Here is a 72089-nt window from a genome sequence, read left to right as displayed (position 1 = left end):
TACTCCCTAAATCGCTAAACGTAAGCTCCCGTTCCGTGAGAGCCGCTCCCTACGTCCTCGGGGTTTGTTTCCTATCACACCGTCCACCACTTTCCGTTAGTATTTCACAATTAATTTACCTATAATTTAATAAATGTGAAATACGGCTCTGAAACGGCCTCGGATACCTTAATCGGGGCCGAAAACAGATTCGGGAGGGTCGGAACAGTGGAAACCGGGCTGAAAACAGGTGAGCCGAGCCGAACAGCCGCTGGAGCCGCCGGAGGAGCCGCCGGAGCGTCACCGGAGGGAGCCCGAGCCGTTTGCGCCGAGCCGAGCCGAGGACTGCCGCGCCGCTGTGTGACATGTGGCAGCAGCAGAGAAAGCCACGTCGGGCGGTAGTGTCGGGTCGAAGCGCGGGTCGCAGTCCGGTTCGGGTCGTGGTTCGGGTCGCGGGTTGTGGAAGGCTACTGAGCCAAGGCTAAACGTTGGGCCTCGGCTTACTGGGCTGGGCCGCAAGTGTTTGGTTTGCAGGCCGGCTCAATTGGACCGTGGGTCTAGTCTGGGTTGGTTCAACTGAACCGTAGCTTCTGGGCCGGTTTGAGGTTTGGGCCGCTGTAGTTGGGCTGGGCCGAAGGCAGAGGCCAAGGGGGGAAACGGGCTGGCTCTCCCGGGTTCTGGGTTCGGGTTGACTCGGATCCGTGGATCTCGTCTTCCTTACCCGACTTTGGCCGATTTTCCGGCGAGTTTTCTCTCTCCTTCCCGCGGCGTTTTCGTTGCCGATTTCAGTCCTCTTCCTTCTCTTTTCCTCTTTGTTCGTCGTCCTTCTTTCCTTTTTTGGGAGTTTTGCGGCCTAAAAGCTCCTAAAAGCCATAGATCTAAAAATCGATTAAGAAACCTAACTTTCCGACCTCGGTTACCGACGACGACGCTTACGAAATAACACCAAATGCCCCTGAGTTATTGTGCTATCCTTAGAGATCTCTCTTACGGTAGTAACAGGTTGTTTGGTGTCGGTTTAAGGGTGATTTGAGGGCTCGTCGGAGAAACTGAACACCCGCCGACGTTTGTCCGAAATCTCTTTCTCTCGCTCGAAATTTTTCTCTCTTTTCTCCCTTTGCAGGCGTTCTGAAGATGCTAGGCTAAGGGTGGGCGCGCTGTGGCCATCGTTTCGCGTGGGTTCCGCGAAACACGGCGGTCGCCGGAAAACTCGCGGGTTTTCCGGCGACTGGGTTTTTTTTTTTTTTTTTTTCGTTTTCTCGTTTTCATTTATCATATATATATATATACATATATATATAATATTTTCTTTTTTCTTTCTTTCTTTCCCGGGTCGTTACAAATGCTCACAAAAGAATGCTTAAGCAATTTTTCATATACAAAACTCGATAGCAACGATGTCATAAGGAACCATGGCACTATCAACATATTTCACCAAGCTTAAAGCACTCTGGGATGAACTGGAAGCGTACCACACACCATTTACCTGTAATTAACATCAAATACATATTGATCAATGCGAAGAAGACAAGTTGATGCAATTGCTCATGGGGCTCAATGAGTCTTATAAAACAGTGAGATCTAACATATTGATGATGTTACCTAATGTGAGGCAAGCCTATTCATTACTTGTACAAGAAGAGATGTAGCGTCAGGTAACTTCTGAACCTACTGAGAATTTCTCGATTGCATCAGCACTGCAGAAGAAAACAACATATTCAAAATTCACCAAGGACAAATCGTGTGAACACTGCAATAAAAGTGGTCATACAATCAATGAGTGTCGAATCCTTAAGTTTCACTGTAAGTTTTGTGATAGAAGGGGACATACAGAAGATTGGTGTTGACAGAAAAATAATTCTGGAAGGACAAGACAAGCCAATCAACACAATAATCGTGGATATTGATCATCTGCAAATATGACCGATGTTTTTCCATTGAATACAGAAGAACAGTCACCTAATTCCATTCCAAATTTTTCTTTTGAGCAATTACAATAGATAGTACAAGCCTTATCTGCAATCAATCATCGCCCTTCTGCTAATTCTGACAATCACATCAATGTTGTAGATTTGTTTCCCATATCTACATTATCTATTAACTCTGCGAGTTCTAATTCATGGATTCTCGATAGTGGAGCTACGAATCATATAGTATCAAAATCTTCTGTTATGACTGAACCAAAGGCTGTCATCATGTCTACAATAAATTTGCCGAATGGAGGGACAGCACGTGTGTCACATATTGACAATATTTCCCTTAGCCCTAACCTTTAATTAAACAACGTTTTATGTGTGCCTTCATTCAATTTAAACCTAATGTCCATCAACAGAGATTAGAACGGCAGTGAAAGAAGTACCTTTACTCTTAGTAAATAAAGAGTAATCTGCTTTGAACTGAGTGTAGCCTGCATTTTGTATAGTTGTAGAAAATATGGAGAACCAATTGCGAGAAGCCTGTTTTAATCCATAAAGAGATTTATGGAGCCGACATACTGTATTCTCCCCTTGTCGGCGTAGACCTGGTGGTAAAGACATAGACTTCCTTGTCTAGATTACCATGGAGAAAGGCATTTTGAACATCCAACTGATGGGTGAACCATTTTCGAGTAGCAGCAATAGTGAGTAGGCAACGAAGTGTAGTAAGTTTCACTGTAGAAGAAAATGTTTCTGTGTAATCAATACCTTCAACCTGAGTGTATCCCTTTGCTACAAGTCGAGCTTCATAACGTTCAACAGAACCATCAGAGTTGTATTTAATTTTGTACACCCAACGACAACCAATAGCTTTATGGCCAGGTGGTAGAGAAACGAAAGACCAGGTGGTAGAGAAACGAGAGACCATGTATGATTACGTTCCAAAGCTACAATTTCATCATTCATAGCCTGCTGCCATAACGGGTCACCAACTGCCTCATCATAGGTTTTAGGTTCTGTCTGGGATGTAATAAGAGCTAAAAAAGCACGTTGAGTAGGAGAAAAACGAGAGAATGAAAGGTAATGATGAAGGGGATACCTGGTGCTAGTGCCGGGACTTAAGCTAGAGGTTAAATGATTGGCTCCAAAAGACATCTCATAATCCTTATGCCAAGCTGGAGGCTGTTTAGTACGAGTAGAACGTCGGAGTGGAGCTGATGTATCAGGTGGGATAGGATTAGAATTAGTGGGCGAATCTGGAGAAGGTGGAGGAGACGACGAAGTAGTAGGTGAAGGAATAGGAGGTGAAGGAGGAATAGGAGGTGAAGGAATAGAAGGGGGAGGATGGATGTTTGAGTAGGATGGATCATGAAGTGGTACAACAGAAGTCGAAGGAGCTAATGTTAAAGTTTGTGAAGCTGATGAAAAAGGAAAATCATCTTCACAAAATTTAACATCACGGCTGATAAAGAATTTGTGAGATTGCATGTCATACAACTTATAACCTTTATGACCACAAGGATATCCTATGAAAACACAAGAAATTGCCCAAGGTTCAAATTTTTGCTTAGGATGTACTGTAGTTGCAAAAACATTTACAACAAAAAAACTTTAAGATGATGAAATGTAGGTGGTCAATTGTAGAGTGCTTCAAAGGGTGTCTTGTTAGATAACAATGGTGATGACATTCTATTTATAAGATAAATAGCCGTTAAAATGCACTCTCCCCAAAAATTAAGTGGAACCTGTGAAAAAGAAGAGACCTAGCTACATTTAGGATATGGCGATGCTTACGTTATACGACTCCATTTTGTTGTGGAGTATAGACACAAGTGCGCTGAAATTCAATGCCACAAGAAGTAAAGAATGGTTGCAAAGATAGAAACTTAGTCCCATTGTCTTATCGAACTATCTTGATAGTAGTATGAAATTGAGTTTGAATGAATTTAACAAAGTTCATTAACAAATGATGTACTTCTGACTTATGTTGCATTAAAAAAATCCAAGTAGATCGAGTAAAATCATCAACAATAGTGAGAAAAAAACGCAAACCAGAATGTGTAGGAATTTTATGTGGTCCCCAAACATCACAATGTATCAGATCAAAGGCAGAATGGGTTGTTATTGAACTTCTTGGGAAAGCAACCTAGTTTGTTTTGCTAACGGGCAGATGCTACAATTATGAGAATAACTCGCATTATTAAGATGCAATTGATCAACTAGAAATTTAAAACGAGAAAAAGAAGGATGACCTAGGCGTACATGCCACAAATCAGATGACTGAGATACTTGATGAGCTGAAGATTTGATTGGAGATGAAGAAATATGATAGAGACCTCTAAATTGTTTACCCAAGCCAATCATCTTTAGCTCATCAAGTATCTGGAGGCAACTCATCAATTGATTACCATTTGTGTTCAGTTTATTTCTACGACCTCATAACAGACTTCTACCAGGTAACTTCAACAATTCCCATGTGCTCCAGATCCATGGCTTGCCTCCATTTCTCACTCTTCAATGCGTCTTTAAATCAATGTGTCTTTAAAGTTTGCAGTTTCAGTAGTGGTAAACATGGCCGAGTGAGCTTCATCATCTTCTTTACAAAAAAACTTCTCCTATTGCATAGTCTCCCATCCAAACTGCTTCATCATCATCTTCACAAAAATCTTCTCCTATTGCATAGTCTCTCATTCAGACTGGTGGTCTCTTATTTCTCGCCTTATTCGAGCTAGGAGAGCTTGCTTCAGCCAAAGAGCCAGAGGAAATATTTTCTTCTACAGTATTTTTTTTTTTGGAAGAAATCTCACACTTTATTAAGTATGAAATTGCATATTCTGTTGACAAGTAATGATCTCAAAGAAATTCAATATCTCAAGAGTAGTTTACTCCAGAAATTTCTTATCAAAGATTTAGAAAATTTGAAATATTTTCAGGCATTGAATTTTCTCAGTCTAAAAAAGAAATTGTTATGTCTCAAAGGAAGTATGCTCTAGTCATCCTTCGAGACACAAGTCTTACAGGAGCACGTCCAGACCAATTTTCTATGGAGCAAAATCTGTAACTTTCTTTAATTGAAGGAGAAGTTGAATGATCCAAGTAAATACAGATGGTTGATTGGCAGATTAATATATTTAACCATCACTAGGCCTGATATAGCTTATTCAGTTCGTATGCTTAGCCAATTTATGCATGAACCAAGAAAACCACATTGGGAGGCAGCTCTTCGAGTTCTGAGATACATCAAAGGCACTCCTAGTCAAGGACTCCTACTACCATCTGAAAACAATTTAAGATTACAAGCATATTGCGATTCTGACTGGGTAACTGTCGAACTTCCCAACGGTCTATTTATGAGTTCTGCATTTTCCTCGAAAATTCAATTAGTTCTTGGAAGTCTAAAAAGCAGACTAATGTGTCCAGATCATCAGCAGAAGTCGAGTATCGAGTTATGGTAAATACTTGTTTAGAGTTAACTTGGTTAAGACACATTCTTCAAGACTTGAATGTTCCACTGTCCGAACCAGCATTATTATATTGTGATAATCAAGCAGCATTACATATAGCAGCCAATCCAGTTTTTCACGAACGTACGAAACACATTGAAATAGATTGTCATATAGTTCGAGAAAAGTTACCAGCTGGAATCATCAAACCGTGTTATGTTTCGACTAAAATGCAATTGGCAGATGTTTTTACTAAAGCTTTGGGAAGACATCAGTTTGATTTTTTGAACGACAAGTTGGTGTGATTTACACTCTTCAACTTGAGGAGAGTATTAAGATATGATATTTGGAGATATATTTTAATAATTAGTTAGGAGTATATCTCATATATTCAGAGATCGGTTAATAGTATATTTTAGGTTAGATTTGATTAACACTATATTTTATTTATTTACAAGATTTAGTTAATTATATATTTTTCCTATTTTTAGGTATTAGGTGATAGTTTGTATCATACTTAAACGGGTAAACATAAATGAAGATCATAGATCCCAATTCTATTTCTATTTTTCATTCTTAACACATATATATTACATTCACCATTCTCATCTAGGATATTTACTTGTTCCAATAAGGGACAAATTACCAATCCTAGAGTTAATCATTTATACATGAACCAAGAACTGGTCGATATTCACTTGTTTCAATCAAATTAAATGGGATAAATTACCTGGAGTAAATCATTTATGCATGAACCAAGAAAACCATATTGAGAAGAAAAATATTGATGATTTCAGTGCTCAATCAAGAACAATCGTTATAGATACTAGAAATTAAATCTTTTGAGACGTAGGCTTAAAATGATGATATATCTTGCGGAAGGTGATCCCAATTCATTTGTCGTCCTCTGTTCTGATCACTTCACTTTTCTTTGAATCTCTTTGTGAACCTTTGCTGCAAAAATATGTTAAGAAAATACAAAGGACCTTGCAAAATTCTCTCACATATATACACTCGAGGAATTTTAGGTCACTGCTTTTGCACTCATTTACACAAATGAACTTTCATTCTCACCTCAAAAAAAAATTTCAATAGAGAAAAGATTGGATTTTAAACTCTAGGTCTATTAAAAACTAGAAAATAAATAAATAAAAACTAAATTAAAAAGAACACAAAGGAAACATATATCTAATTTTAAGCGCAAAGCTTTGATACCTAATGACAAGGAACCACTACAAGGGAAGTAAGATTTGAATTACGTTGCTGATGGAATATCTCAAGGCAAGAACACTTGTTTGAGATTTGAATCACTTCACAAGAAAAATCGATCATGTCTAGCTTGAATGATTCTAAACATGCAATCTAAACTACATGGGATTGCGAGGAAACTTAGTCATTGGCCAAAGGAAAGCAAAAATGTTTTTTTACTACATTTTTCGAGTCTCGTTACAAATATAACATACATAGTTTTATGTAGCCTCAAAATGAAAAACTACATAGTTGTAACTTTAATGATTTAGGACCATAATTAGCTAATTTTTAAATTTAATATAAATAAAAACCTTAAAATATATTAAAAAAAACATCATAATGCTCCATTCATCCACCCAAAATTTTTAACCATCCAAGAATATAGGAAATTTGATTCTTAATTAATGTGTCATGAGTTGCAACAGGTTGTGATAATTTGAACAAAATTTTCTTCACATCTTCCTTGAAGTTTATCTTGCATTATTGATAAGTTGGTTCATATGATCATGTTTGAACCTCATGTTTCCCTCACCCAAATGAGGTGTCCTACACCATGTCTTATTAGCAGGATCTCATGTTCATGTTTAGCACTGATCATCTGACCCTCTCAATCTTTCATAGAGAGTAATCTAGGGTCACGTTAGAGGTAAGAACCAAATCGACTAAGTATCAAGAACCCAAGCAAAGTTATATGTTAGGTCCCTAGTTATTCAAGAAAGTATAGTACTTTAGCTCATGTCATGGATACGATAAGTAGGCTACTTATTGAGTCTTTGTACTCACTGATAGAACTCAATGGTAGAGACCTCATAGCTAAAATAGCCACAATCAAGGCTCCTTGTCTTGCTTCAGATGTAAGGGGGTCCATCGAGGATATGAAGGCCCACATAAAGCAGCACTATATGCCTTTCAAGCAAAACTTGGAGTGAATTCAAAATTTGCGTAGGAGATAGTAGAACTGAAAAACCATTAGTTGCAAACGTTGAACACCCCCGCATGCGGACACTAAAGAAATTGTCCACTCTTTAGAAGAGGGTGGAGGAGACAGAAGAGCTAGTAGAAAGCAGTCTTATGAATATCAAGGTCTAGATTAATCACAGAGCGATCATTCTCAACTCTAGAGCCACCCACAATTTCAAACGGAGCCTGAAGCAAAATGCTTGAACATCCTTTGACATTAAGATACAGGTAAGATGAAAGCCGTCATTTTAACATCTTTACCTGTCTTAGTACTTGCAAAGAGAACTCCGATCAAGCTAGAGACTTGGACGGAACAAACCAACTTTGTGATAGCCAAGATGGATGACTTCAACATCGTGTTAGGGATGAAATTCCTACTAGAACACAAAGTTATTCACATGCCCCTAGTCAAATGCTTAGCAGTAATAAGGTCAAACTAGACAATTATTCAGAAAAACACCCATCAACCAAAACGGGTGGAGATGGAATGAACACTATAATTGAGAAGAAATAGTCATGATGAATCTACGTTTGGTGTCATTATTGTAGTTCAAGATGGGAGCTCGAGTGAGCTAACTCCAACAGAAACCTTGCGGTTGTTATAGAAACATTGCAACGCAAGACTAGAAAGTCCGATAAAATATTTATCTCCACTTTAACAGATATTTCAAGAGATTGATTTTATATCAAGGGCAAGATCGTCAATCACAAATGTGTCATACGGCTCAACCTAAGCTAGTTGAGTTTCACAAGTAGCTAAATGACTTGTTGAATGTAGGGTCCATTAGACCGGCAAATTTTTTTGTTAGTGATCACCCGAATTATGGGGAGAGAAACCAAGCAAATTCCTCTACTAAAGGGGATTGACATAAACAAACCTTTAAAGAAACTTATCTTTAATCAACATGACCATCTAGATAGATGAAGAAAAGGACCTGTCGGAAGTGTCGACCACAACAATTCCAAAATGGACAAAAAGTTTTAACCAAGTTGAGGTTAGATCAACTTGATTTCAAGACAATAAGAACCAACGACAGGTGCTAAAATACTATGGACCAAACAAAGTCATTCAAAAGATTGGGAAGACCTCGTGTAAGATCCTATTGTTCACATGCATGTGGACTAACCTTATTGTCCGCATGAGTAACTTGAAGTATTACTATCCCAACTAGAAAGACACAAGGCACAAGGAGGTGGTATGACCTCAAGCCACAAAAAAGAGTTCCAATGATGAAGATGAAGAAGAAGAAAAAAAAAACAGATTCTTACAACGAAGACGCGAAGAGTCGATGAACCAAGAAGTGGTTTTCAACGATCCATTATAAATTAGAAGAGACTCTTTGAGGCAGAGATCAGTTGGAAAAGCGTTAAGAAAGCTTAAGCAAACTTCATCCTACATCGCTGATTTTGTGAAGAGTCAGTTGACAGAGATGTCAACCAATTGAATGAGGAGGATATCACAATCATGCTTGTCCAAGGCGTGTTTCCTGTGGCCACATGTTGGTCGCCCGATCATGTTTTTCTAAGACATGTTATTCATGACCACATGCCCCTTCCAAACCCTTTTTACTTGCTTTCATGTATACTTAGGTCTTTACCATTCCTATCGTGTCAATACGGGTAGATGAATGTTCACCAAAATCATGTCTACATCTGCAAAGACTAAAATGCCCCAAAATATACTATAGGAGGATGGACTAGTTGTAATTCTTTCTACTCAGGTTATATACTATCAAAGTTGTGATTGATGTTTATTTGCTTTTATCCTATAATATTACTTTCTTACAAATTATTTTACGATGCATTTCCTTGCTCACGTTTACTAAAACACTTTCTCTCAACATGGTTGAGGCTTGATCATACATCAGTATTATTTATCAGTTACGATTTCCATATGGTTGACTTGTTTACTGGGTTAAAACAAGTATCGCACAATCACGGTCCTGCTACCATAAGAGTATAATTGTGACACCTTACACCATGCTTTTCTTAGTAGGATGTCATGTTCAGATCTCATATTTTTCCTTACTTAGATGAGACACACTGCACTATGTTAGATGAAGAAGACAATGAAGGGACTAGTTCAATTAAACCTGCAACTTCAGACTAAAACTTAACTCCCTCTCAATTTTTTTTTAAAATTAATCTTCTTCCGGATCGAATCTCATAAAATTCTTGATGGTTCTAGAAACTATACACTCGTGATCTGTCAAATAAAATTTAGAGTAATTTGGGTACTAAAAGCTCAAGAACTGAGGACTAAACATGGATTAAGAGATAAGTAGTCAATCATTTGGAACAGAATAGAATATTTAAAAGATAATAAAAGAATTGAGCCAAGAAGGGTGAGTTAAGGATCTATATAGAGTGTTTTACTCAAAAATCAAGTAATATTAAAATAACTCATTAAATGGATTATATTATGATATGTTAAGGTTATATATGAAATTTGGTAGTCATTGGATAAGCATAAGTAGTTAAACCAAGTAACGTATAAAATGACCATAATGTCCTTAAGATAACTTAACTATCGTCCACAACCTTTATGACTTTCAATCGACGTGAAACTTCATACATTCTCCAAAATTATGAATTTTAAGGGACTATTATAATTTCATGACCATCGGACTATGTTTGGCGCTCAAACCATGATTTATGTAAAAATTACCATATTACCCCTAATGACTAAGACTAAGGATTTTGAGAATTTAAGTAATTCCTTTGACCATGCTATCCTTATGATTCCCTTGTATGAAATTAAGGGTATTTATGACATGATTATGCTTAGGTTTTCTTTACGGCCATACATGTATCATAAATAGTGCTACTACAAGTTTCACATATACCTAGGGATATTAATGTTACCATGATTAAGACATACCCGAGGATCATGTACCAAGTTAAATTTATAGTGTATATGCTCCATGCCCTAAAGCCATGACCCTTAAATTTTATAGGTAATAATACTCTACTATAACCTAAGTGACTCATGACCTCCCATCGTGCGGTGCATTATGAGACCAATGTTTTCCTCTTTTAGGTGGGATGTCACGCAAGATGTTTATTAGTAGGATATCATGTGATAAGGAATCAATTCAAGGGAAAACTCTAATACCAAATGATAAGAAATCACTCAAGGGAAGTAACATTCAAATTAACTTGTTGATTGAATATCTTAAGGAAAGAACATTTGTTTGATGTTCAAATCACTTGATCATGTCTAGTCGAATGATTCAAAATATGCAATCGGTCTAGGAGAATGATTGAGAATATTTGTAGTCAATTCAAGATCCAGATTGAGATTAGGAGGCTACCTGTTGGTAACAGAATGTGGATAGCTCGCCACAAACATCTTAATAATGAATATGTTCTTGATTTTGTTGTTGAGAGGAAAATTATCGATGATTGTGGTGCTCAATCAGGAACAATCACTATAGAGACCAGAAATCTTGAGGAAAATTATCGATGATTGTGGTGTTCCTTAAGTCTCTTTGGGTATAACCCTTTGCTACAAGTCGAGCTTTAAAGGTCTGTACCTTATCGGCTTGGTCTCGTTTCCTCTTGTAGATCCATTGGCAACCAATAGGTTTTACCCCATCTAGTTGATCTACAAGTTCCCAGACTGAATTGAAGTACATTGACTCCATTTCAAGATTCATGGCTTTGATCCACTGATCTCTATCTTCATCATTCATTGACTATTTATAGGTTAATGGATCCTCAACGCCATCATCAGGTATGATGACCTGTGTTTCTACCAAATCCAAGTAACGATCGGGTTGAGTTATAACCCTTCCACTATGTCGAGGCATTCTCAACTCTTGAGAAGGATGTGATTGACCAGAAGTGTCAGCTTCATCAACAACTCTTATTGAAGGACCAGCCTGATTAACAACTCTTTTTGTTTTGTTAGTAGCTTCTTTAGAAATCTCACTCAATACTAGTTTGCTGCGAGGTTGATGATTTCTTACGTGGTCTTCCTCTAAGAATATAGCGTTTGTTGATATAAACACTCTATTTTCTTGAAGGTCATAAAACAGACCACATTTCGTCTCTTTGGGGTATCCTACGAATGGACATAATTTTAAACGACGTTCTAATTTCTTGGGGTTTTGCACCAACACATGTGCTAGGCATCCTCAAATCCTAAAGTGACGTAAACTACCTTTACGCCCTCTCCATAACTCATAAGGTGTTTCTGAAACACTCTTAGAAGGAACCATGTTCAAAATGTATGCAGCAATCTCCACTGCATATCCCCAAAACGAATCAGGTAATTGAGCGTAACTCATCATAGACCGTACCATGTCTAACAGAGTTCTATAAACAATTGAACCATGTCTAACACACTCCATAAACCCTTTGCGGCTCTGATACCAATTGTTAGGTTTTGACATAACTAAGCTAGAAACATAAATAATTGAAGTTTGAAGTGGTGACATTATTGAATATGAAGTTTGCTAGCTTTACAACTAACCACAAATCTTGGAAACTAAAAAATATTTAAATTAAATACCTAAAAATACTCAGTTATTTTGACCTAATAAAATTCTTCTAACAGATCAAGTGTTTTTAAATATCAAAATTTCCTTCTTTTTTTTTTTTTTTTTTTTTTTTTTTTTTTTTTTTTTTTTTTCCAAATCCGACTTCAAAATTTTGGAGGTTGATTTAACACATACTTATTACATTCACCATTCTCATAAGCTAGGATATTCACTTGTTCCAATTAGGGATAAATTACCAATCCTAGAGTTAATCATTTATGCATGAACCAAGAAGTGGTCAGATTCTAGAAATTAAATCTTTTGAGACGTAGGCTTAAAAGGATGATATATCTTGTGGAAGGTGATCCCAATTCGTCTGTCGTCCTTTGTTCCGATCTCTGTCACTTTTCTTTGAATCTCTTTGTGAACCTTTACTGCAAAAATATGTTAAGAAAATACAAAGGACCTTGCAAAACTCTCTCACATGTATACACTCGAGGAATTTTAGGTCATTGTTTTTGCATTCATTTACGCAAACGAAGCTTTCGTTCTCACCTCTAAAAATTTTCAATAGAGAAAATATTGGATTTTAAACTCTAGGTCCATTAAAAACTAGAAATAAATAAATAAAAACCAAATTAAAAAGAACACAAATGAAACATATATCCAATTTTAAGCGTGAAGCTTTGATACCTAATGATAAGAAACCACTACAAGGGAAGTAAGAACATTGGTTTGAGATTCGAATCACTCCACAAGAAAGATCGATCATGTATAGCTTGAATGATTCTAAATATGCAATCTAAACTACATCAGATCAGATTGTAAAGAAACTTAGTCCATGGCTAAAGAAAAGCAAAAATGTCTTTTAGTTACATTTTCCAAGTCTCGTTACAAATATAACCTACATTGGTTTTATATAGCCTCAAAATCAAACTCTAAGAGGGGTAACTTTGATGATTTATGACCATAATTAACTAATTTTTAAATTTAATTTAAAGTAAATAAAAACCTTAAAATATATTTTAAAAAACATCGTAATGCTAGATTATCATCCACCCAAAATTTTTAACCATCCACGAATAAAGGAAATTTGATTCTTCTTTAATGTGTCATGAGTTGCAACATCTTGTGATAATTTGAACAAAATTTTCTTCACGTCTTCCTTGAAGTTTATCTTGCATTATTGATAAGTTGGTTCATATCATCATGTTTGGACCTCATGTTTCCCTCACCTAAATGAGATGTCCTACACCATGTCTATTAGCAGGATCTCATGTTCATGTTTAGCATCGATCATCTAATCCTCTCAGTCTTTCATAGAGAGTAATCTAGGGTCATGAACCCAAGCAAAGATATAGGTCCCTAGTTATTCATGAAAGTACAGTACCTTAGCTCATGTCATGGACACAAAAAGAGTCTACACGTAGGCTACTTACTGAGTCTTTGTACTCACTGATGAACTCAATGGTAGAGACCTCATAGCTAAAATAGTCACAATAAGGCTCCCTATCTTGCTTCAGATGCAAGGGGGTCCATCGAGGATCTGAAGGCCCACATAAAGCAGCATTATATGCCTTTCAAGTAAAACTTGGAGTGAATTCAAAATTTGTGTAGGAGATAGTAGAACTGAAAAACCATTAGTTGCAAACGTTGAACACCCCCGCATGCAGACACTAAAGTAATTGTCCGCTCTTTAGAAGAGAGTGGAGGAGACAGAAGAGCCATAAAAAAGACAACAAGAACTGATGCTAAAATACTATAGACCAAACAAAGTCATTCAGAAGGTTGGGAAGGCATCATGTAAGATCAACAAAGTCATTCAAAAGGTTGGGAAGGCATCATGTAAGATCCAATTGTTTCCATGGATGTGGACTAACCTTATTGTCCACATCAGTAACTTGAAGTATTACTATCCCAACCAGGAAGGCACAAGGAGGTGGTATGACCTCATGCCACAAAAAAGAGTTCCACCGATGAAGAAGAAGAAGAAGAAGAAGAAAAAAAGTAGGAGAGATTCTTACAAAGAAGACGCGAAGAGTCGACGAATCAAGAAATGGTTTTCAACGATTCATTATAGATTAGAAGAGACTCTTTGAGGCAGAGATCAAATGGAAATGCGTCAAGAAAGTTGAAGCAAACTTCATCCTACATCGCTGACTTTGTGAAGAGTCAATTGATAGGGATGTCAACCAATTGAATGGGGAGGATATCACGATCATGTTTGTCCAAGGCGTGTTTCCTGTGGTCACATGTTGGATGTCCCGGTCATGTTTTTCTAAGACATGTTATTCATGACCACATGCCCATTCCAAACCCCTTTTACTTGCTTTCATGTATAGTTAGGTCTTTACCATTCCTGTCGTGTCAATACGGGGTAGATGAATATTCACCAAAATCATGTCGACAATGACTAAAATTCCCCAAAATATACTATAGGAGAATGGACTAGTTGTAATTATTTCTACTCAGGTTATATACCATCAAAGTTGTGGTTGTTGCTTATTTGCTTTTATTCTATAACATTACTTTCTTACAAATTATTTTATGATGCATTTCCTCGCTCACGTTTTCTAACACTTTCTCTCAAACATGGTTGAGGCTTGATCATACGTCAAAATTATTTATCAGTTACAATTTCCATACGGTTGACTTGTTTACTGGGTTAAAACAAAGTACCGTACAATCACTGTCCTGCTACCATAAGAGTGCGATTGTGACAGCCTGCACATGCTTTTCTTAGCAGGATGTCATATTCAGATCTCATATTTTTCCTTACCTAGATGAGATGTCCTGCACTATGTTGGGGGACACCTTAGTAATGTTTTTTTTTCTTTTTTTTGCATGATGTCACGTCATGCTTTGCACCAACCATGTGACCTTCTCGATCTTTCAAGAGAGTAACATAAGGCAATGTTAGAGATAACTATCAGGCTGACTAGATGTCATTGGCTCATGATAGAAGAAACCAAATCAAGTCCCTTGGTTAACATAAAAGAGTAGATTACCTTAGGCATGAACCAAGAACCCTTAAACCTCCCATAGTACAAAATGTTCATGACTCATATTACATCGCTTGGAACGTAAAAAACCTTAGCTGTAGGTTTTTACACTACACCGCTTAGAACATAAGAAGCTTTGAGTTAGGTTTCAAATTGTATCACAGGGAACACATGAAGTTCTAGATACAAGTTTAGACTATATTGCTTGAATCATATTAAACCTTAAACTTAGGTCTTTAGGTTCATGTCTTGTACCATGAATCCTAAAGGAAGTGTTATAGAGAACATAATAAGAAACAAGAATAATAACCAAGTCCAAGAACAACCCATCGAACCAAAGATCAAGGTGCTTGGCTAGATCATAACAAGAACTCAGAACTCAACAACATAATGTAAGGGTGTAAGTTCTCACGTTAATAACAAAAACATGACAAGAAAGAGTGTGGTAACCTAACACACACCATAGATACGATTAAGTCTTATTAAGTCTTATTAAGTCTTTATACTCATTCAGGTTCTCTCATGTTTTTCTAGGTGACAAGAATGAGCTGGTCAAGGATGGAAGTAGATTTAGAGCCAGTGTGATGCAGAGCCACACCGTATTTTTTTTATTGTTTTAATAATCGAAGTTATTTTGTTTACCAGGCCCAATGTACTCAAAATCTATTTCGGAATGGTAAATAAAACATATTTGTGGTTTTAAATGCAAAGAAATTTATTGTCCATTTTTACCCGTGTTTTCATGTTTTCAAGTTTTTGATAAGTCATAGCTTGTGAAAATTAGGTCATGACAAAGACATTAAGGAAACGGGTAGCATGATTATTATAACCTTTAAGTATACTAGAATGAAAATGGGAGGATATAACAATGGACTTTATTATAGGTCTACCTAGGTTTTTAAAAGAATATACGGTCATATGGGTAATCATAGATAGATTTATGAAGTCAGCTCACTTCATACCTAAGATGGCTACCTATATAGTGGACAATTGGGAACAGATGTATGAGGCAGATCGTGAGACTATAGGAATGCTTATGTTAATCATGTCAGATCGATACCTATATTTTACGTTAGCCTTTTGACGCAGCCCATAGGAAGTATTGGGTACTTAACTCGACTTCAATATTAATTTCACCCATAAATAGATAGATAAATTGAGCATTTGAACCAAACCTTGGAAGATATGTTGTGTGTTGGAGTTTGGAGGTAATTAAGATTATGAGTTGCACCGCATAGAACTTACCTACAACAATAATATTTAAGCAACCATTGATATGGTATCATTTGAGACCTTGCATGGAAAATGATGCAAGTCCTCGATATAATGGGATGAGGTAGGCGAGCGTGAATAGCCAAAACCAGAATTGATCCAAGCGACCAATGAGGTTGTGCAAAAAGTTAGGGGAGGATGCATATAACCTAAAGTAGACAAAAGAGTTACCCTCACGTACTATGTATAAACCTAGAGTTTAAGGTAGGCGACAAGGAATTTTTAAAGGTGACCCTAGTAAAAGACATCCTAAGATTAACACGGAAGCGTTTGAGCCCATATTTCATCCGGCTTTTCAAGATTCTAGATCGTGTGTGACTGATGACATATTTATCAGCCTTGCTACCATCCCTCTCTGCAATGAATAACTTGTCCCACATTTTGTTGCTTCGCAAGTATTTGACTGATCCAACACGCAAGGTAGATTACAAACCCTTAAAAATAGATGAGGGTCTAAACTAGGAGGAAAGACTAGTAAGGATCAAGTGAAGGTCATGTGTACTCGAGAGATAGCAATTGTAAAGGTACCGTGGTAAAACAACAAAATGGAATAAGTTACATGGGAATGAAAGAACGAGATGATTGAAAAATACACCGAAATATTTCAAGTATAAGTGTAACGACTCGATTTTTTAGCCATAAAATAGAGTTCAAGTTTAAATACATTAAGGAACCTAGTACAAAATGAGACCGAAAAAAAGAAAGAAAGAGAACCAAATGGTTAAGGCTCTTGACCTTAGGTGAGCTCTATGACACTTACTCAAGATCCACTCTTATCCCGATCTTGCATCTTATCACTTGAAAAACATGTAAAAACTAGAGTGAGTATAAAACTCAATAAGTTATAGGCTCTTTATTTTGTCCATGGTTGATGCTAGGGTACCATGCTCTCGACCTGACCTTAAGAGATAAGTATGAAATCTTTTATTAGAACCTTCATCTTGAGATTCAAAGTTATGGGTTCAAAGTTCTTAAAATTAGGTTCATCTTGAGATTCAAAGTTATGGGTTCAAAGTTCTTAAAATTAGGTTAGTCTGATGTCTAGCCCAAGCTTATGCACATGTGTGATCCCTAGTTCTTAGACAAGTTTAAAATGAGTGGATTCCATCAGGCTATCCGTATTTACTCTACACACCATGCATAACAATAGTCCTTATCTTAAAATACTTTCACCATAAGACCTACTAGGTCACATGGTCCGTAAACAATAAGAACATGAGGGAGAACCTATGTATGAGATTTGGATTAGGATTCTAAATCTAGATTTGGACCATGGTTGCCTCGACATTTCCTTATATCCTCTATGTCATAGTTTGAGTTCTAACATCCTACAAAGTAGGGCATCCTAGGGATCCCACCGAAGTGAAAAAACATGAGATCATAATGTACCACGTAATGGGAGGTCTAGGGTAATTCAGTGCATAAGGCGAGTCTGAATAGAGTGGTATTAGCAGTCTAGGTGTCATATTAGGTTAGGATTTTAGTTGTGCATTCCTAGAAACCCGCCTACTTGGCTTGGATTTTAACCCTAGAGAATAAGTCGTAGGTTAATAAGCACATGGTTTTAACTCGAAAGGGTCCATCATTAAAAGCTTAAGGCACAACCTAAGCTTCTGACATGCTATAAGGTTCATTAAGCCCTATTCCAAATATACATGTCACAAGTAATTATACAATCATGTTTATTAGGAGTTGATGTCTTGTGAAGGTACTGAGTAAGATGGTGTGAAGTTCTATTTCATTAATTTTCGGTACCATGAGTGTGCATTAGCTCATAGTCAAGCTGAGAGGTATCATAACAAGTTCATCTAGTGGGTCCACGTGCATATGCATGGACACTGTGTAGAGAAGTATTAGGTAACCAACTATGCCCAAAAAAGAATAGATCCCAAGGAACCATCATGAAAAAAGTCAGGTCCTTCCTGTCATGATACATATGTGAATGTATTTTTCCAACCACAATTGTCAATATAATTTAGTAATATTTTTTATCTTTGAATTTTTGTTAGAACATGTTTAACATTTATTTCAATTGTGATTTTCCTTTGTTTGCAAGTTTAGAATATTACGTTCGTGTAGAACATAATATTTTTTAAACAAATTTCTTCATAAAACCGTTCCGATATGATGAAATAGCATTTTTATTTTTAAAGAAAAAAAAAATAGAGTCACATTACAAATTATTATCAAATAGATTTCAACTTAATAAATAATATGTAATAATACTTTGACATGTAATTTGGAGACGAAACAAATTTATTTTAAATAACATAATTTTATTATGAAATTATTTATTATAGTGAATATTTTTGCCAAATTCTAAAAATAAAAATAAAATTTTTAGTTTTAGATTTTTAATTTTTAAATTTAAAATACTCCTAAAAATAAATAATAAAAACAAAAATAATTATCCAACTCAATTTTTTTAAAAGAAAAATTAATCTCATAATACTTCTCTAAAAACAAAAAAAAATAGTTTTGAAAATTAACTTTTAGTCCTTGATTTTAGCGAAGAATATATATATAGAACATAATTTTCAAAAATAAAAAATAAAAAATCAAAGTTATCAAACGGAACTTTCTTGTTATATTTTATAGTTGGCCGACATGATGACGATATAAACAAAGACGATAAATCTTTTATGAAATTAAAAATTAAAAAAAAATGATATTTTTATTTCACGTCTCTCTCATTAACAGGAAGTTAATGATTTAAATTCAGTTGACTAAATTTGTTTGGACTAATATTTTATTTTATTTTTTAATTTAAAACCTTTTTTTTAAGTAGAAAAATATTAATAAGAGTATTTTTTAAAATAAAATAGTAATAAATTTTCATCCAAAATTAAAGGTAGACTATTTTCTTTAAAATATTTTTATTAATTTAAGTAATGGTAAAACACGGAAAAGTAATATTTTTAATATTAAATATGATTGAGTAAAAAGACTAAAATACCCTTAAATCACTGTAATTATGGGGTTATTGGCGAGGGGCGAATTGAAAGCGAGTAACAAAAAACAGTTGAATAATTGAAGTAACACTAATTATGCGTATTGCTTACCCATTACGTTTTGGTTTTCCTTCTCTTTCTCGTCCATTCCGTGTTCGGTGGTGACCAAAAATTCTAGAGAATGAATGGGAACGCTTCCATTTGTTTCCATTCCGATAAATACTCCTCACCGTTTCTTACGATCTTCCATTCTCAATCACCGCTTCACCCTCCCATCTTCCAATTCCATCCACACTCTAACATAAGGTAACCACGCAACACCCACTCTTGTTTTCAGATTCTTTCTCCTTTTGTTCCTCTTCGATTTGCTTATTTATGTGCTTCATTTCAATCCGTTCAATGTTCTGTGCTCTTTGTTGGATGAATGAATCGCTATTTCGAATCCGGTTCTTGAATCCGCGAGGGAAGTGTTTTCGATTTTTGCCTTTTCTTTCGTCATTGGAATCCGGTTGTTAATTTTTGGTTTACGGAATTAATGCGGCTTTAGGATCCTGATTATTTGCGTTTTTCTTCTTAATCCCTTACTTAGGGAGGAACCTCTCCTCTTTATTTGGTTCTGTTGTAGTTTGTATCGAATTTTCATTTCTCCTTCTGTTGAATCTAGATCGCATTCCTATTTTGAGGCATGGAATCTTAGAAAATATATTTGAAGAAAATGAAGGCTCGTGTAAGGACTCTTTTCCATTCGAATTTAAAATGTACATCTCGAAAACAAGTTTGAAACTGGTAAAAGTGGAAGTGATAAAAAAAAAAAATATGGTTTATCCTTGTGCAGTATTGCCGATAGTTTACTTTATGATTCTTTTGGAAAAAGAAAAGGCACGGTTAGACAATTTTTTATTACACATAATGCTGAATACAGCAATAAATCAGTTCCACTTTTCTTCGTTAACATGCTAGTTTAATTATTACAGATCAAGAACTTTTCAAGTTACTTCAATTTCTTTTCTCTTTTTATTTATTTTGCTCTCGAGGAATATTTTCAGTTGGTGATTCTCTGCTTTCTAATTGTTCAGGTGCGTTTAGTATTGAAAATCAAGTGCAGTTGGGAAGAAGATTTCATAACTGAAGTTTTAGCGAAATTCATCAAGATGGCTGATGAATCTGTAGCTATCCCAATTATGGGAAAGGAAGAGAAGACAAAGGTTGAAGTTGAGTCTGAGGTTGTTAAGGTGGATGATGAGGTGGAGAAAGAAAAGCATGAGGTTAAGATCAAGAGCAAGGAGGCAAAATATGAAGATGGAAAGAAAGAGAAGACAGAGGTGGAGGTTCAACTCAAGAGCTCATCAGGGAGGAAAGAGAAGATGAAAGATGTTGAGAATGAAAAGGAGAAGAAGAAAGAAGAGAAGCAGAAGAAGAAGGATGAAGGCAAAGATGAAAAAGAAGCAAAAAAGAAGCACAAAGATGAGGATGGAGCAGAGAAGGAAACAGAAGTGAAGAAGAAGAAGAAGGAAAAGGAAAAGGAAGAGGAGAAGAAAGAGAAAAAAGATGAAAAGAAACATAAGAAGAAGAAGGAAGTTGAGGATGATGAAGAGTGTGAAAAAGAAGAGAAGAAACAGGAAAAGGGTAAGAAGGATAAAGAGAAGGAGAAGGGTAAAGGTGGTGATGCAGTGGAAGATAAGAAGGTGAAGAAAGGAATTGGGAATGAAGAAGAAGAAGACGATGATGATGATGGTAAAGAAGAGAAGAAGAAGAAAAAGAACGAAGAGAAGGAAAAGAAGAAGAAGGAGAAAGGAGGAGAAGAAGAAGATGATAGTAAAGAAGAGAAGAAGAAGAAGAAGAAGAAAGGAGACGAAGGAGTAGAAGAAGATGATAGTAAAGAAGAGAAGAAGAAGAAGAAGAAGAAAGGAGAGAAGGAAAAAGAGAAAAAGGAGGAAGAAGTAGAAGAAGATGATAGCAAAGAAGAGAAGAAGAAGAAGAAGAAGAAAGGAGGAGAGAAGGAACAGGAGAAAAAGGAGAAAGGAGAAGATGATATTAAAGAAGAAAAGAATAAAAAGAAGAAGAAGGGGGAGGATGAAGATGATGATGGCGAAGAAGAAAAGAAAGAGAAGAAAGAAAAGAAGGATGAGAAGAAAAAGGAAAAAGGTGGGAAAGAGAAAGAGAAAAGAGAGAAGAACAAAGTAGAAGATGAAGAAACGGAGGAGAAGGATGAAGTAGACGAAGATGAAACGAAGGGAAAGAAGGAGAAGAAGAAGAAAGAGAAGGAAGATGAAACGAAGAGCAGAAGTAGGGAAATAGAGATAGAAATAGAAATAGAAGTAGAAGAAGAAGCAGGTGAGAAGGGAGGTTGTAGAGGAGGAGGAGGAGAAGAGGAGAAGGATAACGAGAAGAAAAACAAGAAAGATAAAGAAGAAAAGAAGAAGAAAGTAGAAGAGAAAAACAGAAGTAGAGATGTGGGGAAATTGAAACAGAAACTAGAGAAGATGGATGTTAAAATCAATGCCTTGCTCGACAAGAAGGCAGACATTCTGAGGCAAATAAAAGAAATTGAAGACGCAAATTCCAACATTGTTGCTGCTGCTGCAAAACCTACGGAAGAAGTGGCATAACTTTGGTGGGAGTTGTTGATTGTTGGGGGATGTATTGTTGTTGTTCCAAGGTTTATACAGTATCTTATCTTCTCTGTTGTTTCAACGAGTGTTGTATTGTATTGTATTGTAGTGTATTGTAACATACACATGTTTAATGGACAGTGATTATTGTTTCTTTTATGTTCTGTGGTGCTAACAAAATTCAGGTGATGTTTCAATGGGGGGGAGAAGCAGCAGCAGCAGCTGGGATGGTAAATTTTATGTTAGTTAGTTAGTGTAGTTGATGCTTGATTATGCTCCCCTCAAGGCCTTTCATGCTTGGGAATTAGTTTTCATGGCATAGTGCCTCCAATCCATTACAGTCCCTTGGATTGGATAGGAGTGAGTGAGAAGAAGTTACAAGTGAGTGAAAACAACACAACTTCACAACTTGTTCGGAAGCACACTTGAAGCAGATGATGTTTTTTTTAAGCCTTTTGGATATCGCTGTGTACTTAAAAAGTAAATGCAATACTTTGTTGCTACGAGAAGTACAAAAGCAAGACCCAAATGGAAGTGCTTTACCTTCAAAAAGTAAATCAATTTTCAAACCTTAAATTAGTTTGTGTTTTAAATATTATCATAATTAATAATTATTTTTAAATTTAAAATATTATTACTAAAATAGTACAAAGGTATGGAATGACCTTAAATTTTATACTTACCAAAATGCCTATCATTTAATGTAGAAATACTTTATTTGAAACTTTATAATAAAATAACCTTAGTCTTGCATGTCAGGCTTATCAACCAACTAATACAAATTGAAAACATATACTAACCTATAGTCTACTAAACTTAAATTACAAAACTATCTTAAGTTTGTGTCACAGTTTTGTAGTTGTGATGTCACTATTGTTGGCTTTTTGGCCCTTGATTTTACTTTTAATTATTAACTATTTTCAATATTTTGAACTGTCCACGGTTATAAGGTCGGGAATAACGATTACAACGACTTTTCAATTACTCAAATCAGAATTAAAACGAAGAAATTAGAGTCGAGACAACATACCGTGATGATGTGGCAGCAAAATCAAAATGATGGACAAATCAAAATATATCAAAAGTATGACATTTATAATGTTAGAAGAGTAACAAAGGGTGGAGTTTTTCTTATTATTATATTTCTAAATAAAATTATTTTTACAAAATATAAATTTTAATCTAACCGTTACTCACATCGATTTTTATTATTACTATATTATATTATTAATTATTATATTTTAAAATTTTGGTAGTTACTCACATAGTTTTTATTATTATATTTATAATAAATTTTGAATTTTCATTAGACCGTTATAGCTTTTTATTATTATTATATTATATTATTATTATATTAAAATTTTAAATAAATGAATTTGGAAATTTTTTTTATTTATTTACTCTTAATCTCCCCCTTCCATTGTTCCTAACACAATCCAATGGTCAATATTAATTCCTACATTTTACCATTTTTCTCCTCTGTATAAACTCATCTTCCCTCACATTTTAACACACAACTTACATACACATTTTAACACACACAACTTATATACATTCTCCAATCCTCATTTGTTCAAAGTCTCCATTGTTTGTTGCTCTCTCCAAGCTTACAAGTTTATTTCTCTTCATCTTATTCTTGAGAGGGATTATTATTGTATTGTGAGAAAATAGTTGTGAGTGTCTCAAATTGTAAATCTACTCTTTGAGAGAGTTGTGGTGTGTTATTATCAAACTCAAATACTTGTATCGGTTTGATCCTGCGTCGTGGAAATGATTGAGTTTGCTCTTGAACTCGTAAAAAGAGCGGTGTAGCGGTTTGGCTCTGATCTGTGGAAAGAGCCGAGAAAGTTCTTTATTCAAATTCCCAAGAGGCGCTTGAGAAGTGAAGTAGATCGAGTTTGACCGAACCACTATAAAACTACGGTGTCATTTTCTCTAGCTCTTTCCTATTTAATTTCAAAATTATTATTGTGATTTATTGCATGTTCTCCTTGATTATTGTTTTGACTTGAATTATTTTGTTATAGTAATTATCATATTCTACTTATTTGTAAAAAGCTTCATCATTAGAAAAATTAATCACGTTTAAACACTTTTATCATTAAAACCTTACTTTAGGGTTGTCATACCGATCCAACAACTGTCAACTGTGGAGGGGTGCTTTGCCTTTAGATAAAAAATAGAGTAGCATATGACTTAAGTATTTTAAGAAATACTCAGTAAGCTTCTGTCGGGGTTAAATGCAAACATATACAATTTCATGAATGAGACCTATTAGAACAGTCTATTTTCTTACCGCGGCTATCTTAACGAGCAACTTGAATATGTACTTAATTTTTCTACACACGGTCGATACGTGCAAATATGGACCCACCAGTCAGTTTGCACACCTCCTCGGCCCCTTTCTGGTCGAGCAAACATTCTCTAGAAGCTGTTGATGTCGGACACTCATTAGGAATAGCGACTGTCATGGCAACACGATAAACATAATGATCATTTCCTTGCTTCGTAGCGTACGCATCCGTACTATCATGAAGGAGTAGGGGTATCCCTAGATGCATGAGCACACAATAATGCATGAGGTGCCAACATTTTCTATTTTTATTATCATTTAATACAACCCCATTAGCATCTTCTTAATATCATATCATTTGTCATAACGTTTATCATATCATTTATCATAACTTTCATGCATATGTTGGGGTTGTATTTCATGCTAGTTCATCATTTTGCATGTCAATCACATTATATCATTCATGTCGCACAGATATCATATTATAACGTTTTCATGCTTTCAAACATAACAATCCACATCATGCACATACCATATCATAACAGTCATGTAACATATCTCAAGCATATCTTCAACATATCATATCTTAATATATCATATCATAAACATATCAATTCTTCAAATACAACATAACAGTCACATCTCATAACATATACATATCATTTTATAATAGTTTGCAAATATGGGAATATGACACTTGCGAAACCATGAGCATGCGTCATCATATAACACATAATTATAACCAAACGACGATAGGGTCACTTACTTGGTTGGCCTTAGCTAGCATTTTTTCTAATTCGAGTACGTTAGCTCCCGTTCCTCGAAATTACTCCAAATATGGCTAGTTGTCGTTTCCTATTGGAATATTCATCCTGTTTCGTTAGTAAGTTAATAATTATTAACTTAATCAAATTTAAATTGAGAATTTTTTAGACTAAGAATTAAAAGTTCACCGATCTATTAAATACTTCTTTTTAATTCATCTATCGGTTATAATTATAAGACTTGTCAATTATAAATTTAATCTTTAAATTTTTAAATGTGTATTTATTTAGTGCTTAAAATTCAAAAAAAAAAAATTAATTATTAATTTTATATCTAATGAAACTCTAAACTTCAATTTTTTTTTATTAACGTTGAAAATTTTTAAAAAATATTAAATATTATAAGCAAGTTTAAAATTCATTAAGAATATTATTTACGCTTTAAAAAATTTATGAATTAAATAAATACAAACTTAAAAATGTATAGTCTAAACTTATAATTTAATCCGGAGCATACGAACAAACACATTTTAAACTATGATTTAAAATGAGATGGAGTTTGTTCCTGAAAAGAGGTTTATTGTATAGAGTTGTTCTAAGTTTGCACTAATTAAAGTCACACAATTACCCCTTTACTCTTAATTCACATCCAACTATTTCCTCCCAATAATCATACTCTAAATACAAACTTTCTTTTTAAACCATATTCCCATTCTCCACGCTTATTTGTTTCAAATCGTAATCATTAACGTCTATTTTTGGACCGTCTATTTTTGGATATTCCATCACTTTTTTTTAGTTGACTTGTGGAATTTTGACGTTTTGATTGAAAAGACACTTGAGAGGTTTTGTTCAAATCGCACAATTCACTAATATTTCTAAACGAGGAACAAAAGAGAGAAGATTTTAAAAAAATATATATTATACTTAATAACACCATAATAGAAAATGATGAACGAATGAAAAAACGGGTTAAGGGGTCATTCTCCTTCTTGATTTTCTTGCTTGTTCAGTCTCCTTAAGGGTTCAGGGAGAGGAAATGAACAAGAACTTCTGAAAGAGTATTTCTCTTTGTTTACTGTTCCAGCTCCTTCACTCACATATGAAACGCTTCTTGCTTTCACTACTGAATAAGGGAACTAGGCAAGCTGGATGAGAATCATTACGACCTTCTACAGCAGTTTAACTGTCACTGTTGTTCTTTCGAGTCTACTAGAGTCTTATTAATCGGGACATTGAAAGTAGTCTTTTTAGTTATTAAAGAGTAGGCCATGTTTGTCCGTCAATACGACTTGCTTTAAGGCCTTTGGCATCGACATCTTTAATTAAAGTTAACCCATAATTATTTTTAAAAGAGAAATTTAATGGAAGGAAATCCACAAATAAAATATTAAAAAAAAAGAATATTTTTGTCGTTGAAAATGAAGGGGAATCCTGAAAGGTTGAAAATAATGAAGTGGGGTTTGTGTTTGAGCGTCTCATAAACGGCCTAGTTGTTCACCACGATGCCCTTCCCTTTCTTTTATTAATTTAAAAATGACCTTTTATTTTATTCTTTTTTTAATATACATAATTCAGCGACCACCTCTCATAGCTTCCATCCAATTAATAATAAAAAAAAGTAAATAATAATGAAAAATCGAATCTTTGTAAATGTTGAATTTTCAACGCACGTGCCTATCCTTGGCTGGAACCGCGACTACAATTATTTACGTGGAACTAAATAAGACCAATCTTGAAGATACAATAATTAAGAAATAATTAAAAATTACTTTTTATACCAACGAGGCGTATCTTCAGTGTGATGTCCCACGTCGGTTGGAGAGGAGACTGAAACGATTTTTATAAGGGTGTGAAAACCTCTCCCTAGTAGACGTGTTTTAAAGCCTAGAGAGAACAATATCTGCTCGTGGTGGACTTGGGACATTACAAATAGTATCAGAGCCAAACATTGGACTGTGTGTTAGCGAGGAGGCTGTTCCTTGGAGAGGGTAGACACAAGGTGGTGTGCCAGTAAAGATGTTGGGCCCTGAATAGGAGTGAATTTGATAGGGGTCCTACATCGATTGGAGAAAGCAACGAGTGCTAGAGAGGATGTTGGACCCTGAAGGAGGGGTGGATTGTGATATCTCCCACATCAATTGGAGAAATGAATGAGTGTCAGCAACGACGCTACGCCCTCAAGGAGGGGTGAATTGTGATATTTTACATTGGTTGGGGAGAAGAACGAAATACTCTTTATAAGGTTGTGGAAACTTTTCCCGAGTAGACGTGTTTTAAAACCTTGATGGGAAGCCCGAAAGAGAAAGCCTCAAAAGGACAATATCTGCTAGTGGTAGCCCAAAGAGAACAATATTTGCTAGCGGTGGGCCGTTATGTTCAGTTTCGATGACTCAATCAAAAAGTTTATGATGGAGGATCTGAAACGAAGATCTAGCTGTGCTTGCTGCCTATCCACTTAACGAGGCAGAGGCTCTGTGTAAGAGTGGAAGACATTCCTTGTTTCTTTAACTGCTCTTCTTAGTCTTTAACCTAGTCGGTTCCTTAAAGGATCATTCAATTCATGATTGACTTAGTTAATATGTTCACTTGCCCGTGGCTTTTCTAGCCTCTTTTAGTTTGTCGTGCTTTAGTCTTGCCCGAACTCCCTTCCTTTTCTTTTCAGTCAAGACTCGGGAATAAAAAAAGAAGGTGAATTTCATTACAATAATAAAATATTAATCTCATTAAGCCTTAATTTGGAGCATATTATTTATAATTAGCTTCAATTTTAAGTTTTGATTATAGTCAAACTTCATTGATCCTCTTTTCCATTACCATATTGAGAAATAAAAGGGAATTATATGCTGACGTGGAAATTCACATTTGAAAGTATAACAAAAATGTAATTCTAATAATAAAAAATAAATAAAATAGAAAAAAAAAATCAGCCAGTTTTTGTATATAAGGAACACCCACATTGCGGACTTGAGAGCACACATAGTTGCAATTTCTGACTTCACATTCTTCAGAAATTCAGATCTCTCTCTTCTTTGCGACTCTAAGCCGCTGTCTAAGACTTTTAAGCTGGCGAGTTGCCTGTGTGGTTCTTCCGTCGGTATCTTCTCCCTCTGTAAGTTTTCATTCTCTTGAACTTTTGCTGTTTCTGTTTAGTTGCTGTGTTTGCTTGATATTGCGAAATGTGAGGATTCTAATTATTGCACTGGATTGTACTGAGTTAGGTGTGTGATTGTTAGATCTAGAGAAATTACACATTAATTGGAAACGATTTCGTCCACGGAGAAAACAGGATTACTAACACTTCCGCGATTTAACACGCTTTTACTTGAATCTACTTTCAAACTTCAATTGAAAATCAAAACATGAAGTGGAAAATCTGAAGATCGGTTTAAACATAGAATGAGACTGAGAGAGAGCGAGCGAGAGATTCATATGTTGGACGGTGGTGCTGTGCTCTGGAATTAGGGCGTTGCGAGGCTGCAGTCCAATATGACACGTCGATTGGACGGTATCCGCAGCGGGCCGAGAAGGTTCGTTAGGCGTGTCAGGGCCTGCTTTAGGGAGTAGAGTGGGGGAAATGGCGTGAGAATTAGTTAAGATTTAAAATCATTTCACTGCGAGGATGGTTTACAGAAATAAAAAAATTCTTAAAATATTTTGAAAAACCTCTTTTCATCATCTAAAAAACACTCCAAATCTGTAGTAAAGAGGACTTAAATTATTAAAATTTTCAAACGTGATTATAGAAAAATTAATTAATTTTTTCTAAAACTATTACACACTTGTTGGTGTTGATGATATTAGCATTAGTTCGTTTCCGTATTTATACTTCTAAAACATTTATTATTATTATTTTTCATTTTATTATTACAATTTGGGCGCCACACTTTGGATCCAAACTACACATATTTAGCATAATCATAGTTTATTAAGTACTTTTGCATTCATTTATGAGTATTAAATGATGAGATTTTTAGAATTATAAATTTTTGTTTTTTTGGTGGTTAAATTTTCACCCTTATAAATTTAACTCAACCGACCCAATTGAAAGGGGAAGATTCTATGAAATACAAAATTTATTCAACCAATTAATTTTATAATTCTAATGGACCTTTTTGCATGAAAAGGTTGAAAATGATTAAATAGTTGAATGTACATGGAGCACTATTTAATTATGGTTGATATGAATGATGACAAGTTCTTTCTTTTTGGTGTTTTGTTGAGTTGATTTGTAATTTCATTTAAGAGTTTAGTTTATGACATTATTTTAAATTATAGGGTAAAAGTATGATAAAGACAAATCGAAAGGACTCTCCTACTTAGAAAAAGATGAAAGTTATTATATCATCACCATTAATTTTTTAATATAACAACTTTGAACGTTGTTCCGTTCATAAGATTTATTTATTTATATTCTATACTTTAATAATATCTATAAGAAAATTACTTAAAAAGACATTAAGACAACAAAAAGTTCCAAACATGATTGAAATCATGTTTGAAAAAGACTTAATAAACAAATGGCACGTATTCCAATATTTGCGACCCTAGTTTGATATTTAATTGATTTTTGAAAACTAAAGCTTACCAAATTTTATAAATTAAGCTAAGTTTTGAAAATTCAAAAATAACTTTGAAAGCTTTATTTTTACTTTTGGAATTTGGTTAAGGGGATTTGAATGTTCTTTGATAAGAAAATTAGGAAAAAAAAAAAAGAAAAAAAAAGCAAACATAAATTTTAAAAATATAAAATTAGAAACATATGAATTGAAATCTCAACAAATAGTTTTAAAATTAACAATAGGTTATTACTATTTATTTATTTTTGTGCAAAGGGCTACACCACTTCTACTTTTTCTTTTTAAACTATAGCATTTAAATATTTTCCGTGTCAATTTTATATTATTTACTGCTTATCATTTACTATACATTCATAAAGTCCTTCGTGGAAAGTCAACGAACAACGTGCTGCGTAGCCATTTTAGGACAAAATATAAATAAAATATAGTCCATTTAACACATCGCCAACAGTATTTTTATTTTTTTATTTCCATAATTTAATTTTAATTTTTATTACTTATATGAGATTTGAATATCTGATTTGAAACTAACTAGTATATGTTAATTATCATTTTAAATATATTTATGTTAGACAATTTTAAGGAAAAAAAATATTGTAGAAAAACGTTATAACTTGAATCCTTCATTGTACGTTTAGTGAATCATATACTAAATAATATTATACATAAATCGAGATAAGTTGTTGCAGTAGTTTATGATTAAATTTTAAATGTTGACAAAGTTTAAATATGTTGAAATTTGCAGGCAACTAACTAACACATAGTATGGCGAAAATTCCCATATTTTTGGTGGGGTTCTTCCTTTTTTGGTTGACGGAAGTGTGGGCAAAACCTGAGTACTTGAAATATAAAGACCCAAAACAACCATTGAATGTTCGAATCCGTGACCTAATGGGTAGGATGAGCCTTGAAGAAAAAATAGGACAAATGGTGCAAATTGACCGAACGGTTGCCTCCAAGGAGGTGATGAACAAGTATTTAATTGGTAATCCCCATATTAAGCTTCTTCTTCTTTCCAACTATTAATCAGAAAATCATCAGGTTCTAATAGTATAAAACATATTTTTAAATGGTAGGGAGTATCCTGAGTGGCGGTGGCAGTGTTCCAGCAAAAGAGGCTTCTCCCAAGGTCTGGATTGACATGGTTAATGAATTTCAAGAAGGCTCTTTATCAACTAGACTTGGTATTCCAATGATTTATGGAATTGATGCCGTTCATGGCCACAATAATGTTTATAATGCTACCATTTTTCCTCATAATGTTGGCCTTGGAGCTACCAGGTAACCATACATTTTTGGGCAAAACCAATCAAAAGTGTCCAATAAATGAGATTGTTTATTAAGGCGATAAATACTCACTCAAGTTATGGTGTAGGGACCCCAACCTTGTTAAGAGGATTGGAGCAGCTACTGCCCTTGAAGTTCGAGCTACTGGCATTTCTTACGTCTTTGCACCCTGCATTGCGGTTTGTAGAGATCCACGTTGGGGTCGATGTTATGAAAGCTATAGCGAAGACCCTAACATTGTTCGAGCGATGACTGAGATTATATCAGGTTTACAAGGAGAGATTCCAGCGAACTCGCGCAAAGGTGTTCCTTATGTTGCCGGGAGGTATAACTTTTTCTTTAATTAACATCACAATAATTTGTTTGGTCAAAATATACTAACATACAATCCTACTGAACAGGGAAAAAGTAGCCGCTTGTGCAAAACATTATGTAGGTGATGGTGGAACCACCAAAGGTATCAATGAGAACAACACCGTTGCAAATAGACATGAATTGCTTAGCATTCACATGCCAGGTTACTATAACTCAATCATCAAGGGGGTATCAACTATTATGATCTCATTCTCTAGCTGGAATGGAAAGAAGATGCATGAGAATCAAGATTTAATTACTGGATTTCTTAAGAACACTCTCCGTTTTCGGGTAAGATAATCTTCTTTTATGTTACTCGCTCGGTATAGAAATCATTGATAAGATTAAACGATTGTTGTTTCAGGGCTTTGTCATCTCAGATTGGCAGGGTATTGATAGGATCACCTCCCCACCACATGCTAACTATACATATTCCATTATAGCAGGCATCACCGCTGGCATTGACATGGTTAGTACGATTATATTCAACTATACATTACCTATATTTCATCAAACGCCCTTAATCATTTAATCTCTTTGTCACAGATAATGGTTCCATATAATTACACAGAGTTCATTGATGGGCTTACCTACTTGGTAAAAAGCAATGTAATTCCGATTAGTCGAATCGACGATGCTGTGAAGAGAATTTTGCGAGTGAAATTCATCATGGGTTTATTCGAGAACCCGTTAGCAGATTCAATCTTTGTCAATGAACTCGGCAAAAAGGTATTTATATATATACTTGAAGTTATCAATGTTAATAAAATTCGTGATAGCGAAATGTTTCAAATATATTTTTTCATTTACACTAGGAGCACAGAGAATTAGCTAGAGAAGCTGTAAGGAAATCACTAGTATTGCTAAAGAATGGAGAGTCAGCTGACAAACCTATGATACCTCTTCCAAAGAAAGCCCCAAAAATCCTTGTTGCTGGTAGCCATGCAGACAACCTTGGTTTTCAATGTGGTGGTTGGACCATTGAATGGCAGGGTCTTGGTGGTAACAATCTTACTTCTGGTACAACCATTCTTTCAGCAATTAAGGATACCGTTGACCCGAAAACAAAAGTTGTGTTTAAAGAGAATCCGAGCGCACAGTTTGTCAAGTCGAACCAATTTTCTTATGCCATTGTCGTCGTAGGAGAGCCTCCATATGCAGAAACCTTTGGTGATAGCTTAAATCTAACCATTTCTGAGCCTGGTCCAAGCACCATCACGAATGTGTGTGGTGCTGTCAAATGCGTCGTTATAGTGATCTCGGGTCGGCCTGTCGTTTTGCAACCTTATGTTGCTGTAATAGACGCAGTTGTTGCTGCTTGGCTTCCAGGAACAGAAGGTAAAGGCGTTACTGATGTATTGTTTGGTGATTATGGTTTTAGTGGGAAGCTGTCACGGACATGGTTTAAGACAGTTGATCAACTACCCATGAATGTTGGTGATCGACATTATGATCCTCTGTTCCCATTTGGATTTGGTCTCACTACCAATCCTGTTAAAGCCTATTAGAAGTTGTTTTGCCTTGGCCGTCAGTATGTATGAGGCCGGATAAGCAAAATATTGAATAACAGATGATATTTCCTGCATATTTGATCAATGTCATAACGTGGCCACCTAATAATTTGTTATGGATAATGAAGCCTTTACCTTTTTACCATGCATGATATGAGATTAATCATATACATCCATTTATAACACACTTAGATATGGTTTATTTACAATATCCCGAGACCTATTCTTGTTTGATGAATCAATTTTGGCTATGCTTGGTACTCTGTTGGGTTGTTGTGATCTATGCTCTAGGTGATTGATAAACGTTATCTCTCAACCGAGCTTGAGAATTTATTCTAGTCTCCAAGTGATTGATGCACATTATCTCCTCGTTGAGTTTGCATATATACTTAAACATTTCTAGTAGATCGAGCAACCTAGGATGGTAAGAGCCAATCAGTGGTCAAGACCCTAGGAGCTAATCTAGAGGGCCTTGAAAATGAGAGCTATACGCCCTACCTTGCTTACTAACATTCACACCAGAGCCTCCCCTCTTATTTTCTTTGTTACACAATTAGCAGTATGAGTGATCTAGGTAGAATCTTTTTAGCACAACTATCAAGCGGTGGGAACACAGAAGTAGTACCGTCGAGCTTGGTGTAGCGCATAAAGGTAACCAGTTGCCTTTATCGGGTGGAAATGGTGAAGGATTTTCTTAAGAGGGTCTTTGTGCTGTAAACCCGTTTTGAAAGGGAGGCGGGGACCACACAAGTAATTTAGTAGCTATCAAGCACACCGGGTCACTCACCTAAATTGAGTAGCCGAACGTTTTCAATGGAGAAAAAAGTTTATAAACTTGGGAAAGTTGAAGAAGAAGCTTCCATGTTATTTTCTCTTCCCTGAATCTTATGGGCTGTGGGAGAAGAAACTGTTGTGGAGGGCAGCTATCAGGGACGGAGAAAATGACACCTTGCCTTTTTTCTTTTTATAATATATATATTTATTTATCTATTTATATTTTCCTGTTTATGACCTCATAAATAGCACATTTTTCTTTTTCTCCTTTTTCCTACTTTAAAATTAAAAACAAGCCACCAACTTCAAATACAAGTCGAGCTGTTTGTATTTATTACAAACGAAGTCGGTGCTGTTTGTATTTATTGCAAACGAGGAATGGGCTGAGGATACCATTTCTAACCAAATATGAATGACCCAAAATATACGGACTAGGTTAACGACCTAGGGCGACCCTCTCTGTGACTGCATAGCTCTCAAACGCTCCTTGACCTTGACCAGCCGTTAGCAAACATCTAAAAAAGAAATGAGGAATGTGATAAGTATAAAAGATACTCGATAAGCAATCTATTTATAAGCTCTAATTGCATGGAAGCTCAAGCCTACTTTTGCAGTCATGTGAGTTGCGATCTTATCATAAATTGTACACTTATAAAAAATTACCCTTCTAAAACTCGAAGGCTAGATATAATAATATACTAGTACGTTCTAGTGATCCTTAGAAGTTTCTAAATTTTTAAAAAAATTTATCTAGTAAGTCTGGTAAGATTAAGTTTAGTATCAAAATCAAGATGAAAAACTAACTAACGGAGGTCGAGGGGGTCAAAAAGTGGCATTCACGTGCCCATTCGCACGCTTGGAGGGTTTCCCGTGTGTGCATACAAATGAGCCTTAGGGAGAGTACTCACTCTCCTCGCTTGCCATGGGCACTTTCCGATTGGCTGCTCTGACCCCAACGTCTAGTGTTCGAATCTTGGGTGCGAAAGGATTTTCTACAAATTATTAGGTGACAACATGTAGATGAGATGCTTGACACGGGTCGGGTCCCAACCGAAGCCTGCCGCGTTCACTAACGCCTCGCATGACACGTGTCACCTAAAATTCAGCTTCTAACATCTTGAATAGAAAATAAAAAATTTATTAAATACTTTTTAAAAATAAAATGATGGGAGGCGTGATTTAATTTTTACAGAAATTAATAAATGAGTACCGAAAATAGTTGTGGGTGTGGCCTTGTAAGAGCATATGTGGTTATGAGCTTTTAAAAAGTCTAAATTATGAAGATGATGAAAGCAGGCCACATGCCTGTCCACGTCAATCACCCAATTTTAAAATATACGGTTATGGAGAGGTTTCTGCACCTTTCTAAGAAATATTTGGTTTTCATTTCTAACTAATATGGAATATCACAATCTACCCCCTTTGAGAGCTCAGCGCATTTGCGGGTACACCGTTCTATGTCTGGCTTTGATTCTAATTGTAGCAGCCCAAACCCACGGCTAGCAAATATTGTTCGCATTGACCCGTCATGTATCGCCGTTAATTTTACAGTTTTAAAATAGGCCTATTAGGGAGAGGTTCCACACCCTTATAACAAATGTTTTGTTCTCCTCACCGATGTGGAATCTCATAGGCATTGGTTAGAGTAGGGCTAGACCCTCTCCATAATAGACACGTTTTAAAACCGTGAGGCTAAGGACGATATATAACAGACCAAAGCGGACAATGCTAGCAGTGGACTTGAACTGTTACATACTGCCACTGAAGCTATGTCACAGCACAAGCAGTGACATTGAGAAGATAGAGAACATTGAGAAGATAGAGAGCATGTTCGATGCTTTCACATATCCATCTATTAGCATGTTAGAAGAAAACTAGAGATCATGGATGAGTTCCTCATCTTCATCTCTAAAGCTACATTCAAAAAATTTATTGAAGATCGTTTGGTTTGGGTTGGGTTGGGGAATACCCTCTATTTTATAATTATTCGGATACAAAAAATCAATAAAAAAATTAAGTTTATCCCTGACATTGAACTCAAGCATGGGTGTCCTTAGAGAGGCCGAGGTACCACTCTGGCAAACTTATTAATATCAAAAGATTCTTAATATAATTTATATATTTTTTATTTGGTTCGGGTCAACTCGAAGGTTTTATCCACGAACCTGAAACTGAACCGATTCAGTTTGGGTTTAGAAAAATGAATCCAACTCTATCTGAAATGCTAATCTAACCCAACTTAATCTTTATAGTTCAAGTTGAGTTGATCCCGTGGTTGAATTTAGGGTTTGAATAAGGTGCACAAAGAGCAACGTAAAGATAGACTTGGACATCTATTAACATAAAGACAGTTTAATGAAGATTTTAGCTCCTTAAACACAACCAATTTGGACCACTGCATTGGGCAGTGGTCAACTCCCACAAATATTTAAGCTAATTTTAGAAATTTAAAAATTTAGAATTAATTTTTTGTTGAGCCTTCTGCTAAAAAAAAAAAATATAACAGATATTTAGTAAAAATATGGCAAGATATATAAGATACAACATAGGTCGTATGTTAAATCCATTAAAGCTTAAACTGAAACCATATATATACCCTATGAAATCTCTCTAAATGTATTTTTTTATTTATATTTTATGTTGTACATGCGTGAAGTTATCAATAAAACATTTAGCCAATATTCTTCTTTGAATTTTCTATATCGGGTAATTTGTGTTCATTTTGATAGACGGTGTGCGCGTTGACGTGCGATCCTAACATTCTGTCCAACTCTTTTTTAAATTGACACTTGAGAAAGGGGGTAAAGACAAATAAGAATTAATTTTTGGTTGTAAAAAGGAAAAGGACAGAAGAAGGGTAGTTGGAAAAGAAGCAATGGAATTGGAAGGTGAAAACGAGGGGGAAGAGAAGGAAAGCCTTGGAAGCATCATACATACAAACAAACAAGGCAAAGGTGGGACCTTTACTCTTAATTTAAGCCTTCACACTTCGCACTCCAATGGTGGGTGACCAAACCAAGTTCCCTTGTGCGCAGTCAATCAACTTCAACCTCAAACCACCCCTACCTGTTTTTATGATATATGGCCCTACCACTGGCGGTGGCCGCATAACATAATGCCCCCTCTCATGCCTTCTTAGCTGCACCTCCCAATTTCATTTAATGCTCCTTTTCCTCCCAAACTCCTCAACCACCACCACCACCACCACTTCCATTTTCTGTGGTTCCCCCTTTTTCTTCATTTTACCACTAAACTTCTTTAAGGGTTTTCTGGTCAAATTGGGTCGTTCTCTGTTTTGTTTTTCATCGATTTGGGGGACTTTTCATTTAGTATCTGCCCTTTTTTTGCTTCATTTTGTGCAAGGATTTCACAGACCACAATGTTTTATCTTCTCATCTCCTTCCTTTCATTCATCCTTCTCTCCAAATCCTTCTCTTACAAACGGCTCCCGCCATGGGAGGCCAAGATGAGTTTATTTTCACCATTCCTTTTAACATGGTTCCACAAGGGCAGCCTTTCTCTGAGTTTCTTTCAACTGTTCACCCTCTCCGATCCGCCATTAAAGAGCACGAAGCTAGAGAGTTCAGATGAGAAAAAAGGGACATCCCTCTTGGATCTACCCAACTTGGCTCTTGAGTCCATTCTCGACCGGCTTTCACCATCTGATTTGTGTAAGATGGCAAATGTGTGTACCCATTTGAGGAATGCTTGTGAAGATGAGTATCTGTGGGAGAAGCGGATGAACCAGAAATGGGGTAACTTAATAGGTAATTCTGCTTGTAAACAATGGCATATGCATATAGCCCACAAGAGGAGATCAAAGCTCTCAACCCCATCTCAGAACAGAGGTCTGTTGAGTTCATGCTTTGGTGGTTTGTCTAAGTTCATGAGACCAAAATCAGAAAGTAAGGGCAAGATCAAGCGTTCTTTACCAATTGATTCAAAGAAGGCTTGGTATCAATCTCTTGAAAGTGGCAAGCTTTGGTTCCCAGCACAAGTCTTCAACAGAGAGGTAAGAAATAAGCCCTTTTGAATATATCATTCCTTATTGCTTTATATATCTCTGTTTTTTTGCAGAGTGGTCATGCTGGGTTCATGTTGTCATGTTATGATGCCCAAATTTCATATGATTCGCAGACCGACATGTTTAAGGCAAGGTATACATAGAAAGACATGCTTACATTGACTCAAAAACTTAGTTGAATTCTACGCGTCTTTGTATTGAACATTATGGGAATTGAATGATGTTAGATATCCACCTCATGGGCGACGAGCAATAGAGGAGAATATTGCATGGAACAGGGTAAGAGCACCCCCTGTTGATACTCCTCCCCATGTTCTTCATGTGTCTGATTGCTTAGCTGACTTGAAACCTGGTGATCATGTGGAGATCCAATGGAGAAAAAGCAAGGAGTTTTCTTATGGTGTGTTTGTCCCTTTCAACCTCTTTTGCAAAATTTTGAATCACGATTCTCCGTAATAGTATGATATTGTCCACTTTGAACTTAAGTTTTCGAAGCTTTGCTTTGGGTTTCCCCAACCGGCTTCGTACCAATGGAGATGTATTCCTTACTTATAAACCCACTAATTGTAGGACTCCCTCCCAACAATCGGCCTCAATCGTGGTAATGTTTTGTAGGGTGGTGGTACGGTGTCATTGCGCACTTGGAGTCGTGTGATGGGAGCGGCGCGAACGAGTGCGGTTGTTGTAGCAATGGTAAGTGAAAATACAAAGTTGTAGTGTGTGATTACAACATAAAAGCATGTTTTATAGTTTGGTTGGTGGTGGACAGAGATGGTGATGTTCGAGTTCAGTCAATATAGCATCGGGTCGAGATGGAGGAAGACGATGATAGACAGAAAGAGGCACAAGGAAGCAGGGAATGAAGGAGATGGGTACTATGGAGGAGTGAGAAAGGTGTACAAAGAAGAGGAGATCAGAAGGTGGAAATGCCTGTGGCCCAATCCATGTGTGGAGTAGAGTCAATATTACATTCCTTGTTCTTAACTCCCTAAATTTTGAGTTAAGAGCCAATTCTTGGAGAGTCTTTTGGAGGATTCAACTAATGTAAGTACCCAAATTAGATTCATTTCTTAAGCATACTTCTATTATCAACTCGGACGTGATTAAATCAGATACCTATATATTAGATTTCTTGTATGGACGACTATGCTAGATACCATGTGAGCTTAGGTGACCCATAAATATGCTACATAGTTCGACTATGTGAGATTTTTATGCCCTAACTTATGATGATAGATTTTATGTAGGAATGGTTAGGGGTTCACGAACTAATCTCTGATCGTGAACCTGTTTCCATTAACGAAGGGGTGTACATAGTACAGTTGATAATTGTTTATAACGGGGTCATCCTGTTATAATGATGGTACAATATGAGGATATTTAATAGTGAACTTGTACTCATCTACGAAGTTTTGCATTTGTACCTTTATAATCATGAGTTGGTATTGGACATGGTTAAGCCCTAAGATATATGAACCTTATAGTGTCATATGATTAATATTTGGGAGAATACTTGCCCAACAACATATTTGAATATCTAAAAAATATTATGATATATTATCTTACTTGAGTGATGGTAGTTTTTGTGTTTAAAACAAAAAGATAAATATATTTTGTTGCATTAGGCCCAATAAACAAAACAACTTAAAATATTAAAACAATTAATAACTCGGCATGGCTATGTATGCCACTTGCTCTAGATCCGCTTTCATCATCAGCCAACTCTTTTTGGTAACCTAAAAAGCGTGAGAGAGTAGAAATGAGTACAAAAACTCAATAAGTGGCCTACTTGTAAACTTTTTATCATGTCTATGGTTGATGCTAGGTTATGACACTATTTCTTATCATCTTCTTGTTCTTGATCACGAGAACTTAGATTTGTAGACTCTGTTCATGAGTTCTAAGTTTTTATCATTGTTCTGGTCTGGGTTCTGAGTTCTTAAATATGATTAAGATATAAGGACTAGGTTTTTGGCTTCTTAATTCTAAGAATTTGGATCTCGATCCTTATTCTAGTTCTCATTCTTGGTTCTTGTCATTGTCCTTAGTTCTTATTCTTGGTTCTTGTGTTGTTCTTAATTTACGATACAATGCATGAAACTGACAACCTATGTCCAAGACTTCGTGTGTTCCAAGCAATACAATCTAAAAACCTATATCCAAGGCTTCATGCATTCTAAGTGACACCGTCTGGGACCTGCACCCAAAGTTTTATGTGTTCCTTGTAGTACAATTTGAAACCTACACCCAATACTTCTTAGGTTCCAAGTAGTATTAGTTTGAAAACCTGCGTCCAAAATTTATTACGTTTCAAACGATACAGTAAAAAAATACATGCCTAAGACTTTATATGTTTCAAGCAGTAAAGTCTGAATACTTGCGTCCAAGATTTCATATATAACCAGCGGTGTAGTTTAAACTTGCATCCAAGAATTCGTATTTTGCCTTCAAAAAAAAAAAAACTGTTTCGTAAGAAAAGGGCTAATCCAGAGAAAATGACAAAAAAAATCCAATTCTTTTTTACCCTTTTGGGTCTTTTTCCGCTTAAACATCTTGAAATTCCTGATCGAAATTAAAAATTTGGGAAGTTTACCTGACAAGGATCACGGTGTTCCAAATATTACAATTGGACCTATTACATGACCCAAGTTCAACAAGATTCAACAAGCATTCATTCTTCATCTACAAAATTGGATAGGCTCAATTCAACCATCATTTCATGTGTTACAAGCTGATTCGAATGAGGGAGGACCATTTGGAGCTTCAGAAGAGAATATTTGCACGGTTGAAGTAGCGGATTAAGTTGCAAGCATCATTTCATGAGTGGTTAGAAAACTTTATTTATTATTTTTAATTTCATAAAGTATGTAATGGTCAAATTCATTTTTTGTCAATGTGCAATTCCGCCCAAAAAAATCTTTGTGTCCTTTATTGGTTTATTTTGGTGTTATTTTATAATTAACTTATGTTGCTTTCCTCGAATAGCTTGCTACTATCAGAATTGCTTTATCTATATATATTAGCCTACCTTGATCATAATTTAGTCACTTTCCCAAATACCGTACCTTTGTAATAAACACGAGTGTTCCTGAGTGTAACATCAGTAAGTTGTGTGTTTGAGGTCTTAAACATATTTAACTACTGTTTGTATAATCATGAACTAAGACGGAGGAAATGGAGGGGAGATCAATGAAGCTAGGTGGAGAGAAGCACAAGTTGGAACTATTACTCATTTGAATCAAGTTATTAGTATATTCACAGTCTATCTTGAAATAGCCTTAGGCAATCTTCAAGGAAGGGAAGTACTCTTGAATGAAGGAGTTGAAAATGAAGAAGATGACATGTCACCCTTTTAGCGGGACATAATCCTAGGGAAAGGAGAGATGTTGGTTGAGGGAGAGGAAGAGGCAGAAGAAGGGGTAGAGAAATGTTAGCACCAAAAAGAATTGTGTAAGGACTGAACTTGAAGCGATGGCTCTAAAAGACGGGTAAAGTTTTCTCGCTAAATAAAACAATTAAATTTTAAAACATAATTTACATTATAACAAAATGGTGTGCGCACATTAGTAATTTAAAATACAACATAATCGTTAAAATACAAAATCAGGAATAGACATGAAACATTTTAAAACAAAAGGGTTGAGACGACGAGTGAGGTTTGTCTATAGCACCTGCTTTAGAGTCCGCTCCAGACCTCGACCAATTCTTTATCACCTGAAAAAAATGGAGAATAAGGAATGAGTACAAGACTCAGTAAGTAGCCTACTTATAGGCTCTTAAGCGTGTCCTTGATATGTTAGGGTACCACATTCTTTGTTCTTTGTTCTTGTTCTTGTTGTAAGTACTTAGGCCCTTTAATTCTTGTTCTTGACTGGAGGTTCTTATCTTGATCTATCTTGAAGACCTTGGTCCTTGGATTCTAAAACCTTGGTTTTCCTTTAAGGGCCTTAGTACTATGGTTCTTGGTTCTTGGTTCTTGGTTCTTGGTCTTTTGTTTCGGGTTCTTATCCTTAGAACTAGGATCTTGATCCATGTTCTAGTCCTTGATCTTTCTCTTGTTCTTAGTACTTTTTAAGTTCTTGTTCTTTTCTTGATTCGTTCTCCAAGACACTTCCCTTAGGATTTATGGCATTAGACATGCACCTGACAATCTTGTGTCCAAGACTTCATGCGTTCCAAGCGACGTAGTCTTATTGCATCTTAGGGCTTGCCCTTCGATACGGTCTTCTTAACTTATGCCCAAGGCTTCATGCGTTCCAAGCAGCATAGTCTGAAAACCTACATCCAAGGCATCTTACGTTCCAAGTGATGTAGTCTAATACTGCATCAAGGGCTTGCCCTATAATACAGTCTGCTTAACCTACGTTCAAGGCTTCATGCGTTTCAAGCAGCGTAATCTAAGTCATGAGTATGCTGTACCGTGGGAGGTCTTAGGAGGTTCTTGATTCTTGGTTAAGGTAACTTATTCTCTTCTTGTTCCTTCGTGGCCCTAGACTACTCCCAATGATACACCATAAAGGTCACTTGCTCGGTGCATACTTAAACATGACATCCTGCAAATCTTTTGGGTACCCATAACTTGGTGTAGGACATCTCTTCTAGGTGAGAGAAACTTGAGACCAAACATGACATCCTGCAAAGGAAACATGGTACTAGGCATGCCACCTAGAAGAGGAATTCTTGGGCCTCATGCACCGCTTGGTGGGAGGTCATGGGTCACTTTGGACATGACTAGAGTATTACTTAGCATTCTTGAGTTTCTGAGTTTGGGGACCTTGGTCCCTCGTCCTTGAGTAGTACCTAGCATTCTTCTTACTTGGGTAGTTGTAAAGCTTACGTGGTCTTCTTTGTTCTCAATCTTGTAAGTTTCTAAGGTTTGTAATTCCTTGAGGCATAAGTTTTAACCTGCATTTGTAACCATATGGACCCATCTTAGCATGAGTTGTTCTAGGAGGTCATAGATTCCTCCTAGGGAGTTCTTTAGAGGGTTCTAGAAGATTCTTGATTCTTGTGGTGTTTCCTTTGGTGTTTCTTGGGTCCTAACTTGGTTTAGGTTCTAAACTTACTCTAATCAACTTGAAACCTCAAACATAACTTCATGTCCTTCATCATAGACCTTATAAGAAATAGCAAATCATTTGGAGAACGTATGGACCTTGAATTTTCATAAGAAGTCCTCGAGGCATTTTGGTCATTTTCAATGGGTTTCAAACTTCACCACATCATCAAACATCATCAAACATCATAAAATAAGATCTACTTTAGAGTTTCATAGTATTTGGAGGTCATCTAGGTCATAAACCGTAGGCAGATATCCTTAGGGGCATTATGGTCATTTTGTACCATTTCTTGGTTTACCTACTTATCCTTATCCAATGACCTCCAAATTTCATATATAACCTCAACATGCTATAATATACTTAGCATTAAAATTTCATAGGCAGAGGAGTTCATATATTGGGTTATTTTAACGTTACTGAAATCCTGAGCAATTTATTCAGTTCAAGGCCTTAACTCACCGTTCCTAGGGTTTTTTCTTTCATTTATCCTTGGTTTATCCTTGGTTTAGGGTTCATATGGAAATCCAAGTGATTCCCACAAGTATTTCTTAACTAAAAGTCCAAGGTGGCTACTTACCTCATTGTCGACGTTCGGGACCTCCATTCTTGAGCTTCTGGTACCCGAATTACCTCAAATTTTATTCCATAGACTCCTTAATGTGTCTAGTTTCTGGAACCATAAAGTTGTTCATGAGAACCGGTCTAGAAGGGGGTTAAAATTGAGAAAAACTAAGGGAAGGTCGAGTTTTGGGATGACATGGTCGGTTCAACTGAACCGGCCACGTCATCGTCTTCTTCTCCAGACGGGAAGAAGACGCGCACGTTGTATAGCGCTGTCGTCTGCAACTCGCCCTCCCCAGCTCCGATCACGCCGTTTCTCCCCTCGATTTATTCATGAAACTTAAAGATGATGTTACAAGGAAGAGCTAGGGATTGATTTCATACCTGCTTGTGGATTGTAGCCTAAGATATTCGCTTCCAAAGTTTATCCAAAATATGATTTCTCGCCGGACTAAAAGTAGAGGATTTCTTATTGGGTAGTCGATTCTAGAGGTTTTCAAGGCTCGATGTCTTCATGGACCTTCTTCCTTATTCTTCTCTCAAGCTTGAGAAATTGGTTTGGAGGAACGACTTTGAGTGTGAGATCTTAATTTTGAGAAACCACTCTCGGTCTGCAAGTTACCCGACACCTCCGATTTTCGATCGCTTGGGTATCTTGTTCTATGACGTTTTAGTTCTCGATTCCTTTATCAAAGTTACTCAACTTCTTCCTCTGAAGCTAAAGGAACCCTCAATTTGAAGTAAAAGAGGCCGTAGATAGGAATTCGACACTCACCCCCAATTTGAACCCGAAACGAATTTTCTTCAATTGGAAATGTTCTTGAGGTTATTTCTCTTCATGGTCTTCTATGGAACACATTCCTTGGAGGTGCAGAAACCTATTGGGGTCGTCCTTGCTCGACAAATACTTGTGTATTCTTGGATTGAAATTTGAGTTTTTCTTAAAGTTCTTTAATGGCGGATTAGATTGGGGGATGTCTAGGCACTTTCAACACTTGTTTCCTTCATAGAACTTGTGGGTAATCTGTTTAGAAGCTCTAGGAACAAGTTTGAAGAGGAATGGTGGAGAATTGCTCTCGAATTTGGAAGAAACCCGAGAGTAGGAGAATCAAAATCTAAATGCTTATTGCCAACGACTGGAAGCTCGACCTTGCTCGATTCTTGTTCCAAACTATTGCCCCCAACTTTAGAATTTATAGGGGAAACTTAAACCGACATTGAGAGCTCCAGAATTGTCGTGAATTGGTAGTTGTATTTTCTGAAAAATTCCTCGAAAATATCTACTCCGGTTAGAGCCTCACTGACCTTGGTTTTGAATCCTAGCCGTTGGATGTGATGATTTGTGAGTGTTCTAGAATATATCCAAGTTTGGAGGAGATCCAATGGCTAAGAGTCGAGATTCGAAGGATTTTTTTTTCTTTTTTTTAAGAAGGCACAGTGAAGGTTCTGATTTTTTTAGCAGAGTGGCAAATCCGCAATTATCCTTAACTTCAAGGGTATTTTGATAATTTGCCACTTTTCGAATATTTTTTATTATTTTTCTTGAAAAATTCATAATTTTTCCAAACATTCTTCCTCCCATTTTGGTCATTTTTTTTTTATTCTTGACCACCGTGAAATTCCTTCTAGATAAAGAATTAAAAATTTGAAAAGATCCTTGATAATTGGAAAGATGATCTTTTCGTTCTTTTCGCTTACACTTTAATTCCCAATCCTTCTCGAAAGGCCTTAAGTCCTTAAATTACTTCTTAGGGTATAAAAATGACTTAATTAAGACCCTTTTCCTTGCTTAATCCTTTTAATTTCCTTCCTTGGTTCCTTTCGATCTTACAGGTTAGCTTTCCTTCATTTTTTTTTGGGTGTTACAAATTGAGAGGAAGTACTAATATGAAAGAGTAAAGCCTAAAATTTCAACTTTCTATGGGAAATATGATCCAGATGAGTATTTGCAATATGAGAGTAAAATTGAACATGTTTTCGGTTGCAACAATTTCAGTGAAGAAAGAAAGTTGAAGCTTGCTGTGACTGAATTTTGTGATTGTGCCATTATATGGTAGACATCTTTGAAATCAGAATGGAGGAGAAATTACGAAGAACCAATTGAAACATGGGAAGAATTGAAATAAGAAAAAGGTGAAGGGAATGAACCTTTCATCCACGTAGCGGAAACATTGGGAACCTCTGGAGAAAAAGGTCAACGTTTGTGGGAGCCTCTTGAAAGAAAATCTCAAAGTGATTGGAGAACGAGAGTTTCGAGAATTCTACGTAGATGTAATTTCATTCCCCAAAAAAAATGGGAGAGATTCGTATGTCCTTGGCTCCACCGAAGAGTCCTATTTATAAGGACTCTAGTTGAATTTTTGTCAAATAATATATTTGCATATTTAATATATTAGGATATAATATCTTATACCAATCATATTTAAATATTATAAGATATCCTAATATATATATATAACTGATTTGAATCTCATTCAAATTTCAAATATATTTGTATGCAATGTAATTTAATATTTAATTGTATCAAATACAATAAATATATATTTCTTTTAATATATCTAATACATTAAATATTAATTTGAACATTTCAAATTAATATATTCTTCTCATTTATATTTAACGTATCTAATAAATTAAATGTTAATTTAATCCTTTAAATTAAATATATTTTCTCTATTTATTTAATATATCTAATATATTAAATTTAATTTGATATTTCAAATTAAATTTATTTTCTCATTTATATATAATATATCTAATATATTAAATATTAATTTGAACACTTCACATTTTTTTTTTCAAATAAATTGAACATTTTATCGTTACTATGAGCTAGCAAGAGACCTTATGGACCTAGAGATTATAAGCTCCAATGATATAAAATTAATTAAATAAACTCTTTAATTAATCAATTTTCATTCATTAACTATAGATCACTCCACTATAGACCTAGAGTTGCACTCTTATGTACTGTAGGACAAGTTATATCAATTGATATAATCATTACAAGCAAGTCGATCCTTCACGTAAATTAAAGGACAAGCCCTCACAGGCAGGAGTTCATAACTCCCTCAAGATTAAGATCGAGTCGCATATGATCATCATGTGAAATAGTAACCTTCTCAATTAACAGATTTATAAAAAGAGATTAAATATTTATTGGTCCAGTTTTATACAAACTCACTGTATAGGATACCCCCACTTACATATCTCCACATGAACGATTTGGATCAAATCATTTGTAACGATTACAAAGTGAGCCGTATCAATAGTGTTACCAGGATAACGCACCCAACCTTATCCATATACTACAGACTCTTTAGGTTATTACTTGAACACAATCCTCTTCTATGTCAACTATTCAAGATTACATTAATAACCTTGGATTTTCATGCCAGGGATAATAATTAAATTACAAATAAAGTAAAAAAATTATTGTTAAAAACTAAATAATTAATTACGAGGCTTTAGGGCATAAATTTCAACAAAAGATAAATTCCTAAGCATTATTCTCGTGTACTCAAGAAAAAAATCTATACTTTGCAATAGAATCCAAAAGTGTTGAAGAATATTATAAAGAAATGGAGACCCTTATGAATAGAGCATGCATTGATAAAGACGAGGAGGATACAATGGCAAGATTCCTTGGCGGGTTGAACCAACAACGTGCTCATCAAGTGGATAGGCAAGCGTACTTTGATATGCATGGATTGTTACACCTTGTTGTCAAAATCGAAGGACAATTAGCTTGGGAGAAGGAGAAGTCCAAGAGGTATGATATTTCACAGTCTACTACTTTCAACATTTGGAAAAGAATGCAAATATTGAAAATAGATTTCAAAATTAAAGTCAAGTATAAGCTTGAAAAAAAAAAAAACTGAGACCTTGGAAGGGAAAGAGAAAGTGCAGGAATACAACCTCATTCATCCATGGACTTTAGACAAAACCATCACATTCGTCTTACTTCACATCAAATCCTTTCTTTGGTGTGAGAGTTGTAACGTGCTTGTTGTAATATTACTCTAATAAAAAGTTTACTAATCGTTTTATATGGAATTTTTTAATATAAAAATACTCACATGTCAAAATATTCAATTTGTTAGACAAAAATAAAATATCTCCTATCACGTTGTTTCACCCCTCGATTCCTTCAAGAAACTTAAAGAAGATGTTAAAAGGAAGAGCTAGGGACTGATTTCGTACCTTTTCATGGACCGTAGCCTAAGATATTTGCTTCCAAAGTTCGTCCAAAATATGATTTCTCACCGGAGTAAAAATAGAGGATTTCTTATTGGGTAGCCGATTCTAGGGGAAATCACTCTTAGTCTGCAAGTTATCCGACACCTCCGATTTTCGATCTCTTGAGTATCTTGTTCTACGACGTTTCAGCTCTCCATTCCTTCATAGAACTTGTGGATAATCTTGTTTAGAAGCTATAGGAACAAGTTTGAAAGGAAATGGTGGAAAATTGCTCTCGAATTTAGAAGAAACCCGAGAGTAGAAGACCCAAAATCTAAACACTTATTGCCAATGATTGGGAGCTCGAACTTGCTCGATTCTTGTTCCAAACGATTGCCCCAACTTTAGAATTTATAGGGGAAACTTAAACCGACATTGGGAGCTCCAGAATCGTCGTGAATTTTTGGTTGGATTTTCTAGAAAATCTGCCGAAATATCTACTCCGGTCAGAGCCTCACCAACTATGGTTTTGCATAATAGCCGTTGGATGTGATGATCTGTTCATCTTCTAGATCATATCCAATTTTGAGGAAGATCCAATGGCTGATATTTGAGTTTCGAGAGATTTTGCTCAGATGGTCATTGTAGATACTCTGATTCTGATTAGAGGAACATTTTCGTAATTATCCATTCTTCTAGGGGTATTATGATAATTTTCCACTTTTTGAATATTTTAATATTATTTCCTGAAAAATCCATAATTTTTCTAAAAATCCTCCCTCTCATGTTGATCATTCTTCCCTTCTTGAGCATCTTGAAATTCCTTCTACATAAGAAACTAAAAATTCATCCTTAATAATTAGAAAAATGACCTTTTTACCCTTTTTACCCTTTTCACTTTTACTTTCCCATCCTTTTTCCTAGCCTTTAAAGTCCTTAACATTACTTGTTAGGGTATAAGAATAACTTGCTTGAGATCATCATCCTTGCTTAATCCTTTAATTCCTCCCCTATTGATCATTGGGGTCTTACATGAGCTGCTTGTTGGATCTAATTTATTTCATTTTTAGGGTGTTACATTACGTGATCCTTCCGTAGGAATTTCCTTCACCCCATGACTCCTTAGTGGCATAAAAGCACACATCTCACTTATGGAAGTCGGTAACTCTGATCTTATCTCATGATGACTCCAACCAACCTTGAAGCCATGGCCTCCATAGCTTCACTCTCTCTGGTGGTGAATCTTATTTCTCGACTTTCAACTTAACCAAACTCACTCGTGAAAATGGATCGCTTGAGGGGTGCTTAATTCCTACAGTGGCCGCCTTACTTGTAAGAACGATATTGTTTGGGTCTACCATGTGGTTTGCACCAAGGCAATTCTATACTGTCTAGGCCTACTACGTGGCCTCTACGGAGGCATGCTTGACATCTAGACTTATGGTTACAGGAGGCTGGGTCCTAGGTAATTCACCTCGTGCTAAGCCTTGGAAAAGTCTCATGTACATCTTTGGACGTTTCGCACTCAGCGGCGTCACCTCTCTGTCTTCCTAAGGCTAGTAAGTTATAACATGACCCCTCTCGACTCCTCACAATAACTCAAATATAGAATTGACGTATAGAGTGAACATTCATTATTTATCACCCTAAGGCATAATTACAGCTACCATGTAACCCAAGACAAACATCAAGTTCCTATGTTTTACATCATATCAAAACCTACTAAAAGGGTTAGACTACATACCTGGTCGCAGCGAGGCGTGTTGTCAAGCTGAGTCACAGAGGTGTACGACTCTCTATCCTAGAAAAAGTCTACAGAATCTAAAACCTGACTGCTCTGATACCAATCTGTCACGACTCGAATTTCGAGGCTTCGAAAAACCAACGTGACTAAAAAGACGAAATAAAAAACAAACAAAAGAAAAGAAAAGAAAAGTAAAAGGTAAAAATACCATTTAATTAAAAAAAATAGAGAAAAGTTTTGTTTCAAATTAATAAAAAGGAATTACAAGTATAAAATGAAATACAAAAGACTCTATAAGACCGACAAAGGACTGACGCTCCAGAATGACACCCCTCTTGGATAGTGCAGCTCTCGAACACCTTCCCACTTCGATCGGTACCTGAAAAAAAGAAGGGAAAACGAGGTGAGCATAAAAATATACTCAGTAAGCAACCTACTTGTAGGCTTTTAATCGCATCCAAGTTTAGGAGAGAACCACCAACTATACTCTAGTCCCTAGAGTCTCAATACTCTCAGTACACAGATTGGGGTGGAAGGACTTAACCTTTGAAGCGGTATTTCAGCGTTTGAGCATGAGGTGCTCCCTCATAACTCTATGTACCCCTTGTACAACCCTGCTAGAACTAGTCATTACATGGTCAACGTCCTTCCACAGGACGGACCCATCATGCAGGCGACCTTGACCCACTCGCGTGATCAACATCTTACCATAAGATGGATCCCCATGCAGAGTAGTCGAACTACCACTGAGTAACACTTCCCTAACAGGCGTCTCGCCAAGCTCAACAGTACCACATCGAAGTAGGAAGGAAAGAGTAACACCTCCCTAATTAGCGTCTCGCCCAGCTCAACGGTACCACACCGAAGTAGGAAGGGAAGAGTAACATCTCCCTAACTAGCGTCTCGCCTAGCTCAATGGTACCACACCAGAGTAGGAAAGGGAGGATAACATCTCCTTAACTGGTGTCTCGCGTAGCTCAACAGTACCACACTGGAGTAGGAAGGGAAGCAGGGCATACTTGAACGCTAAACCAGATACTGTTGGCTAAGAGGTCATCTCTCTACACCTCGGGGTCCAAATGTGGTTCTCTATATCTCAAGGGTAGTTAAAACTATTGAGTTAGGGGTCCTGGCTTCCAGATTCACTCAATCAATACTTTGAAGTCCATAATAATCCAGGGTTAAAGGGTCTCTCCCTCTAAGCGTCGCTCATGACACCATGGACTGTAACCTCAGGAGGGTCCCCTAACTAAACCCAACTCAATCCCTACAAGAGTTCACCATAGGCGTAGCACAACACTACAGTTTATCAATCATATCATAAGTTCACACAATCATTCAACAGGAGTTTATGTATGATTAACAATGCATTCAATCATACAAGCTCAACGAGGTGGTAACATCCATCGACACCCGGAGCGCAGATACACAAATTATTCAACGGAAGTTCATGTATAATTAACAATGCATACAATCATACAAGCTCAACGGGGCGGTAACATCCATCAATACCCGGAGCGCAGATACACAAATTATTCAACAGGACTTTTATGTATGATTAACAATGCATACAATCGTACAAGCTCAGCGGGGTGGTAACATCCATCAACACCCGGAGCGCAGATACACAAACTCTCCCGTCCGACAACATAGTATGAACAGATAAAAGCAGTAGTAAGATAGACTAGCAAGCATACCAACATCAAGTACGAAAGCTCATCAAGGCAGGAAGTTCAACATATATATTTTTAATTCCCTAAGTACAGAGGATCATTAGATCTAGCCACCCAGGGATAATTTTCTCTAGCATGCATGCAAAACCAAGCGCACCCTACAAGTATTACTTCCTAAATCCGTGTGATTACTTACAGGAATGAAGCGTGCCTTTTGAAGCATACTTTTTGGCTAATTAAGAGCCTAAAACTCTTGAAAGTTTGCTGATAGGTCCTAAATCAAGTTAGACTTGGATTAGTATCAAAACCGGGATGAAAAATAGTCGAACGAAAGTCAAATCGGGATAAAAATAGAGTCTCATGCGCCCACGCATCGGAGGGAGTCACCCACGCGTGCGTACGGACGCGCCTGAGGGGAAGGATTCGGGCGCTGGTGTGTCGCCACATGGCGCAACGTGGTTGGTCAGTCGGGTCGGGGTCATTGGTTCGAAACCGAAAGAATGCGCTGGAAATCTAAAATCTCTTATGCTGATGCATGGCACGAGAAGCTGGGTCGAGAATCTGAGTCACGCGTGGGTTATCGGGGTCGTGGACTCGGGTAGCGGGCTGCCGGCCTTCGAATCCTGCCCGATGCGAAGTATTTCCTTGAATTTCTCTGCCAATACATGGCGGACACGTGTCCCATCTTTCCGGTGACGCGCGGCCTTCTCGCTGCCCAACACGCAGCCCTCTGTCGTTCGACTTCTTCCTCTCATCTCTGCGATTTTCTAGAAAATCGATTATTTTCTATTTTCTTCTCATTCTCGTAGGTCTTTCTACATAACTCGGATTAATATGATTCCTTCATGAGATTTGTAGACCTCATATCCATCTACACAGGTTTTTTTTCTTGTAATTGATTTCTAACCACAGAGATAATAAACTTAGTCCAAAGTTTGCAAGAAACATCAATACTTACCTCCACTTTGGTGAAGATCGGAACTCCTATTTCCGATTTGAATCGATCAAGACTTCCTTCATGGATTATGAGTGCAATCCTCTCTGGATTAACGTACTCAAATTTCAGAATCTAACTCTCAATATTTCTCACATATCTGAGGAAAATCCGAAAACAAAGGTTCAAGAACTTACCTACGAATTTTCTTCGTTCCTTGACGATTTTTGGACGATTCAAGTACCAAAAAGTTTTCTATAGGTTCTGTAAAGGTTTTGTGAAGAAATCTCACCGGAATTGGACTCCTCGTGGTTGGATTGGAAGTAGCGGTTACTTCTCCTTCTCTCTAGAACCTTCTTTCTCTCTCTATTTTCTTTTTCTTTTTCTTTTCCTTTCCTCTCCTTCCTTACCCTCTTTATTTCTATTTTTTATTCATCTTTTACAAACCTTCCTTTCAGGTTCTTAAGGAGGAAGATGGCAGAATGACCAAATTACCCATCCGTGGTTGACTTTGACCATTTTTCTAATTTTCCACAATTTTTCTTTTTATATTTTTCTTAAGTTCTTAAGATATTTCTAAACATTTTTCTCTTCTACCTCATCTCAAAATTTAGTCTCTAAGATTCTCAATAAAATCTTATAAGTTCAACTTGAAGGAGAAAACTTAGGTTTTAAGTTTCTCGTTGGGGTTCGGGTGTTATACACTTACTTAGCATTCTTTGAAATACTCAGGCCGTCTGCCGCATTATTTTTCAGGTCAAGGCAAGGCACACTTGTACGGAGGAAGGTTGCATCATGAGCAGAGACTGTGACACGTGCATAGGATAGATACATATTTAAATTTCTAGGTTTAGGTTAGAATAGGTTGTTATGCATTTCATTGTTTTAAATTATTTTGTATCACTCCTATTTTATCTGAATTTCAGTATTTCATATTTAAACACGTAAGACCATGGCTGTGTTTTCCGGAGAAGAAGTTGTTGTAAGTGTTTTTCGAAGTGTACGTTATAAATGATGTTCATGTAAGAGTTATATTTCCTGCATTATAGAAGAGCATGAGACGTTAGTAGCGATTCTGAGTATGTGAAAATTTAGGGTCGTTACAATTGCACATTTGAGTTATCAATTATCCAATTTTTTTTAACAAAAACAGGTGCATGCATGTCGATGAAATATCCAAGTTGCCATCTAAGAATAAAATACAGATGTCAACAGGAATATTAAGGTCTCGATTTTGTTAATAAATTTGAGCACAAAAATGGAAGGAACTTGAGAAGGAAACAATTGCAATGGAGTTGGGAGAAGTTTATGATTGGCGTTGAAGAGAAAAAAATCTCCGTCTTTACATAGAAGTGATTCTTCCTTAATACCTTACAGTCTGGAGGTGGCTAACATGGTCGTTTAATGAATAGCTATAGCAAAGTATATCACCTGTTGTATAAGTACAGGTGGAATAGCTCATTGTGGAGGGTGCAGAACGTGGCAGGGGCATTGGTGAGTCCAAAAGGCATAACCAAATCAACCCTTTATTAGTCAGGTTGCTTGCTTGTCATACAGGTTGTCTTTGGCTCGTCTCCTTCTGCGATACACACTTTGTAGTTTCCCGACCGTAGATCCAACTTCTCGAAGTATCTCGCATTTATTGATTAGGGTGAATCAGTCTGCGATCAAAGTAGATACTTGTGATTGATGGTTAGGTTACCTTGTTGAGTGCCTGATAATATATGCACAAGGCTACTTTTTTGGAATAAATCAAACAAATAGGGGCTCCCCATCAAAGGGGGTTTGGCTCCAGGCTTTCACTCGATCTTGTGGTAGACTGCCCTTCTAGGCTAGGGGGCACTTGGCAACTCACTCGTAGGATATGATACCTAAAAATGACTCAAATACTTGCTGCACTTCTTGAGAAAGAAGTCGTCTTGGTATTGGATTCGCTCTTCTGTTAGCATGAACATGAATTAGATTCTATTTGTCTTTTTTGTTCTTAAGAGAACCCCTCCACCCGAACCATTTTTAAGACTACCAAGCCCTCTCGAATGAGTTCGACTATAGAAGCTTTCAACGTACCCCTAGGAACAAATCTTTCACTCACTGAGAAGTGAAAACCTGTGACTAAATCGTTCTGAAGAGGGATGCAACGGGAACTAGTGGCATTTGGAAGTGTTGCTAACTTAACATTTAGGTTTCGGCATAACAAAGCTTGCATTGTCTTTTCGCACTTAGGCGCATAGCGCGCCATTGGTAATGTTTCAACTACGATGCCACAAATTCGCAAACTAATCCTAAGTAATCATTGTTGTTCATCGGATTTCGGAGGAACTACTTCGTTAGGATTGGGAAATTGCTGTGATTCGTCCTGAATAGCCTGGATTCTCCCGTCGAGAGTCGCTTTGAAAGTCTTACCTAAACTCTGACGTATGAATATAATAAAGCCTATAAAACAACGAGCTACTATAATTTCTTCACTATAGATTGAGATCTTCTTCAAACTTAATGCACAAATAGATAGAATTGCAGCAAATAGCATCCTTCTAGCCTGCATATTCGTGGAACTCTATCTCATTTATCAAGCTTCTCTCTATCTTTCAGCAACTGAACGGGAAGATGTTTAGGAAAGGACTTTCAAATCAGATGCGCTCCCTAGCGAGAGAGGCCCCGACCCTGTCAACCAAGTCCAAATAAAAAAGAAAGAAGAGAATGAAAGTAGAAGAGAACTTCGTATTTTGGTAATTCTCTAGGAGTCATCTTTAACCTTGAATGCTATAAATAAATTCTACAAAATTAGTCCCTCAGGCTCCGAAAGTCATAATAAAAATGGCTAACCCAATAGTAGATTTCGCAGCTGCCACCGTTGGAACCAATGAAGCAAATGATTGACCAACATTTGCATCTTGGATATAGTCTCGAAATAGGAAAACCTGGTGGGAAGTATTGGTTGCTACAGGCTAGGGAGCCGAGTCATACCATCCCAAAAACCCACCACCATCAACTGGGAGTGCATAGTACTCCTCTTAGGAGGGTATACCAAAGTGGGAGTGCATAGTAACATTTGACCAGTCCTACGTCCTAGGGATGAAGGGTTGGGAGGTATATTTTTTAGCCCTCATTGCAGCGGAAACCTTAACTTGTCCTATGTTAGCTTAAATTCAATCATGTAGTGGCCATAGAACTGCTAAACACCCAGTAGGATACACCTGAGCACTAAGCAAGACTATGAGATAGGTGATTTTCTTTTTTAACATCATTCCATCTCGCAAGAAAGTTCCCCTTGAACCGTTCTGGGTCCGCCCATCTCATCGACTGGTTCGTGTAGAAGAAGTTAGATCCCCGAATTCTGAATCTCCCATTGTAGCTACTATGTCAGATGAACCCAAAATCCCGATTTTTCCTAAACCAACCACTTTCGACATTCTCAAGGCTCTGTTGACCCAAAAGGAAAGCTTGAATCCGGCCATCAATAAGTCAGCTCCTTCTACTGCACCTCAAGCACCTCTGGTTCAGGTCTTTGATGATTGTGACCAATATGCTTTAGACTCTCCCGACATAGGACAACCTTTTTAATTTAATAGGCCATAGTCCTTCCTTCCCCTAAAGCCAGAACTGAAATGGAAAAATTGTTGAAAGAACAAGGGGAGCAACTAGCTAAGTTAGAGGAAGAGTTGGAGAAAGTAAAGGGTCTAGATAAAGAACAAGGGGAGCAACTAGTTAATATAACACATGCGGAATCAATTAGGATCTTAGGCACTCTAAGTACATCAATTACATTAAAGTACATCAATTACAATAAATTAGCTAGCATGTTCAAAAGCATTAAAACTCAATGAGTTTGAATACTAATCTTTTGTAGTTTAAATCGCCTTTTCCTCACGAACCGGTTTCAAACCACCACTAGTGTCTTCCCTACTATTCTCCGACCTTAGAACGGGATTGTGGAATCCAGTGAGTGACTAAATTTGAAAGGAATTTAGTATAGGTAAAGAGAGAGTTTTGAGAGAATTTCTCAAAGTTTTTTCAGGAAGACTTTCTATGTACCTTGATCACTCTATTTGTAGAGTGATATTTGCATGTTTATGCAAACTTGAGAGTACCAAATTTTGACATTCAAGGTTCCACTCAAATTTGTGGGATTATGTGGCAAACATGCAAGTTTGAATTAACCAAATTTTGACACTCAAAATTCCATTCAACTTTGTGGGGTTTATTTGGCAACATGCAAGTTTGGTTAAATCAAATTTTGATACTCAAAATTCCACTCAAATTTATGGGATTATTGGCAAACATGCAAATTTGTAAAACCATATATTGACCCTCAATATTCCACTAACTCAACACATGGATTTTTCTGCTGACATTTTGACTTTTTCTATTTTAATTCAACAATTAATTTAAATAATTAATTTCAAATCGAAATAATATTAAAGGATTAATTAAACAATTTAATTAATATTTAACATTAAATCAAATGTCAATAGCAATCAAGACACATGTTGATTTTGAATCTCTATTCATAATTAAAATATTTAAATCTTATTTAAATATCTTCAATTCTCTCATTTTGTTTAATTAGCAATTAATCAAAATGTGGTTAAATATATCAAATATATTTAGCACACATTCCCTAATTTGAGTTCGAACACTTCAAACTCACTCGTCACACTATTCTAAGGTTTAGTCCGATATGAGTTAGTAGGGGGACCTAATGGACCTATAGATTATGGACTCCAACGTCCAAGATTAACCGGCTAAACTCATTAACCTTTTAACCAACATTCGTTAACTACTAGGACATTCTACTGTAGCCTAGTAGTTGCACTCCCCTCACTATAGATATATTTCTGTCAATTTGATATAACCATGATTAGTAAGTCGATCCTTCACAGGTTGTTCGTAACTAGAGCTGGGTCAATTTACCGTTTTTACCCCTAAAGTTACTTTTTGTTCCTTAAGTCCCATGATCCTCTAATGAACAATTAGTTTGTGGTCCAACCACCAAACCGAATCCCTCTCGAGCCAATGAGAGGGTGAGGCCCCTTGTTCAAGACCTGGAGTCAGTACTTAAGGGAACAACCCCTCTACTATCCCTAAAAGCGGGTAGGAGTGAATTCTATCTTGCACCCTATGTCTCCAGCTATTCACCCAGTTTTACCCTTGAAATGGGAGGCTTATTGAGTTGGCGAACTCGGGCTACTCTCACCCATGCAAATCTAAGGATAATTCTGAATAAACAAGAGTTCATAGTTAGCTCAGGATTAAGGTCGAGTTACCTAGGTCATCGAGTGAAAAAATCAGACTCAACAGTAAATGACATTATAAAGTGAGAGTGATTTTCTTCATGGTCTGATCTTCTACAATACTCATTGCATAGGACGCCCCCACTCACATGTCTCCACATGTACAGTTTAGTGATCACATATTTTATATCATATACAAAAGGGATTCATAATCAATATGTGCGGGAATTTGGCATTTTATTTAATGTTAAATATTAATTAAATTGTTTAATTAATCATTTAATATTATTTTGATTTGAAATTAATTATTTTAATTAATTGTTGAATTAAAATATAGAAAATCAAAACGTTGATTTCACCTAATGGAAAAATCCATGTTTGATCCATGTTTGAGTTAGTGGAATATTGAGTGTCAATATATGGTTTAACCAAACTTGCATGTTTGCCACATAATCCCATTGAGACTTGCATGTTTGCCACATAATCCCATTGAGTGGAATTTTGAGTGTCAAAATTTGGTTAACACAAACTTGCATTCTTCCCACATAATCGGAATTTTGAGTGTCAAGGTAATCTCAAATTTGTATGAACATGCAAACATGACTCTATAAATAGAGTGATCAATGTACATGGAAATTCTTCTCAAAAACTTTGAAAAAATCTCTCAAAACTCTCACTTTACATATACTAAATTTCTATCAAGTTTAGTCACTCTCCGGATTCCATAATCCTGTTCTAAGGCAGGAGAATAGTAGGGAAGACACTAGTGGTGGTTCGAAACCGGTTCGTGAGGAAAAATGAATTTGAACTACTAAAGGTTAGTATTCAAACTCATTGAGTTTGAATGCTTTTGAACGTGCTGGCCAGTTTACTATAATTAATGTACTTAAGAGTGCCTAAGATCCAAATTGCTTTCACACGTGTTATAGTAACCGATATTTTATTTTTTTATCTTTAAGATTCTATTTACAAGCTCCATTAGGCCGTGATTAATTTTTTTTTTTTGTGAATAAAATATTTGAGTTTGACTACAGAAAACTTATAGTCACGATATTTTGTTTTTTTATCTTCTAACTAGCTACCGTTTATCTTATTGTTTGCTTTGGAATCAAGCATATTATTATTAATACACGTTTTGCAGGATTTAAGATACAAGTTATAGGGAGCAAAGGGCAAGAACCAGGGAGCGAATGACAAGTGAATATCTACAATTATCAAACAAACTCAGTTTGAAATGTTCATTGCAAGTCAAGAGATGACGGTTTGAGCGAACGCGTTTTGGACAAGCAAGCTCAATTCAACGTGAGCTTCAAAATGAACTTTTGGCATATGACTTTGATTTGGTGCAATATTAATGGTTTGAATGGACATGCTTCATTTGAGGATTTTGGCCTGGGAATTAGTATTGGCTTTCTCCACGGTGTGACTTAAAAAACTGCATTTGGGCAGCGTTTACTTGAAAAATATTCCTTCGGGGATGTTTAAATTATACACCCTTGGAAAAAATGAAATAAAATCTCCCTCCCACAAAAACCTGCTATTATTTTTTATTTTTTCTTTTAGGCTTGATTGTTCCTCCATGTAGTAATTCAAAAGAGTGTTGTGTTTCTTTATAGACCTAAGATTTTGTATATTTGAAATCTACAGTAGTGGGAGAAATCTTTTGGGATTTTAGAATTTTTTTAATGTTATAATTTGGTCGAGTTTCGAGCTTCTAATTGCAATGACTCATACTCAAGATTCGAAATCTAAATTTGGTACCCAATGGCCCTAGCATTCCCATGACGATATGGTCAGGTTACTTACTCCTTTCTTCTAAGAGTAAAAACTATCAATACAAACCAACATGAGTTCTTCTAACACGTTTTGTCCTCAATCACGTGTTTGCTACAAAAATTCTCAAAAGGTCACCCAACATAAAATTGCTCCAGTTGAATTCAGAGTTCCTATGGTAGAGCCACCAAAAAGGAAAGTGCACCTCGTTGATATAGGTAGTAGCTTTCAATTCTTTTCAAGTTTTTCTCAGTCATCTATACTCAGGATTGTTTTCATTCGAATGTAATTTTTATTCATTCATGTACTCTCTTTGTCCGAGATTGGAGGCCACCATATGATGTTAGGGATAGGTCCCTAAATAATGATGGCATGTGTTTGTATCTGAATGGCCCCCTATAGTGGGGCCACTTACGGAGAATTCTTCGAAATACTGAGGCCGTGTGCCACATTATTTTTCAGGTCAAGGCAAGGCGCACTTGTACGGAGGACGACTGCATCACGAGCAGAGACTGTGGCACGTGCATAGGGTAGATTCATATTTAAATTTCTACGTTTAGGTTAAAATATGTTATGCATTTCATTGTTTTAAATTATTTTGTATTGCTCTTATTTTCTCTGAATTTAAGTATTTCCTATTTAAACACGTAAGATCATGGCTGTGTTTTCCAGAGAAGAAGTTATTTTAAGCGTTTTTCGAAGTTTACGTTATAAATGATGTTCATGTATGAGTTATATTTCCGCATTATAGATGAGCATGAGATGTTAGTAAAGACTCTGAGTATGTGGAAATTTAGGGTCGTTACAATTGCACATTTGAGTTATCAATTATTCGAAATGTTTTAACAAAAAAAGGTGCATGCATGTGGATGAAATATCCAAGTTGCCATCTAAGAATAAAATACAGACGTCAACACGAATATTAAGGTCTCGATTTTGTTAATAAATTCGAGCACAAAAATGGAAGGAACTTGAAAAGGAGACGATTGCAATGGAGTCTGAGAAGTTTATGATTGGCGTTGGAGAGAAAAAAAAAAACGTAATCTAAGTTTTTAGGTCGTTGTGTGTGATGCTATGCTAAATAAAGCGTAACCTAACAAACGAACACGCTCAAATCCATTCAGTTTTTTCCGCTTTTCTTTCAATAGCGTTTAACATAAAATCTATCTTGAAAAGTTGTTAAAAACAAATATTTGTTGTAGAGAAATGATTATATATATATATATATATATATATATATGGTTCAAAAGGATCCAAAATGAAACACAAACAAATTCGAAGTCAATAAAAAATGAAGGGTATGAATAATCTCAATATAATTTAGTTGATTACTTTGGCATCAACGGCTAATGTTTTTACTTGTTTTGTACTCATGCCACCGGGAACGCATTGGAAAGTGACGATTCTTAATTATCAAGATGTACCTCTATTGACCCATTGTAAGTCGAAAAACAATGATTTAGATAAATAAAGATGTTGCACCATGACAAACTATTCAACCATACCATATTATTTTATGTATATCTAAATTTATGTAATTGTTTCTTGTTAATTTAGTCTTTTGGGGGAATTTCAAAACTTCATTTCCAACCTTAAAAGTTCTAGATGAACGTTTATTTTCTATCCTAATTTATAAGAAAAAAAATACTACTTTTGATAAAATAATTGAGTTTGACTACACAAAAATTATAGTCAGCATATTTTGTTTTTTTTTATCTTTAAGAGTCCAATTACAAGCTACTTTAGGCTGTGGTTAATTTGTTTTTGTTTTTGTTTTTGTTTTTTTTTTGTTAATAATTTTGTGCCTTGGAGTGTTTGAATATTTAACCTCTTGGCAGATACGTGTGTGGTCTTACCTAGTTGAGCTACACACAAATTGATATTAAAGAATTTTTGTTAAATTGAACATTTTGACTATGGAATTGTATCAACTCTTATCGTTCTAATTTTTTTTTCATCTTTTTCAATTTGAATTTGTGCCCACAATTTAAGAGAGAACATTCTTCCGTTGAAACAGGAATATAGCTGGAAATTTAGAGATAATTTGTGACAGACGATATTGTTTTGGTGTAACTTTAGCAACAATTATGGGAAGCTTTCGTTCGAGGTTTTTTGGCGAGAGAATGAACTTTGGCTTCAAGAACGTTGCAACTATTGGCACTGCATTTGGCGTGCAGATAAGAAGGGTTTTTCCTTATATAATGGTCAAACAAATGTGTACGAGCTCATTCATCCATGGGACTTCTTAGACAAAACCATCACCTTCGCTTTACTTCACATCAAATCCTTTCTTTTGTGTGAAAGTTGTGACGTGCTTGTTGCAACATTACTCATAAATAGTTTACTAATAATTTTATATAGAAATTTTTAATAAAAATACTCACATGTCAAAATATCCAATTTGTTAAGGAAGAATAAGATATTGATGTGAATTTGAATATCATAATTTCGATCTTATAAAAAAATATCAAGCACAAAAATGAAATAATTTTGAAAGTTTATACACCAAAAATAAATTAAAACCTAAAAATAAATGTATATTTGACAAACAAAAAAAAAGATTTTTTTATCCAAAAACTATATAACCCAAATGAAACTCAAAAAGATCGAAATTCTTATCTATTTTTCTTTTGATTCAATGGGAAAAAAATAGGATAAATATGGTTTAGAGAACCATTATAACACTATCTTAATCTGCTTGAGATAATTTATGCTAATTAAAGAGAAAATATAGAAAATGTAAGAGTCCGTTTGTGGTTTCCTTTATTTTTTTAATTACAATTAGCACAGCTTTATTTTTCATCTCAATAAAAAATAGCAAATAAAAAAGAATTGATATTTATAACTATGCAACACATTTGGATATCCAAACTCAAAACATTTTTCGCATTTAATCTTTTGCATGACCTTAAATTACCTTCGAAAAGAGGATTAAGAGATGGTTCAACACAAGTTTTTTTTTTATTGTATAATGAACCAAAACCCAAATGGTTATGCATCAACAAAAGAGCCTCGAGTATATAAAGAAAAATTGAAGCTTCTAACCAGCTACTGTTTATCTTATTGTTTGCTTTGGAATCAAGCATATTATTATTAATACACGTTTTGCAGGATCCAAGATACAAGCTATAGGGAGCAAAGGGCAAGAACCTTGGAGCGAATTAACAGTGACTATCTACAATTAACAAACAAACTTAGTTTTAAATGTTCATTGCAAGTCAAGAGATGACGGTTTGAACGAACGCGTTTTGGACAAGCAAGCCCAATTCAACTGGAGCTTCAAAATGAACTTTTGGCATACGACTTTGTTTTGGTGCAATATTAAGGGTTTGAATGGACATGTTTCATTTGAGGATTTTTGCTCGGAAACTAGTATTGGCTTTCAACACGGCGTGACTTTAAAAACTTCATTTAGGCCGCGTTTGATGATAGATTTTACTTAAAAAATATTCCTTTAGGGATGTTTGAATTATACATCCTTGGGAAAAATGAAATAAAATCTCCCTCCCACACAAACCTGTTTATTTTTTTTTCTTTTTCTTTTAGGCTTGATTGCTCACCCACGTAGTAATTCCATAGAGTGTTGTTGGGTTTCTTTATAGACCTAAGATTTTGTATATTTGAAGTCTACAGCAGTGGGAGGAATCTTTTGGGATTTTAGAATTCTTTTAATGTTATAATCCGATTTTGAGCTTCTAATTGCAACTACTCATAACCAAGATTCCAAATCTAAATTTGGTAATCAATGGCCCTAGCATTCCCGTGACGATATGGTCAGGTTACTTACTCCTCGCTTCTAAGAGTAAAAACTATCAACACAAACCAACATGAGTCCTTCTAACACGTTTTGTCCTCAATCACGTGTTTGCTACAAAAATTCTCAAAAGGTCACCCAACATAAAATTGCTCCAGTTGAATTCAGAGTTCCTATGGTAGAGCCACCAAAAAGGAAAGTGCACCTCGTTGATATAGGTAGTAGCTTTCAATTCTTTTCAAGTTTTTCTCAGTCATCTATACTCTGGATTGCTTTCATTCGAATGTAATCTTTATTCATTCATGTACTCTCTTTGTCCGAGATTGGAGGCCACCATATGATGTTAGGGATAGGTCCCTAAATAATGATGGCATGTGTTTGTATTTGAATGACCCCCTATAGTGGAGCCACTTACGGAGAATTCTTCGAAATACTGAGGCCGTGTGCCACATTATTTTTCAGGTCAAGGCAAGGCGCACTTGTACGGAGGACAGCTGCATCACGAGCAGAGACTGTGGCACGTGCATAAGGTAGATTCATATTTAAATTTGTAAGTTTAGGCTAGAATAGATTATTATGCATTTGATTGTTTTAAATTATTTTGTATTGCTCTTATTTTCTCTAAATTTCAATATTTCCTCACTCCTCTCCACTAATATCTCATCCATTCCCACAATTATCTCTCCTCAAGCCATCTCAAGCAATCTTTATGCCAGAAAGAAACCAAAAAAACTATTGTCATATTTAAGGAAAAAATGAGAATGGTCTTTGCCCAGCTGAAATTTAGTAGAGATTTACCTGAAAATCTTATCAATCAGGTATATATTAAATAGTCATTTTCTTTTATTTATCTTTTTTAGAAATCACAGCCAATTATAGTTAGATGTTCATGTTTAGTTTTGAGTTAGAAATTAAATGTCAATCAATAATATTAGATTAAATTTATATTAGTAGCCAAATAGATTAAAAATAGAATGGCTAAGAAAATTTGTGAACGGGAAACAATAAGATAAGGAAAGATTTGGAAACAAAGATCCACTACAAATTTAGAATACAATACATGAGAACAAAATTAAAAGGCAACAGAGATTCATCCTATCTAAATTTATGTATATCTAAATTTATGAAATTGTTTCGTATTAATTTAGTCTTTTGGTGAAATTTCAAAACTCCATAAATTTGAAAATTATAATATCCAACCTTAGAAATTCTAGATGAACTTTCATTTTCTAACTCAATTTATGAAAAAAAAAATACAAGTTTTGATAAAATATTTGAGTTTGACTACAGAAAAATTATAGTCACGAGATATATATATATATATATATTTATCTTTAAGAGTCCAATTACAAGCTACGTTAGGCGGTGTGGTTAATTTTTGTTTTTGTTTTCTCCCTTTTTTTTTTGTTAATAAATATGTGGGGTGGAGTGTTTGAATATTTAATCTCTTGGCAGTGCATGTGTGGTCTTACCTAGTTGAGCTACACACAAATTGATATTAAAGAATTTTTGTTAAATTGAACATTTTGACTATGGAATTGTAGTAACTCTTATCGTTCTATTTTTTTTTCATCTTTTTCAATCTGAATTTGTGCCCACAATTTAGGAGAGCATATTCTTCAGTTGAAATAGGAGTACAGCTGGGAATTGATAGAGAGAATGTGTGGCAGACGACATTGTTTTGATGTAACTTTAGCAGCAATTATGGGAAGCTTTCGTTCAAGGTTTTTTGGTGAGAGAATGAACTTTGGCTTCAAGAACGATGCAACTATTGGCACTGCATTTGGCGTGCAGATAAGAAGAGTTTTTCCTTGTATAATGGTCAAACAAATGTGTATGAGCTCATTCATCCATGGGACTTCTTAGACAAAACCATCACCTTCGCCTTACTTCACATCTAATCCTTTCTTTCGTGTGAGAGTTGTGACGTGCTTGCTGTAACATTACTCTAATAAAAAGTTTACTAATCATTTTATATGGAAATTTTTAATATAAAAAAACTCACATGTCAAAATATTCAATTTGTTAAGGAAGAATAAGATATTGATGTGAATTTGAATATCATAATTTGGATCTTATAGAAAAATATCAAGCATAAAAATGAAATAAATTTGAAAGTTTATACACCAAAAATAAATTAAAACCTAAAAATAAATGTATATTTGACAAAAAAAAAAAAAAAAAAGGATTTTTTACCCAAAAACTAGATAACCCAAATCAAACTCAAAAAGATGGAATTCTTATCTATTTTTCTTCGGGTTCAATGCGAAGAAAATATAATAAATATGGTTAAGAGAACCATTTATAACACTGTCTTAATGTGCTTGAGATAATTTATGCTAATTAAGGAGAAAATATAGAAAATGCAATGGTCTCTTTGTGGTTTCATTTATTTTTTTTAATTAAAATTAGCCCAACTTGTTTTTTCTTTCATCTCAATTAAAAATAGCCAATAAAAAAGAATGGATATTTATATCTATGCAACACATAGGGATATCCAAACTCAAAACTCTCATAGCATTTAATCTTTTGCATGGATATTAACTTTAAATTACCTTCCCAAAGAAGTTTTTTTTTGGGTGTATAATGAACAAAAACCCAAATGGCTAAGCATCAACAAAAGAACCTCGAGTATCTAAAGAAAAATTGAAGCTTCTAACCAGCTACTGTTTATTTATACACGTTTTGCAGGATCCAAGATAAAAGCTATAGGGAGCAAAGGGCAAGAACCATGGAGCGAATGACAAGTGACTATCTACAATTATCAAACAAACTTCTACTTTATGTTGCTTGAGATTTCTTGGGATGAACTAACTAGAGTGGAAGGTATTTATACTGGATGGTAGTCAATCTATTTGTTAAGGATATTTAGTAATAAATTATAGTTTACCATATTATTATATTTGATATTTTATTATAAGGCAAATATCTAACATTTGCCTTATTACTATAGGTATCTTTCCATTTATTGTTATTTCCATTTATTACTATTTCCATATACTTGTAATTTATTTGATTATAAATAAGATAACTTTTACACCATTTAGGTGTGGTGGATTCAGCAAACATTCACATGGTATCAGAGCCATTTTGGTTTAGCAACCTAGATCCTTTCTTTTCAATGGCTTTTGAAATCTTCTACTATTCTTCTCCACCACCACTGTTGTCTTTGATGACGCAGAGGCAGTCGTCATAGCTGTCACATGCAGAGTCGATTGATTATTCTTCGGCTCCACCTTTTTGACCTCCAAATCATCCTTTGCCATACTCTGTACATACAACCTCACCTTTTCCAAACATAGCCTCTTTCATTTTCTTCCCAATTTTCCCTTCATCTTTCATCCTTCACAAAAACCCTAATCTTAGGATCTTCATCAGCATTCCTCTTCGAAAATATACAGAATCTCAATAAGCTCATCGACTTTCTGCAGAGATTTACCTTTGGAATCTGGGTGCCGCACTGGCATCTTCGCCAACCAAGTTGCCGCCGCCCTTCTCGCCAAAATTGGCTCCTTCGCCCCAATGTGGTGACTCTTCCAGCTGCCCTTCTCGCCAAAATTGGCTCATTCGCCCAATGTGGCGACTCTTCTGGCTTCAACATTGTCTTTGTCCCTTGCTCTAGGTTTCCCCTTCTACTTCTTGGGGTTAGACATATTCACACCAGAGCCAAGTCAGCATCGTCGCTAAGCGACAATCCCTCTTCATGGGTTAGACATATTCTCACCCACCAGAGCCAAGTCAGCATCGTCGCTAAGCGACAATCCCTCTTCATGGGTTAGACATATTCTCACCGAAGCCAGCCAAGTCAGCATCGTCGCTAAGCGACAATCCCTCTTCATGGGTTAGACATATTCTCACCGAAGCCAAGGCAGCATCGCCGCTGAGCGGCGATCTCTCTGCAGTTTTCGATGGCCAAGAAAGTGTTTCCCTACGCCTCCTCTGAACCAGGTTGTTAGCATCTTCACGAAAAGTGTTTCTCAACCTCTTTGAATTTTTCAGATTCAAGCTTCACGTTCGTTTAAATCCGACGCATAGCTTGCGGTGGGGTGTTAAGGATATTTAGTAATAAATTATAGTTTACCATATTATTATATTTGATATTTTATTATAAGGCAAATATCTAACATTTGCTTTATTACTATAGGTATCTTTCCATTTATTACAATTTCCATATACTTGTAATTTATTTGATTATAAATAAGATAACTTTCACACCATTTAGGTGTGGTGGATTCAGCAAACATTCACATGGTATCAGAGCCATTTTGGTTTAGCAACCTAGATCCTTTCTTTTCAATGGCTTTTGAAATCTTCTACTATTCTTCTCCACCACCACTGTTGTCTTTGATGCCGCAGAGGCAGTCGTCATAGCTGTCACATGCAGAGTCGATTGATTATTCTTCGGCTCCACCTTTTTGACCTCCAAATCATCCTTCGCCATACTCTGTACATACAACCTCACCTTTTCCAAACATAGCCTCTTTCATTTTCTTCCCAATTTTCCCTTCATCCTTCATCCTTCACAAAAACCCTAATCTTAGGATCTTCATCAGCATTCCTCTTCGAAAATATACAGAATCTCAATAAGCCCATCGACTTTCTGCAGAGATTTACCTTTGGAATCTGGGTGCCGCACTGGCATCTTCGCCAACCAAGTTGCCGCCGCCCTTCTCGCCAAAATTGGCTCCTTCGCCCCAATGTGGCGACTCTTCCAGCTGCCCTTCTCGCCAAAATTGGCTCATTCGCCCAATGTGGGTACTCTTCTGGCTTCAACATTGTCTTTGTCCCTTGCTCTAGGTTTCCCCTTCTACTTCTTGGGGTTAGACATATTCACACCAGAGCCAAGTCAGCATCGTCGCTAAGCGACAATCCCTCTTCATGGGTTAGACATATTCTCACCGAAACCAAGGCAGCATCGCCGCTGAGCGGCGATCTCTCTGCAGTTTTCGATGGCCAAGAAAGTGTTTCTCTACGCCTCCTCTAAACCAGGTTGTTAGCATCTTCACAAAAAGTGTTTCTCAACCTCTTTGAATTTTTCAGATTCAAGCTTCACGTTCGTTTAAATCCGACGCATAGCTTGCGGTGGGGTGTTAAGGATATTTAGTAATAAATTATAGTTTACCATATATATTATATTTGATATTTTATTATAAGGCAAATATCTAACATTTGCCTTATTACTATAGGTATCTTTCCATTTATTACTATTTCCATATCCTTGTAATTTATTTGATTATAAATAAGATAACTTTCACACCATTTAGGTGTGGTGGGTTCAGCAAACATTTACACTATTCCTAAAATTTCCATGTTTTTCCTAAAATACCTAAATCATTTTCCTAACTTTATTCCTAAAATATCTAAATCATTTTCCTACATTTATCCCTAAAATCCTAAATCATAAATATAATTACTCATACAATGGTTGGGCTTAACCCTATTAGGCTAGTGATGATATTTTAACATTCCCCCTCAGCACTAGTCCTCATCCGCTGCACCATGTTGAGCTGACAGCAAAAACTCTCATGTTTGCAAGTATTCAGCCCTTTTGTAAACAAGTCTGCCACTTGATCATTTGTCTTGATCTGCTGCATCTCAATTTCTTCCTTCAAGACTTTCTCTCTAATTAAATTGTAGTGTACCTCCACATGCTTCGTTCTAGCATGAAATACCGAATTTTCTGCTAAGCGAATCACAGATTGATTGTTGCAATGAAGTGCTATTGGATAGTCAATTTTCTGGTGCCAATCTTCCATCAAGAGTTTCAGCAATGTACTTTCCTGAGCTGCTCCAGTCGCTGCTTTGTACTTTGTTTCTCTAATAGACAATGATACCGTTGGTTGTCTTTTCCTACACCAAAAGATTATTTTCAAACTGAGCTTGAACACATACCCAATACTTGACCTTCGAGTATCGTGATATTGTTTGACATATCTCTCTAAAGGAAGCTTCTTCAGACTTCGCATGTACTGACTAATGACTTCAAATTCATTTTCAAATCCATGTGGTTGGTTCATGTAGATCTCCCGGTCAACTCTCTATGCAAGAAGGTATTATTCATATCCATCTGCCATAGTTTCCAATCTTTATTTACCGTAAGTACTAGAGGAACTTGTACGATAATGATCTTTGCCACTAGACTACACGTTTCATTATAGTCTAGTCCAAATTGTTGAGAAAACCCTCGAGCTACAAGTCAAGCCTTGTACCTCTCGATAGATCCATCCAGTCGACGCTTTATTTTGTAGACCCATTTGCAAGAGATGAGTTTGACATCTCCTAGTCTTGGTACTAGTTCTCAAGTTTGATTATGTTTCAGGGCTATAATTTCTTCCTCCATTGCTTTCTGCCAAGCTGAGTTTTGTGATGCTTCTTCGTATGTCTCTGGCTCATTAACTTCGTCTTCTACAATAGCTACATTGGCATACTTAAGATTTGGCTTTTGAATTCTTTTTGATCGCCTAAGTTGTTAATGTGACGTTTCCTTTTCAACAGATTCGCTTGATTGAGTCATTTCTTCCTCATCAACATCAATGTCACTAGAGTCTTCAGATCCATCAACATTTGGCTGAGTGTGTGTAATTTGCTCCCCCATCTTCTGTTGTAGAATTTTTTCGATGTTATTTGGATCTGATAGAACTTTCTTCTCCGGGGACCACCATGTAGATGCTTCATCGAAAATTACATCTCTTGATGTATAACATTTTCCACTTGTTGGATCATAGCACTTCCACGCTTTCCTTTGATTGTCATATCTGACAAATATGCACTTGACTACTTTCTTGTCAAACTTGCTACGTAGATGGTCAAGCACAAATACATAGTAAACACAACCAAATACTCGTAAGTGGCTAACTATAGGTTTCATGTCCCATAGTATCTCAAATGGTGAGACAAACCCTAGCCTTGGCTGGGGAAGCTTGTTGATCACATGGGCAGCCGTTCGCATAGCTTTAGCCCAAAATCTTCTTGGAACATTCTTTGCATGTAACATGCTTCGACAGATTTCTGCAAGATGTCGATTCTTTCTTTCTGCTACACCATTTTGTTGTGGCGTGTTGGCACATGTAAACTGACATCGTATCCCACACTTGTGTAAATATTGATCAAACTCATTTGACGTGTATTCTCCACCATTGTCTGAACGTAGACAACAGATCTTCTCTCCTATTTCTCCTTCGATCATCATCTTGAATTCTTGAAATTTTGAAAACATGTCAGACTTTTCTTTCATAAAGAAAATCCACACATATCTGGAGTAATTGTCAATGAACGTCACTATATACTACATTCCGCTGATCGATGCTTGTTTGGCTGGACCAAACAAATCAGAGTGAATTAACTCTAATGGTTTCTTTGCTTTGAAACTTGACTCTTTGTATGGTAATTGATGAGCTTTACCATATTGGCATCCAACACACACAATGTCTGTTTTGACTTCAAGGTGAGGTAGACCTTTGAGCATGGATTTTTCCATAATAAGCTTCAACTTATGGTAGCCAACATGTCCCAATCTTGTATGTCATAGATATGTTGTCTCATTCTTCCGTGTCTTGTCAACATAGGCAGATTCTGCAGATAGAACGTAAACAGAATCCACTCTTCGTCCTTCTATTGCCGGCTTTCCTATTATCTTAATATCTTCATAGACTTTTACATCTTTTGGCTCAAATAAGACATAGTTTCCTGATGTTGTTAGTTGTGATACTGACAACAAATTCTTCTTTTATTCCTGGTACATGATAGACATTATGTAGTGACACTACATCAGATTTATTGCCAGGCATGATTGACGTATTGCCGATCTGAGCAATTGACAACTGTGTGTTATTTGCTGTGCATACCATACGACTTCCTTTATACTCTTTCTTGTCTTGCAATTTCCTTTGATCGCCAGTCATGTGGTTTAAGCATCCTGAATCAACAATCCAATCATTCTTATAATCGATATGGTCTCCCATCATTGCCATGAGTGCTTGCTCATCTTCTTCTATGGCATACAATACCTATGCATCCCATTCCTCCTCCATCTTCATGTTGGAGGATGCCACATTGCTCTCGATAGATTTTTTCTTGGGCCAACAATCTCTGGACATGTGGCCCTTCTTTCCGCAATTGTAGCAGATACCTTCAAATCTCTTCCCTTGAGAGTTATTGTAATCGTTCTTCTGAGCTCTTCCTAGTTGTACAGTTCCTTGGTGACTTCTTCTTTTGTCACCATTGTATCCACGTTTGGTAGACGACGTATTATTGCTCCGGCTTTCACTTGTGTAGAGTGCTTCTTCTTCACCCTTCAATGGGATGCCTCCTATTTATTTAGCCATGACTTCTTGGCTAGCTAACAAATTTTCGAACTTTACAAGTGATGGTTGAGTGGGCCATCCTTGTAAAACAATAATAAAGCTTCTATATTCTGGTTACAATCCATGGATTATAATCCTCTTCATTCGATCTTCTCCAATTGCAGACTTTGGGTCTAGTTCAGTAATCTCCAGAATTGACTTGACCTTGTGGAAATACTACACAATTGTCATATCATGTTGTGAAATTGAAAACAACTCATTCTCCAGAAGTTGTAGTCTCGCATCGTTCTTCTTTGAGAACAACATTACAAATGTGTTCCATGCTTCTTTCGGTGTCTTGTCATCCCAAATAAGCTCTAACATCCCTTCTTCGATTGTGGTCTTCAGGCAAACATTGCTTTGCCTGCTTTGATTCTCCATTTGCACAAGGCGCCGTTAGAATTATCCTTTAGCGGCGTAGTTTCGCACCTGTCAACGATGTCCCATGCTTCTTTCAGTGTCTTGTCAACCCAAATATGCTCTAACATCCCTTCTTTTATTGTGGTCTTCAAGGCAAACATTGCTTTGCCTGCTTTGATTCTCCATTTGCGCAAGTTGTCGTTAAAATCATCCTTTGGCGGCGTTTTGCACCCGCCAACGACTCCCAAAGATCATGTCCTTATAAATAGGACATCATGCATATGTTGCCATAGTGTTGTAGTTGTTGTTGTTGGGTTTCTTGATTCCTCAAAGGATTTGGAATTGTTGAGTTTCTTGATTCCTCCACAGATTTGGAAATTGCCAAAGTGGTGTAGTTGTTGTTGTTGAGATTCTTGATTCCTCCAACGATTTGGAAATTGTCATTCTTGATTCCTCCAAGGATTTGGAAATTGCCAAAGTGTTGTAGTTGTTGTTGTTGAGTTTCTTGATTCCTCCAACGATTTGGAACGAGTTTCTTGATTCCTCCAACGATTTGGAACATGCTCCAAGGATTGGAAATTGCCAAAGTGTTGTAGTTGTTATTGTTGAGTTTCTTGATTCCTCCATATTGAGTTTCTTGATTTGCCAAAGTGTTGTTGTTGAGTTTTTTATTCCTCCATGTTGAGTTTCTTGATTTGCCGAAGTGTTGTATTACCAAAGTGTTGTTGTTGAGTTTCTTGATTCCTCCCATGTTGAGTTTCTTGATTTGCCAAAGTGTTGTATTGCCAAAGTGTTGTAGCCAAAGTGTTGTTGAGTTTCTTGATTTGCCAAAGTGTTGTTGTTGAGTTTCTAGATTCCTCTATGTTGAGTTTCTTGATTTGCCAAAGTGTTGTATTGTTGTTGTTGTTGAGTTTCTTGATTCCTCCAATGATTTGGAAATTGCCAAAGTGTTTGTACTTGTTGGCCAAAGTGTTGTAGTTGTTGTTGTTGAGTTTCTTGATTCCTCCAAGGATTTGGAAAT

At 36.1% G+C, this 72089-nt stretch overlaps 3 protein-coding genes and 1 long non-coding RNA gene across 4 annotated transcripts; 3 read left to right on the top strand and 1 right to left on the bottom strand.

The window, feature by feature from the left end:
* Positions 1-19426: 19426 nt before the first annotated feature.
* Positions 19427-22029, top strand: LOC111436981 (cilia- and flagella-associated protein 251-like). Its single transcript, XM_023074805.1, has 3 exons — positions 19427-19564; positions 20335-21048; positions 21385-22029. Exons 2-3 carry the CDS (start codon positions 20410-20412, stop codon positions 21865-21867), a joined length of 1122 nt encoding a protein of 373 aa, XP_022930573.1. The 5' UTR covers positions 19427-19564; positions 20335-20409; the 3' UTR covers positions 21868-22029.
* Positions 22030-27894: 5865 nt separating this feature from the next.
* Positions 27895-32779, top strand: LOC111437010 (beta-glucosidase BoGH3B-like). Its single transcript, XM_023074835.1, has 8 exons — positions 27895-28039; positions 30253-30492; positions 30584-30788; positions 30883-31119; positions 31196-31439; positions 31513-31617; positions 31695-31877; positions 31964-32779. Exons 2-8 carry the CDS (start codon positions 30273-30275, stop codon positions 32654-32656), a joined length of 1887 nt encoding a protein of 628 aa, XP_022930603.1. The 5' UTR covers positions 27895-28039; positions 30253-30272; the 3' UTR covers positions 32657-32779.
* A 3825-nt stretch (positions 32780-36604) lies between these two features.
* Positions 36605-38659, top strand: LOC111437004 (F-box protein At2g26850-like). Its single transcript, XM_023074833.1, has 5 exons — positions 36605-37445; positions 37511-37590; positions 37685-37857; positions 38073-38150; positions 38227-38659. The coding sequence occupies exons 1-5, from the start codon at positions 36813-36815 to the stop codon at positions 38412-38414; spliced, it is 1152 nt and encodes a 383-aa protein (XP_022930601.1). The 5' UTR covers positions 36605-36812; the 3' UTR covers positions 38415-38659.
* An 11652-nt stretch (positions 38660-50311) lies between these two features.
* LOC111437005 lies at positions 50312-51991 on the bottom strand. The gene is made up of 3 exons (XR_002709371.1): positions 51806-51991; positions 51633-51715; positions 50312-51545 (listed from the first exon to the last, which is right to left on the bottom strand). It is a non-coding gene; the product is annotated as an uncharacterized LOC111437005 (long non-coding RNA).
* Between the last annotated feature and the right edge of the window lie 20098 nt (positions 51992-72089).

Source organism: Cucurbita moschata, unplaced genomic scaffold (assembly GCF_002738365.1).
Source record: "Cucurbita moschata cultivar Rifu unplaced genomic scaffold, Cmos_1.0 Cmo_Scf00061, whole genome shotgun sequence".
Lineage (NCBI taxonomy): Eukaryota > Viridiplantae > Streptophyta > Magnoliopsida > Cucurbitales > Cucurbitaceae > Cucurbita > Cucurbita moschata.
The sequence above is the reverse complement of the archived record's forward strand: the minus strand, read 5'-3'. Positions and strand labels throughout refer to the sequence as shown.

Bases quoted from the DNA above. Each gene is read 5' to 3' on its own strand.
- LOC111437004 (XM_023074833.1), top strand. From the start codon at position 36,813: ATGTTTTATCTTCTCATCTCCTTCCTTTCATTCATCCTTCTCTCCAAA. The intron at 37,858-38,072 runs GTGTGTTTGTCC...AATGTTTTGTAG, and splicing joins AAGCAAGGAGTTTTCTTATG to GGTGGTGGTACGGTGTCATT. The intron at 38,151-38,226 runs GTAAGTGAAAAT...GGTGGTGGACAG, and splicing joins GTGCGGTTGTTGTAGCAATG to AGATGGTGATGTTCGAGTTC.
- LOC111437010 (XM_023074835.1), top strand. From the start codon at position 30,273: ATGGCGAAAATTCCCATATTTTTGGTGGGGTTCTTCCTTTTTTGGTTG. The intron at 31,440-31,512 runs GTAAGATAATCT...TTGTTGTTTCAG, and splicing joins AGAACACTCTCCGTTTTCGG to GGCTTTGTCATCTCAGATTG. The intron at 31,878-31,963 runs GTATTTATATAT...CATTTACACTAG, and splicing joins TCAATGAACTCGGCAAAAAG to GAGCACAGAGAATTAGCTAG.
- LOC111436981 (XM_023074805.1), top strand. From the start codon at position 20,410: ATGGCTGATGAATCTGTAGCTATCCCAATTATGGGAAAGGAAGAGAAG. The intron at 21,049-21,384 runs AAAGGAGGAGAA...GAAAAGAAGGAT, and splicing joins AGGAAAAGAAGAAGAAGGAG to GAGAAGAAAAAGGAAAAAGG.